Raw genomic sequence first — 72089 nt, forward strand, 5'->3', positions numbered from 1 at the left:
GCTTCAGGTCACAGACTCGAACTTTCTTGTTGAAAGCTCTCGCAACCCACCTTTGATATCCCTGAATGTGATATAAGGCTCTCAGCCTCTTCTCATCTTTTGCCCACTCGGACTCTGGTAAATCAGCCTCTATCATCACTCTCAAAGAGGAAATTCTCAGCTCAACTGGCAAAACCGCTTCCATTCCGTACACCAAAGAATACGGAGTCACACCTGTCGAAGACCTGATCGATGTCCGATAAGCCCACAAAGCATATGGAAGTTTGTTCGACCAGTCTTTATAAGTCTCAGCCATCTTATTGATAATGACTTTGATATTCTTATTCGCTGCTTCTGCAGCCCCATTTGTCTGCGGTCTGTAGGGAGATGACTTATGATGTCTTATCTTGAACTCTTCACACAATGTGTAAAACCTCCTTTTTGAAATGTGACCCATTATCTGAAATCAACTCGTGAGGTACTCCGTATCTGCAAATGATATTTGCATGGATGAACTTCGCTACTGTGTTCGAAGTTATGGAAGCATAAGATGCAGCCTCGATCCACTTTGTAAAATAGTCGATGGCTACCAAAATGTACTCATGACCACTCGAGGATCTTGGATATATCTTTCCAATGATGTCTATCCCCCATACTGAAAAAGGCCATGGTGAAGACAAAGAATGCAACTCCGAAGGAGGAATATGAATGAGATTTGCATAAACTTGGCACTTGTGGCATTTCTTCACAAAGGCAAAGCAGTCTGCTTCCATTGTGGGCCAATAAACACCAAGTCTCAAAATCTTTCTGGACAACATTTTTCCATTCATATGAGGGCCACAGACTCCTTCATGAGTCTGCTCAATAAGCCCGGCAGCTTTGTCCTCATCGACACATAGGAGTTGTATGCCATCAAAAGATCGCCTGTACAGCTCTTCACCACAAATGATGAAGTTGGCAGCTAATCTCTGAAGAGTCTTTCTCTCTTTGCTCGAAGCTTCAAGAGGATGTCCTTTACCATAAATGAGGTTCTTGATATCAATAAACCACGGCTTCCCATCTGGACACCTGACTGATATCTCAATTGCATTCACATGTGTAGGAGCCCGTTGTAGTCTCACAGCTAAGGGTTGAACTTCCATTGTAGCTGAGATGTCTAGCATCGAAGCCAAAGTACCCAAAGCATCAGCAAAATGGTTCCTGGTTCTCGACAGGTGAGTAAAAGTGATATTCTTAAATTTTTTAACCAGAGATTCCAGATATGTGTTATAAGGGATCAATTTATCTTCTCGAGTTTTCCATTGTCCATTGATTTGACAAATAATGAGCATTGAGTCTCCAAACACATCTATGTCTTGAACTTGAAGAGCTAAAGCTGCCTCAAGTCCTGCTATACAGGCTTCATACTCTGCCATGTTATTTGTGCACTCAAACTGCAGCTTGATGGATATAGGGATATACTCTTTCTTTGGAGATATTAAAACTGCACCTACCCCTTGACCCCGATTATTGACTGCTCCGTCAAAATACATCAACCACTTGGTACTCGGAGTTTCTTCTTCAATATCCATGATCTCTTCATCAGGAAACTCAGTTTTCAGAAAAGCCTTCTCCTCTGTAGGAGAATCACCAGCTGTTCAGCTATAACCCGTCCTTTAACGGACTTCTGGGTGACATAAGTGATGTCAAACTCAGATAGCAGTAACAACCATCTCCCGGTTCTTCCAATAAGGGCGGGCTTCTCAAACAGGTACTTCAACGGATCCATCCGTGAAAGTAAAAGAACCTTGTTCGATAACAGATAATGCCTAAGCCTTTGGGTAGCCCAAACTAATGCTAGACAAGTCTTTTCCAAAACAGTGTACTTTAACTCATATTTTAGCATCTTCTTACTGATGTAATAGATTGGCTTCTCCCTTTTAGACCATGCATCCTGCTGAGCAAGCATACAACTCATTGCTGTGTCTGTGACAGACAAGTACAACAACAATGGTTTGCCTGGAATAACGGGAGATAAAACAGGAGGCAAAGATAAACATTGTTTAACTTTTTCAAAAGCTTCTTGACACTCCTCATTCCATTTCTTCGAGGAATTCTTCTTTAAAAGCTTGAAAATTGGTTCACATGTCATAGTTAAATGAGATATGAACCTTCTCAAGTATTGAACTTTCCCAAGAAAACCTCTGATCTGCTTTTCTGTCTTAGGCGGCTCAATTTCCTGGATTGTCTTGATCTTTTGAGGATCCACCTCAATTCCTCTTTCACTGACCATAAATCCAAGGAGTTTCCCTAATGTAACTCCAAATACACACTTGTTTGGATTCAGGCGAAGCTGATATTTCCCGATTCTCTCAAAGAATTTTCTCAAAGCAACTGTATGCTCTGGTCTAGTCTTTGCTTTAACGATCATGTCGTCTACATAGACTTCGACTTCTTTGTGAATCATATCGTGAAGAAGAGTAGTTGCTGCTCTCTGATATGTAGCACCAGCATTCTTCAAACCAAATGGCATTACTCTGTAGCAATATGTACCCCACTGAATAATGAATGCTGTTTTCATCATGTCCTCAGGTGCCATCTTGATCTGGTTATATCCCGAGAACCCATCCATAAAGGATAACAGAGCATGTCCAGCAGTATTATCCACCAGGAGATCAATGTTCGGCAATGGAAAATCATCTTTTGGACTTGCCTTGTTCAGGTCCCGAAAATCAACCCACATTCGAACCTTCCCTTCCTTTTTAGGCACCGGTACTACATTAGCGAGCCATTCAGGGTATTCGACCACTTGGATGAATTTCACCTCTAGAAGTTTCTTGACTTCTTCTAAGTCCATGGGGTTTCCCCAGCAGAGTCGCCAGCCTGTGGACCCCGATCCGAGAGATAATGAGGAAACGAGTCCCTACATCCTCTAGATCTCCACATGAAAGAGAGAGCTCTGCCAAGGAACTCTTAAAACGGATGCCACCCTCATAGCATAGCACGAGTGACGATAAATGAGATTCCTCTTGATCCAAGGATAAATCCCCAAACCATGACGTACAAACTCAGAGTCGCCATCCATGGATAGGTCATGGAACCCAAAAAACAAATCCTCTGTGCAATGGATAACCAGAAATACATATGGTTCTGTGCCTGATTACGAATGGAGAAGGTCCGAAGAGCACCCCCAATTCGTCCGAGCGCAAGCACTTGGTCTCTTATGCCATTTATTACTAATTCCAAAAGAGCTTTGGGTAAAATCATATAAAATGGGAATAAATATCCCCGAGTGAACGTCTACCTTATCATGCATGACTCGGGGATGAAATAATAAGAACATACAATATAAAATATGTGTCACCTAAGCACAGCTAGGTTATGAGTGACATGCCTAATTGGTGTCTAAATTCTGATGAACAAGCACATGCATACTACAGCTAAAGGTATAAGGTCTGAGCAGGAAAGTAAGAAAATACAACAAAATACACAACATGACAACATAACAAATCCTAGGACTCTAAACGATTTAACCCGAGTCCTTGGATTGTCTGATGTTCATCCAAAGAAGCCTACGTATCCCCGCATCCTCAAGAATCAGAGTCACGTAGTTCTTCGTACCTATTCTAAAATATGATGCCTAAGACATCTAGACCTCTATATTAAACTCGATCTAAAAGACCAGATTAATTATTACAGCTTCTTGTGCGATTATTTAAATTCTAATGGATTATGGATTTTAGGACACCCTATATGCCTTAACTAAATGCAGGTTAGCCCTAAGCTAATGCAGGTGGTTCATACAATCTTGTATAACTAGGCTGTGTGTCCTAAGAAAAACTATGGGATCACTAATGCATCTTAGACCTAGTCATCAGTCGGCGATGTGAATCGCCAACTGACCGGACGGAGGCATTCCTATAACTCTAGGACAAACCCCTAACTCTAAAGCAAACACACAGCAAATCAAGGACAAACTCCTAACTCTAAAACTCTCTATCCAGAACACTCCTAACTCTAGAGAAAGAGCTTTTCGAAAACTTGTTGTATAAAAGATTTTTGTATTTTTAAAAGGTTTAAATGATTTATTTTACAAAATTTGGCTGGACTTGGGATGTGTATCCCAAGCTGCACTACGTACCTCGTGAAAGAGGATCAAGCCAACGTAGTTCGAAATCGAACTCTCCTAACTACTAGTAAAATTTAACACTTTAACACTTTAAATTCTTAAAATGTTTTCACTATTAAAGAGGACATGCAAGCACAAGCACAAACTAGGGCATAGCCCTAAATCTAAAGGGGATACCCCGAACAAGCAATTAGTGTCTCAAAGAGACAAACCACAACAAGAAAACTATTGTCCCAAGAACAGAGAAAACGATCTAAAATCCCAAGCAAGTAATGCTCCAATAAGACTACGCGAGTCTCAAACAAAGAAGAATAACCACAACTCTAAAAGAGAAACTCCTAACTAAAACACTGAAGAAGAGGTACAACTTAAAGAGGGACTCTATATATGAGGCAAGGCATGCCTCCTACAGGAAAACTCTCTACCAAACTAAGGTAACCTCCCTAAGGAATAGACTCTAAACAACAAGGCTTGTCTCTGAAGGAGAACTATTTTTCGAGACGAAACACGCCTCCTAATGGGGCTTTAGATGACTCTCTTTGCTCGAAGCTTCAAGAGGATGTCCTTTACCAGAAATGAGGTTCTTGATATCAATAAACCACGGCTTCCCATCTAGACACCTAGCTGATATCTCAATTGCATTCACATGTGCAGGAGCCTGTTGTAGTCTCACAGCTAAGGGTTGAACTTCCATTGTAGCTGAGATGTCTAGCATCGAAGCCAAAGTAGCCAAAGCATCAACAAAATGGTTCCTCGTTCTCGACAGGTGAGTAAAAGTGATATTCTTAAATTTTTTAACCAGAGATTCCAGATATGTGTTATAAGGGATCAATTTATCTTCTCGAGTTTTCCATTGTTCATTGATTTGACAAATAATGAGCATTGAGTCTCCAAACACATCTATGTCTTGAACTTGAAGAGCTAAAGCTGCCTCAAGTCCTACTATACAGGCTTCATACTCTGTCATGTTATTTGTGCACTCAAACTGCAGCTTGATGGATATAGGGATATACTCTTTCTTTGGAGATATTAAAACTGCACCTACCCCTTGACCCCGGTTATTGACTGCTCCGTCAAAATACATCAACCACTTGGTACTCGGAGTTTCTTCTTCAATATCCATGATCTCTTCATCAGGAAACTCAGTTTTCAGAAAAGCCTTCTCCTCTGTAGGAGAATCAGCCAGCTGTTCAGCTATAACCCGTCCTTTAACGGACTTCTGAGTGACATAAGTGATGTCAAACTCAGATAGCAGTAACAACCATCTCCCGGTTCTTCCAATAAGGGCGAGCTTCTTAAACAGGTACTTCAACGGATCCATCCGTGAAAGTAAAAGAACCTTGTTCGATAACAGATAATGCCTAAGCCTTTGGGTAGCCCAAACTAATGCTAGACAAGTCTTTTCCAAAACAGTGTACTTTAACTCATATTCTAGCATCTTCTTACTTATGTAATAGATTGGCTTCTCCCTTTTAGACCATGCATCCTGCTGAGCAAGCATACAACCCATTGCTGTGTCTGTGAGAGACAAGTACAACAACAATGGTTTGCCTGGAATAACGGGAGATAAAACAGGAGGCAAAGATAAACACTGTTTAACTTTTTCAAAAGCTTCTTGACACTCCTCATTCCATTTCTTCGAGGAATTCTTCTTCAAAAGCTTGAAAATTGGTTCACAAGTCATAGTTAAATGAGATATGAACCTTCTCAAGTATTGAACTTTCCCAAGAAAACCTCTGATCTGCTTTTCTGTCTTAGGCGGTTCCATTTCCTGGATTGGCTTGATCTTTTGAGGATCCACCTCAATTCCTCTTTCACTGACTATAAATCCAAGGAGTTTCCCTGATGTAACTTCAAATACACACTTGTTTGGATTCAGGCGAAGCTGGTATTTCCCAATTCTATCAAAGAATTTTCTCAAAGCAACTGTATGGTCTGGTTTAGTCTTTGCTTTAACTATCATGTCGTCTGCATAGACTTTGACTTCTTTGTGAAACATATCGTGAACAAGAGTAGTTGCTGCTCTCTGATATGTAGCACCAGCATTCTTCAAACCAAATGGCATTACTCTGTAGCAATATGTACCCCACTGAGTAATGAATGTTGTTTTCATCATGTCCTCAGGTGCCATCTTGATCTGGTTATATCCCGAGAACCCATCCATAAAGGATAACAGAGCATGTCCAGCACTATTATCCACCAGGAGATCAATGTTCGGCAATCGAAAATTGTCTTTTGGACTTGCCTTGTTCAGGTCCCGAAAATCAACGCACATTCGAACCTTCCTGTCCTTTTTGGCACCGGTACTACATTAGCGAGCCATTCAGGGTATTCGACCACTTGGATGAATTTCACCTCTAGAAGTTTCTTGACTTCTTCATAAACTTTCAACTCCCATTCAGTTTTGATTTTTCAGAGTTTTTGCTTCTTTGGATTAATGCCAGGGATTAAGGGTAATTTGTGCTGAACAATCTCCTCACTCAATCCCGGCATGTCATCATAAGACCAAGCAAAAACCTCCTTGAACTCTTTAAGTAAAGAGATTAAATCATTGCGCTCCTCAGGAGATAAAGTTTTGCCAGTCCTTATTTCCCGAATTAAGGTTTCATCACCAATATTCACGATTTCAATCTCCTCTTCGAGTGGTTTTGCTCGGCGACTCTCCTCCTGTTGAATCATGTGTTTGATTTCAGGAGAAGTTTCGTCGGCATCCTCATCAGAGGGGGAGTCTTGATTATCATTATTATTATCAGATTTTAAAGCAGATTCAGTAGATGAAACAGAAACAGGAATATACACAGAAGAAAACCCCTTTATTTCATTGAAAGTAGAATTGAATACATCCAATGATGAATGGCCCACATCAGGCTTTACAATGGACTCATGAAATGTATTTACAGACTCGATTGACAAGTTGACCTTAGTGCCAACTGACTCAAACAGATGCAAAGAAGAAACGTCAGGCCCATCAGCAGAAACAACCTCCAACTTGACCTCACTAGGAGAGATGGACTCATCACCAACTTTAGAAATAGACTTGACCTCTACGGTACCTGCATTAAAAGAATCATTAGAAATGAAAGACTTTGAATTAGCCTTAGAGAATGACATATATCTATGACCAACTGACTCTTTCGAAGGAGAATGACAGGACTGAAAAGTATCAACTTCTGATGTAACGTGGATGGAACAGCTCCAACCTTATGTAACCATGGGCGGCCAATCAACAACAGAAAGGAGGCCTTAATGTCAAGAACTTGAAACTCAATATCGAATTCCTCTCCACCTATTTGTACTTCAGTTATTAAGGTCCCTATCACATCACGCCTAGTCCCATCATAGGCCAAGATACCCTGATCTGAAGGAATGAAGCTCTCGGGTCCAAAACCCAAGGTAGTTGTTGTGCTTAATGGGCGTACGTTCAGTGCAGATGTGACAACATAAATGATTTGTAGACCACTTTCTCACAACCTTGGTAAAAGGATCATTCTTTCAGTTCTAAAATCTCAATTTGAGCAAGATATGCTAGAATAAGCATTTTAATAACTACTTTAGATTCATCATACTCTTTCTGTTTCAATAGTTTCCATTAGGCAAATCCTATCTATGTATAGTAAATAGAACTTTTGGATAAATCTCTTTTAAAAAAAAAAAAAAAATGCATTTGACCAGACCTTTACTTGTCATTGCACCAGAAATAAAACAAAGTAAGTGACAACAAACAAAACTCCTCCAGAGGTTTCAGTTCAAGCATAATGAAAAATGGACTACAACAATTCTCAATTCAGCACAATGAACAAAAAAAAATGCAGTGGTTTTCATTTCAACACAACATAAAAGGGACTACAATGGCATCATTATGTCTAAAAAGAACTACTGTGAATATTACCATGACTCAAAGAACAGTGATGGGACTACCATTATCAAAAGATGCGCGGGTTGCCAATATCAAGTGAGTGAGGGCTGTATGATATGTGAGGGAAGGCATTTCAAAAGGGATGAGGGCTGAAAAAAAAAAAAAAAAAATCAACGAGACCTGGAAATCTTAATGAAGATGGTTCATGAATCAACCCAAACACAAATCTTTGGACACATTTAGAGCATTTCAATCAAAATTTATGTGTTTGATTCTAAGGTTTTGATGACTATGTGAAATGCACAATAAAACTTTTAGTATTACCTACCCAAGTGCACAATTAAGCACCATTGTAGGAAGAAATATAGCAGATTTTTATTGAATAAAACACTTTTAGTAAACCAACAGTAAATAAGCATACTAATCCAACCAACTCTTTATGAAGTGATCATCAGTTTTCTTGTGTATGCCATCAAGCTATCAAATTTGAATCATTGGAATTATAAATTTTGACAATATGAAATATCCAATTTTCACTTAATAAGAAGAATTAATCATTGGAATCAAAAAATTTGACAATATGAAACATCCAATTTTCACTTAATGGGAAAAATTAAGAGCCATTCAGAGAAGTCTAGGGACTACTAACTTTCAGACTACATCTCCTCTATGTCTATATTAGTTTATTAATTTCAAACAATTATAAACAAGACAAGGTGTGACTTATAACCACTATGAGCCTTACCAAGACTCAAAATCCAAGGGAAGAACTGCTATGAGCATCACCATAACTCGACAATAGAGGAGTTGCTATATACTTTACCATAACCCAACGACACATGAACTGCGATGAACACTATCTTAACTCAACAATAAAGGAGCTGCTATGAGCATCTTAACTCAACAATAAAAGAGAGAATGTTATATCCAAAAGAGGGGGCAACTAATGGGCATTTCTATGACTCACTAGGGAAAAGCTACTATTGTAAGCCATTAGAGATCAGTCCACAGAAGGAAGCAGCTACATGAATACCATTGCATTCTTTTTCAACTAAAACTCCCATTACATCTCGTTGCTACACTTTAAATAGATTAATACAAGAGTAAAAACGTTCAAGCTAGTTCACTAACTAGTTTAGAGACTCACAAACTCATAAATAACTTGGTAGCTCACAAATATATTAATTAGCCTATGGCTAATATATACAGTCTACCAAAACAGCCATAACTTTTTAACCACTGCTCCAAATTTCAACCGCGAGTACTTGTTGGAAAGCTCTCATAAAGACCTAAAACTTTGTAGTTCACCATTGTTTCTAATTCTTTCATTTACGAGCCCAAAATATGATTTGAAAACAAGTCAGAAGCCTGTAGCGGGAATTGCACCTGTATCATTATGAGAAAAATCCACCCTGTCATTTCAGAAATTCAAGTAATACACAATAACCTCATGCAACCATCAAGGCATGCTCATGCTCATGATTTTCAAATCATATAAGGTGACTGTTATATATTATGTTAATACAAACATCAAGTTTTTAAAGAGGCCAAAGTCATCATAGGTACAACTCAACCATAACCCAAACATATCCCACTAAAGTAATAAAACTCAAATATCACCGTTATCTAATCATATAAAAGAAAAGGGCTTCAAACCTACTACATGCAACACTAATCCCATCTAACATGCAACACTAAATGACCTACTACCTTGTTATTATTTGGCACATGGAGGATTTAGGGAACCTCCTACAATCATCAAGTAATACATAGGACAAATGAGAAAATTCATTGATGAACCACAATATTGAAGAAATCCTTGCTCAACCTGCTTCCCTTTCCCCATAAACACATAGAAACTGAAATGGAAATAAGATGCACTAACTCCATTTCAACAGGCATGCCACAAATAAAACACAGAACAGTGAACACGATCGACATCCATCACTCTAAGACCAGCCATAAGTAACAAAAACAGAATCCACTGTGAACTGGAATATAACAAGATCATCTACATAATTCTAAAACCCAAATTAAATAAATTTCAGCATAATCACATGTCCTCTTTTATAGCACTCAAGACAACAAATAAAAATGATCGAAAGACATAGAGATTCAAAAACTAAAAGAACATAACCTGGAGCATGACCAATATGGTTAACCATACTACTCCTACTTAAATCAATTAAATTCCATTTAAAATGCTGCTCCCTGTTTGAAAACCGCCAATATACAGAAATCCTTTCTAAAATTTTATGAAATCAATTGCAAATAACATAAAAGATTTTAGCAAATACAACAATTTTTCTAAACATATACTCTTAAAACCAAGAAACATCAATTCCAAACGTATGAAAATCTTCTTCAATAAAATCACATACTTTAAAGCAAATGCATCCACAAGAGTCCTATATCTTCATCCAAAACAGAGTTCAAAACGAGATCTGCTCTCATTCTCTGTTTTTTTTTTAATTTAAGATTATCTTAAAAAAAATTTTATCACCTAATAACTTAAACAAAATTATAATATAGATAATTATAGTAACTATACAACCATTCTATAAATAACTAATAAGAAATGCTAAACCTACAATCAGAAAACTACAGTCATGATTAAAATACATAGTCTATTAATCTCTCACATGCATTTCATCATACACAAAATATGCAGTTTCAGAATTCACACTGTAATGTTCTAATGATCTCCAAGTCTTCAACATGAGCAATCATTTAACTATCACCATATCGACAACCATATGCAAATTCCACCAGCAGAAATCTTGTTCTAAAAAATCGATTCGGCAATTTACAGTTTAACAACTAATTTCAAGTAATTTCATGAACACATTAGCATCAATAAAAATCTACTTGCCTTAGCGATCTCCAAATATGAACTAGATCTGTAAATGCTCTTTCCTTTCCTTTGTATAATATCCTCACAATCAACTGCTGCTTGAGAAAATCCAATGAGGACTGAAATTGAGATAGAAACACTTCTACTCGAAGGAATGCACCGAATTTGCACAAAAGGATACCAGATCTAAGATTTTTCAAGAAGAAAATCACCGATCATAAATCTTAGGGTAAATAATTGCAGATCTAAGGTTTTAGAGTTCTAGCTTAGATCCATAGCTTTGAAACAAAAATCTAAACTTAATAGAAAGCTAGGGTTTCTATTAGAAAACAATCAGCAAGATCTTTTCTAGAGAAAGTGAAATTGAAAGGAAAACTACAGACAAATAGGATGTTCAAATAAAGGAATAAAGTTTGCTAGGATCTTGTCGGAGCTTTTGGCCGGATTCTCACCGGAGAAGATAAAAAACAAGAATTCAAGTTAGAGTTTCAAAGGGAGGTAGCAGATCTCCTTCAATAGTTACAGAGCAAGGTGAAAATTCTTGCCGGAGAGATGATCGGAGCTCACCGGAGCTTTGACCGGAATTCGGCGAATTCGATCAGAGAAGAAATGCACAAAGTGTTAGGGTTTCAATGGGAAAAAACTCTCTTAAGAACACAAGGAACCCTAGATCTGAAAATGAGCAAGGATCCCCAAAATGAAGCTCTCATCTGTTATTTATAGAAATTTTGGTTAATTAATTACCCCCATAAGTTTGCGAGACAACCCCCCTTTTATATTATTTCATTTGGTTTTGGTTGAGTTAGGGTGGCCCATGGAAAAAAAGCTAAATGAAAATTAGGAGAACAAATTCGAGCTCTATTAGTTGCCTGTGACAATCCCACCTTCTACAAAATACACTAACTAGACCACCCCAAGAACCAGATAAATCGCCTCCCTTATTTCTACAATATACACACTATACCACCTATCTTGCTCGTTCGCTAGGCAAACTGTGACGGATTTAAACAAAATTTTAAAGGGATCTTCCTAGGATCCTAAACTACCCTAGTGTAAGATGTGGGACTCTAAATCATTAATTTGGAAGAATTTTTAGTAAAACCACCTAATTGGGGATCGGTCAAAATGGGGTGTCTACAGATGCCCCTCTTTGACAAAGTGTGTGTAACGTGCGAATGTCAAAGCTGAACAGGCAATACATTTTGATCGACCCAAAAAATAAAGCCAAAGCAAATTTTTGAGTTTTCGTTGAAAAATGATGTGCACAAAAGTAAAACAACAAAATGATACTATAAGACTCAAAGTTCACAACCAAATAGTGAGGGCAGCCTCTCACCGACCTTAAAAAAAAATGGTAACCATGACATCTCAAAGAGATAGCCTCTCTCTAATGCTTATGACTCAACTAAGCAAACAACACAAAACACAAACATTCTTCCATTTTTTAAATCAAAAGCCCTCAAAGTGTTCAAAACAAAACAATCACAAAGGTAGAAACTAACCACTGAAACAAACACAAACCAAACACTCCAAGATTTTTATATCAAGACCTTCCCAAAACAAATATAAAACCCAAACACTCAAAGAATTTTTCTTTATATGGTGCCGTATAAACCAGCTCTATATAAATCCAGATTCGTATGATTCTGCAAAAATCAGAGCCATATGAATCCTTCACAGATATTACAAAACCAAACATCCGAAGATTTCTTTTTCAAAAGTGTGGTGCTGTATAAACCAGCTCCATGCAATTTTTTAAAATAAATGTGGTGCCGCATAAACCAGCTCCATGTGAACCTTTCACAGGTATACGATAATAAGCATAAAACCAAACACTCAAAGAGTTTAATATAAGGGCGATAGCTATACAGACCATTGCTGAAAATCCATCTATTTAGCTATCAAGGTAACTCTAACACCTCTCTTTCAAGGTAGCGAATCACCCAAGATTTATATGTTGCCGCATAAACCAGCTCCATATAAACCCAAATTCATATGGCTCCGCATAAACCAGCTCCATATGAACCTCTTCACAGATATGCCCGACTCCTAACTTCATTAGGCAGCGACACATTGCAGATCAACCTTGATTTGTATGGTGCCGCATAAACCAGCTCCATACAAATACAAAACCAAACACTCAAAGGAGTTTTTTTTATTATATATCATTGTATGAAAAACTTCACCAAAACGAGTATAAAACCAAACACTTAGAGAGTCTTATTTCAAAAACTGAAGAAAAAGACCAAACCAGGCAGTACAGACTCTGGTAATTTCCCACAGGATCGGGGTCCAGCCAAACTTTTAAAAATAAATATTTCAAACCACCCAAAAATACAAAAAAAATCTTCAAAACCTTTTTAAAAAGATCTTCCCCTAGAGTTAATAGTCTGTGCTAGATATTTAGGGTGTTTTAGAGTTAGGTGCCTGTCCTGTTTGTGTTGATATGGTGTGTTTTGTCGTGTGAGTGTCCCTAGAATTAGGAGGCCGCGAGTCATGGTCGGTTAGACATTTAGTCGAACCGATGGCTAGACTAGGAAGCATTTAGTCAGCCATGGTTTTCCTTAGGATGCACAGCCTAGTTACACATAGGATGTAGGGCCCACTTGCATTAGCTTAAGGCTAGCCAACTTGCATTAGTTAGGGCATATAGAGAGTCCTAAAAATTACAATTCACTTGAACTTAAGTAATCGTACAAAAAGCTTTAAAAATTAGTCGAGTCTAGTTGATCGAGTCTAGAATAGCGGTTATAGATGGTTAGGCATCGTAGTTTATAATAGGTTATCGAACTACGTTGATTCTGATTCTTCCCGAGGCCGGGATACGTAGAGCAGCCAGGGTGGATGGCCATTCTGGTCCGAGTCAAGTATTGCATTAGAGTTTTAGGATTCGTCTTGTCGAGTCGTGTATAAAGTTGAATTATGCTATATGTTTTGTTGTGTTTTCTTACTTTCATGTACAGATCCTATACTTTTAGCTGTAGCATGCATGTGTTTGCACACTGGAACTTAGACACCAATTAGGTATGACATTCATAACCTAGTTATTCTTAGGTGACACTTATTTCATTTTTTTATGTGTGCTTATTAATCATTTTCGAGACATGCATGATTAGGTAGACGTCTTCTCGGAGATATATGTTCCCATTTCATATGACTTTCGCCCAAAACTCTTCAAAATCAATAAGTAAATGGCATAAGAGACCAGGTGTTTGTACTTGGGCGGATGAGGTGCTCTTCGGACCTTCCAAATTCGTAACCAGGCACGAACCTTCTTTTATATCTCTGGTTATCCGTTGCAACAGAGCATAGTATGGGATCCAGGGCCCACTTCCTTGGATGACGACTCTTCTTTGTTTAAGGTACGTCTCGAATCTGGGCTAGTCCCCGAATCGAGAGGTATCTCAACTTATATCGTCACTCATGCTGTGAGAGGCATTTCTTCTTTCGAGAGTTCCTTGGTAGAGCTCTCCATTCACGTGGATGATTCTAGAGAGAGAGAGACTTTCTTCGTGGGGACACGTCCCCCGCCTCTCTCGGATCGGGGTCCACACTCCCTCTTGCCTCCTCTTTGCATCTGCCATACAAAAAGCTTCTCCACATAAAAAACCTAAAAAAAATTGTTGCTAATTTTGCTTCCCACCGCAAGGAAATCAAATACATGGGAAACAAGGCAACTTTCCCAACAGAATCAATGACTTCAATTGTTAGTCGCGCGGGATTTGAATGTGCAGACATTAATGTGCGGACTTTTCCATATTGTCCATGACTCTTTGAGGACTTGGACTTTAATGCGCGAACACTTGTGACTTTGGGGACTCCGGCGGAGACTTTTTAGAGTCATGCGGACATTGAAATCACCTGTTAGTCATCAACAAATACATGAATTTGAAGTCCTAGAGTTTTAATAATCAATTTTTACTATGATCCCATGAATTTGTGGGCACTACTAAAATATCTAAATAATATTGTGCATTTGCGGGTCCTGCTAAAGTAGTCATTTCACTTTGGATAGGGTCATAGGCTTATCTGTCTAGGCCAATAATAAGTATTTGTTAGATTGATCTAATCCGTCTACTTTACAGGGCTTGGTTTGGATCTCCTATAGCCCCAAAATTAGGTCAGCTATGCTGGCAATCTGAACCGTCCACTTGATAGGGCTTGCTTTAGATCTCCTATGAAGGCAAAGCAAGACTTATCAAATGGACAGCCAAATCATTCCAAGGTGGGACACACTATACCTTTGTGGATGTGTCCTATCACATTTGTTCGGTAGGAGGAATGTTTTAGAAGGTGAAGAATGCATGATTACATTATATGCCCCACCATTGATTGATCCAGACCGTCAATTTGATACGGGAGCAATATGTGTGCCTTATACATTTCATATGATTGGGCCTTCTACGTGTGCCTTTACATTATGTGCCCACCCTGCTACACATGGAATATAGTCTTCTTCAATTGGAAATCTAACTCCATGAGGAATACTTACATTAAATATGCAAAAAACAAAATTTTGTGCTCTAATTGTAAATAGGGGTTATTTCATTGTAATTGATGGCTTCTTCTAGAATCTAAAGCTTAAGAAAGAAACCAGATTTAGACATTTGTACAGCCAAATTAAATCCCTCTAATGCATGTAATGGCCTTCTCAATTCCAAAGGAAATGTAAGGAGAACTTTAGAATTCTCTAATTGTAAATAGGGGTTATTTCATTGTAATTGATGGCTTCTTCTAGAATCTAAAGCTTAAGAAAGAAACCAGATTCAAACATTTGTACAGCCAAATTAAATCCCTCTAATGCATGTAATGGCCTTCTCAATTCCAAAGGAAATGTAAGGAGAACTTTAGAATTAACAACGGGTTTATCCCCAATTGAGAATACAGGCACCACCTAGAGGTTAAACCATCTCCAACTCCACACAGCTTGAGTCTATAGGTTGAACCCAAATAACAACAAACTTGAAACCGTAGGAGTCTTTTATGCACATTTGATCAGACACGTGACATGCATAGAACTCTTAAGAGAAAAAAAAAACTTCATTCAAATGAGAATTGAGCTATAAAAAAGCAGAGAAAGAAATGTGATGTAATTTTCTTCTATTTCACAAACACTCAAATAAAAAGATTGAATAAAAATAAATAAATAAATAAAAGGGATGATAAGAAGAAATTGGGCTGTGATTTTCTTCAATGGAACAACCCTCTCAATCTCATCAACTTAATCCTTGACACCATATCCAAACCACGAAAAAAAGAGGTATACACTAGCTAGGGTTTCTAAAACAAGAAGATATTATAAAGAATGCATTTAAGAGGTCAGAGATACAAAGAGAAAGTGACATTGAGGAGGGAGAAGATGGGCAAAAAATATAGTAAAACCCTTGTTTTATCCATCGAAAGGGAAGATCGTTCCTGATTCGCAAGAGAGATTAGGGCAGAGATTGGAGTTCTAGTTCGCACTAGAGTTCTTGAAACCCTTTTTGCAATGGAGAGGGAGAGGGAGAAGAGCATACCTCGAAACCCTTTGCAACCCTTTGCAATGAGACTAGGGCAGAGATTGGGGTTGCTCAAGTCGAGAGCCAGGGACTTCAAGTTTCACCTACGTATGGTGAACATTTTAAGCTAGTTTTTTTCGTTTGAGTCAGGGACTTCAAGTTCACGCTGCGAGAAAAGTTCGTGACTTCTCGAAATTTTGACTAAGGGCGCATTTGAGAATCCCCGAAAAATGACACGCCCCACTAACGGTGGATTCATCAAATGCGCCAAAGATCACAAAAATCTGCCGCGACTAACCCCTCCGTTTGGATGCCAGAATTATTTTGGTTCTTGGGACTTTTGTGGAACAAAAAACTTCCTGGGAGATTGGTGGGAAAAAAAACTCCCCGGAAGTATCCCGGTAAAATAAAAATCCCATGTTTGGTTGACCGGACTATGGTGGGAAAAAAAATCCCGGTAAAATAAAAATCCTAGTAAACGCATAATAGAAACAACTTTAGGTTGCCATTATGCATGCCAACATGTGAGAGGAGAGTTAAGAGGTCTTTCCATATAAGAAGCCTTTCCATTCTCCAAGTTCATGAATCGGCTATGAAAATACAATTAATCAATATCAAAAAAAAAAGAGAAGGATTTAGAAGAAAGAAGAGAAAAAAGAAAACTCAATAGATTTATTGATCGATGAATACACAGATACTTAAAACAAAAACCAGAAACCCGTCTTATAATGAATAACAATAACCAAAAAAATAGCAGACAAAAGAAAATTTAGCCACTCAACTCATCCCAGACTTTCAATAACAAAATCAAAGAGTAATGATTTAGAAGCCATCTCAAGATTAAACTTTCCAAATAAGGTTCAATTTGGGCTACATCCAAATAGGCCATAAAACACTATAACCATCACAAACAGAAAAACCCAAGAAAACTAAAAGAACAAAATAGAAACCCGGTGCTAAAACTCGCATGGAAACATCTTTGGTGGCACACTCTTGTTTGGAATAGATCTACCAATCAACATTTCATCCTTCTAATGGCATTCCAAAAATTCTGGATAGAACTCCTGACAAATAAACTGTTGGTTGCATTATCAATTGAGAGCCTATAGGAAAGAATAATGGGAAAGAGGGAGGTTTGTTTTATTATTTCCAAATTTATATTCTAGATGTGAGGAAGACAGAGATTTGCATAGAGAAATCCATACTACTAAACCAATAGAAATGGAAGAAGAGAGAATAAGAGAGAGGCGGAATATGAAATGCTGGAATTGAGGATGGGGAGGTAGTTTACTAAATTATAGATGAGCCTGCCGTAAAAGTTAAGAGAGAGGTGAAAGGGGAGCCCGTCCACGTCAGTGTGAACACTAAAAAACCCCTTTCTTTGTATATAATAATAATAATAATAATAATAGAAGGTAAAGAAGTAAAAGGGAAATGTTATCAGCACAACCATATTTTGATTTTTTCACAAACCCAGCTGTCTTTTCTTCTGTAATTGGCTCTTGAGAACTTTTTGGGAAATGTAATAACCTTTTGACAGCTCTTTAAATACTAAAAGACAAGATGTGTTAGTGAAAATATCAAAATATGGTTGTGCTAATATCATTTCCCAAACAAAAAAATTCTACAAGTTTTAAGAAAAGGTTACTTACACATTATTTTAGTAAGGGAATTGATAGAGTCCATAGCAAAAGGCATTTCGCGGCTGGTCTGTCGCATTTCAGACCAGCCACCTCGTCAATGGAGACTATACTCTGTCTCCATTGACGAGGTGGCTGGTTTGAAATGCGACAGACCAGCCGCGAAATGTTTGTTCTCCATTGACTAGGTGGCTGGTCTGAAATGCGACAGGCCAACCGCGAAATGCCTTTTGCGATGGACCCTAGCAAATCCCTTTTAGTAATTATTATTTGCAAGTACTATTATTGCAAGTCCCTTTGGACACCCCTATCTTGGCTATCCATGTCTACCTTGAATTGTTATTAAAATGAGCTTGTTCTTAACACACCAACAACATATGCATCTTACTAAATCACAACCGGGTACACGGTTCAGCTATCACAATGAAAAAGGTTAAATTACAATACTGATCGAATAATCTTAACAATCTAATCAAAGGTCTCCAATAGGAGTGTAAACGAGCCGAGCCGAGCCGAGCTTGGCTAGGCTCGGCTCGGGCTCGGGCTTGGCTCGGTCAGGCTCGCGAGCCTTACCGAGCTCGGGTTATATTATGTTCACACCCCTCATCTTCCCTGGAAAGCCCTACTAGTGTAATTTGACTACTTTTTTTACACTATGGGGGTGGTCCTAGTAACAAATGGGGTTCCAAAAATGAAGTGACATATTTTGCCCCCCCCCTTTCACTCCATGGACAACCCTTTTAATGTATATATTAATATATAATATATATATTTAAATATATTAAATTCTTAACGAGCCTTAACGAGCCGAGCTTAGCCTAACTCGGGCTCGGCTCGTTAAGGATTCGAGCCGAGCTCGAGCTGAACTTTTTTCGAGCCGAGCTCGAGCGAGCTTCCGAGCCCGAGCCAAAATTGACACCCTTAGTCTCCAAGATGGTGATAATGTGATATTGACAACTAAAAACAGATTTTCGAAGATCCAAACCATCTATTAATTGTACCTTCATTTGGATGGACCATTCATGAGCAACGATTGGTCGATGGAGGATCGAACCCCGGTCCCACATTTCCCTTCCCATGCAAGGGTAATTTCGTCATTTTACCAACGAGAGTCATTTCCGTAATTATTCATAAATCCGAGGGCATCTTAACGACGGATTTTCTACGGCGCAAGCCCTTAGAGTCCCGTATTTTTTCAAGTACTGAATGGACCACATCATAGGATGATCCAAACCGTCCATTTGATGGAACACAGGGTAAATAGGTTGTGCTTAGAAGATCATTCCCATAGGCTGATCCCAACCCTCCGATCCATAGAGGAACTGACATCTATAGATCGGACGGTTGGGATCATCTTATAGAAATGATGTTTTGGGCACAGCCTATTTACTTTGTGACCCATCAAATGAACGGTTTGGATCATCCTACAGTGTTGTCCATACAGTACTTTTTGAAAAATACGTGACTATAAAAACTCCTATCTGATCAAATCAAAAGACAAAAATCTCGAATTTTTGAAAGGGGGGCTCTTCTTCTTGTGTGGGAACACTTCAAAAACCAAGAAAAAAATCTTCAAAATCCGTCAATCCTGACCGTCCGATTGCGATTTTCCTCATCGGATTCTCAGACGAATCACGTCACCAGCCGGCCGAATTCATGACGTCCGACAAGCAATGTCGCCGCCGGCAATGGTAGATTTCAGAAATCCAACCATCACTCCTCAAATGCAAACAAAACAATCTCCATTCCAAAACCCTAACCCTAACCCTAACCCTAAAGGTGAGTTATCTTCTCGTTTCCCCTTTGATTTGGATGGTTTATCTTCTATCAAACACTCTTACAAAACTGAATGGAGAACAATGAACTCACAATCTCCATTCCAAAACCCTAAGCCTAACCTTAACCCTAAAAGTGAGATATTTTCTCCTCACCTCTTTAATCTGGATGGTTTGTCTTCTATCAAACACTCTTACACACAAGAATCATCGAAAACCGAATGGAAAACGATGAATTCCCCAAATCTAGGGCACGAAATTTCGAATCCTATGAATGTAAATGAAAGTAATTTTGATAGTACTTTTGCTTCTCTGGCGCCTGTTTTTCAGGCTCCTGCAAAGCCCTCGGCAATGTCGAAACCTCGGCTTGTAAAGCCGAGGAGGCATTTTGTCTCTCGCAGTGGGAATTTATCAACCCTAATACCCGATAGTCGGGACGATTCGGTTTACAATCCGTTGGGTACGAATTTGTCTGTTTTTGACAGTTCTGATAGAGGCAATGTGGGTAAAATGCAGGCAGTACGTGATAGGTTGGATAGATGGGATCGTTTTTCAACTGAGTTGGTTCAAGATACTAGGGTTACAAACAGTTCTGATGGTCTAGATTCTGGTAATTTTGAATTTGGGAAGTTTGATGATGCGGGTTTTGTCTTTGGAGGGTCTGTGTCGAATTTGAATTCGGAAAATAGTGGGTTTAGTGGGAGATTGGAGAGAACACTCCCAGATGAGATGAGGACGTTTAGGTTTGAAAGTAGAACTACATTACAGAGTACAGATGATAAGGGTTCTACATTTGCCGCTGGTGGACTTGGGACTTCGAATTCGAATTTGGGTGAGGCTTCTGAAAAGGGTTCTTTCATATTTGGAAGTAGTAGCAAGGTTAATTCTGTTCCCGCTCAAAATTCGGACGTTGGTTTTTATGGAAGCACTGTGATTAAGCGGCTACCAGATGAGATGAGAAATTTGAACATAGAAGGCTCTGGAACTCCAATGACAAGGAATACAAAAGGGAGTAATTTCAATAATACTTCTGTTTCAAATTCAAACTTGGGTGGGGCTTCTGAAAAGGGTTCTTTCATATTTGGAAGCAGTAGCAAGATAAATTCTGTTCCCGCTCAAAATTCGGACGTTGGTTTTGATGGAAGCACTGTGAGCAAGCATCTCCCAGATGAGATGAGAAAATTGAACATAAAAGACACCGTAACTCCGGCGACTAGGAATGCAAAGGAGAGTAATTTTAGTGGTACTTTTACTTCACCGGCGCCTCCTTTCCTGGCTTCGGGAAAGCCCTCGGTGATATTGGCATCGTCGTCTGGCCTGTCAAAACCTCGCCTTGTAAAGGTGAGGAAGCATTTTGTGTCTCGCCGTGGGAAGTCGTCAACCCCAGTCCCAGATAGTCTGGGTGATTCAGTTTACAATCCATTCGGTCTGAGTTCCTCGGCTATAGACAGCTCTCTTCGAGCCAATGACGGTAAAATACAGGCAGTACGCGACAGGTTGCATAGCTGGAATCCCTTCACAACAGAGTCAGTTCAAGATATCAAGGTTACAAACAGTTCCGATACTCCAGACTCTGGTAGTTTTGAATTTGGGAAGTTTGATGATACGGGTTTTGTCTTTGGAGATTCTGCATCGAATTTGAATTCGAAAAATAGTGGGTTTAGTGAGAGCTTTGAGAGAAGCCTCCCAGACGAGATGGAGTTCCGCTTTGAAAGTAGAACAACATTCCAGAGTACAGATGATGCAGGTTTTACATTTACTGCTGGTGGACCTGGGACTTCAAATTCGAACTTGGGTGAGGCTTCTGAAGAGGGTTCTTTTATATTTGGAAGTCGCAGTAAGATAAATTCTGTCCCAGCTCAAAATTCGGATGTTAGTTTTGATGGTAGCACTGTGACTAAGCAGCTCCCAGATGAGATGAGAAAATTGAACATAGAAGACGCCATGACGTCTAAATCAAAATTTGGCAAGGCTTATGAGAAAGGTTCTTTCGAATTTCGAAGTTGTGGGAAGAAAAGTTCTTTTCGGAATTCTTCTGCTGGTTTTGATGAAAGTATGGTGGCTGAGCTCCCAGATGAGATGAGGAAGTTGAACATGGAAATCTTTGGGAATGGTGAAGGCACTGATAAGAGCAAAGGTATTGACCTTGGATTGAAATCCAATGAAAAGAATGGTTTTGTCTTTGGTAGCAGCAAGAATGAAACATGTTATTTTGGTGGAAGCACAGAAACTATGCTGCAGGATGAGATGAAGAATTTGAACATAGGAAGCCGACTGAGAGATTCTTCTGGTAGAACAGACGTGTTTTCTTCTTCTTCTAGAACCTTCACGAAGGATACACCACGTGAAAATTTGGCTGATAGGATTTTCATTGATTCCACTGTCGTTACGTCTATTTCTACACCATTTACTTTTCAGGCAGGTAAGCAGGGTAACAATTTTGGCATGGGACAGATTCCTCCCATCCAACAAAAAGAGGATCTCAAACCAAGTGATGTTGCACGATCATTTTCACCATCATCATTCACAAGCTCGGGCTCTGTTCTCCGGCCCTGCACAGATTGGTTTGAAAATAAGTCTGAGTATAGTTTTACGAGCACGGGGGAAGGCTTAGGAAAACCTCATGTGGACCTTGGAACATTGAAACAGGATGTTTCTTCGATGGAGAACCAGTTTTCTGGGTTACACCTAAATTTGGATTTCAGTGCAAAGAGAGGAGCTGGTAAAGATACAAGGCCAATGAAAAGGAGGGGAAAATTAAAGCAATCTGGCCAGGTGCACCAGCCTGCTGGGAAAGACTCTATTTCAAGGGAAAAAAGTTTCCAAGAAAACTCAGAGTTTGACTCTCCAGGGAGTTATTCACCAATGGATTTCTCTCCTTATCAGGAAACTTTAGTGGTTGATCAATGTCCAAGAGAAACTTCAGCAGAGTCTGAGGATTCCGTTCACCTTCACGCCAACCACTCATCAATCGAAACAAGCCAATCTGTTCCTATGGATGCAAGGTATAAAGATCTCCCTGCTGAAACACACTACTTGAATGTCAATGATGGCGATTTAAAATGGGGAAGATTACCTGAGGAAGGTTCTAAGCATCATTCTAGCGAAGATATTAGTGATCAATGTTCTTTAGGACAACGTACCTCTGGCCTTGGGAAGGAGTGTTTACCTTTCAAAACGGAGAATATAAATATTAAAGATGATAGTCATATTGCTGCTGCAGAAACTAAAGCTGGGATTTCCAGGTCAAATGTAGAGAGGCAACCTGACAATGGGAAAACAATGTCTTGTTTTGCTTCCAGTTCAGAAAATGTTGGTGAGACAAACTTCACCTTTGAGGCATCATCCTCTTCTCATGGTCCATTATCAGCAGCAAGGCGCCAATACAAAAAGAAAAGTCAGTTGAAAGCTGGTCAATATACCCATACTCCAATTGCAAAAATTGACTTGGCTTCTCCATCTGTAAAGTTCTTTCCACATTCTAGTGGTTCTTCTCAGCAGGAGTTGAGTCAAGAACAAAAGGGAGGTTTTCGTATGTCTGAAAGTGACACAGATAAAGGACCAGAGGTTAGGCAGGAGTCTATCTCCACAGCTTCTGCAACTGCCACGGCACAGGAAGCCTGTGAAAAGTGGCGACTCAGGTGTTCTCTTCGCGTCTATTTAGCTTTTTTTTTATTAAATATAAACCTTTGTCCTACTCATCTCCTAATTTTAGACTCCATGGGGAGTAAAATTTTGATTCATTGTGGCTGTGAAATAGAAGATTGTAGTCATTATGTAAGTTTCTTTAAATAGATTATATTGGCTCCACTAATGCTTTAAATTTAACCATTTGAACTTGATGGACTTATTTTATGACAGGGGAAACCAAGCTTATGCAAATGGGTATTTTTCTAAAGCTGAGGATTATTACACACGTGGGGTGAATTGTGTTTCTTCAAAAGAGACATCTAAAAGCTGTCACAGGGCTCTGATGCTGTGCTATAGCAACCGTGCGGCAACACGAATTTCTCTTGGGAGAATAAGGGACGCTCTAGGAGACTGTATGAAAGCTGCTGCCGTAGATTCCAACTTTCTCAAGGTTCAAGTTAGAGCTGCAAAGTAAGGGTCCTGGGATCTTCTCATCTATTATTTGGCTAACCAATAGGTTTGATTTTTGTAGGTTTATAATGTGTCAATTTGAGTTTGTTTATTGTGAATCAGTTAGTAATATTATCTATTGGTTTTACCATGGATTTAAATTTCGGTTTCGGTCCCTAAAAGGGCGGCCCACTGCACGAGGCTCCCGCTATTGCGGGGTCTGCGGGGGGCTAGATGTACGCAGCCTTACCTTTGCAGATAGTCTGTTTCCGTGACTCGAACTCGTGACCATCAGGTCACAATGGAGCAACCTTACTGTCCCTACCGAAACTGATTTTTTTTCCTCAAATTTCAGTCATTTCGGCCCAAGTTTTTACAATTTTGGTCAAAATGACCAAAGTTCGGCCAAAATCCAAACCGAAATCCGAAATATTCAGATTTCGGTCCCAACCGAAATTTCGGATTTCAGCCTTTGGAGTCCCAACCTTGTGTACTTATTTTACATATGCCTTTGGAGTGAAAGATAGTGAATTTATTAAAAAGGAGAACAAAATTACATAGGGAGAAGAGTTTGCCCCTGATAATGTCTCTATGCACTCCCGACATGACCAACTTATCCGATAAACATTCACGCTCCTAGGAATACAAGAGGAGATACAACTGTCTCTACAAAAATGCACAACTTTTGAACAAGTGAGATTTTTTCAGTAAACAGGGCGCCAAAGTGAACATTGAACAAACAAAGATCCAAAAGGGAAAAAAGAAAAGAAAAGAAAACCAGCTACAAATAAGAAATCTCATGCCAAACTAACAAACTAGAACAAGAAAAACCAAAATCTAACAAACTATCAGCCAAGAGGTTGCCTTCACTGTGGATGTAGGAGGAACACTCTACATCCCTGAAGATATAAAAACTCTCTCTCAACGAAGAACTAAACCTTCAAAGTTGATGAGCCTCCCCTCTTAGCTAGTGAATTGTGTTGAGGGAGTCTCCCTCAAGGCTCGGATAACCCCCAATACCCCCTCTCCCCATTCCAGCCATTCGGACCATAGTACCACCTTGATTTTGAACTTTACAGCTCCTATGAAAGGTTAACTTAGGGGGAACCCAGCATCAAGAGCCCTAATGAAGGAGTCTGATGGGGGACAATTCAATATGGCATGAAGAATCAAGGAGTTAAGGAGAAATGGTTCATCATTTTTTTTTTGAAAATTAGAAGTTATGGTTCATCATTAGCGTTAAAAGAGTTTTATTGAGTTTTTGAGCATTTTTTTGAATGATAAAGAATTGAATGAATAGAGAAACGAAGCAGGGGGAGACCCCCAACCATCGAGAAGATTGAACAATACAGAGAATCAAAGAAAAATCATACGAGTAGCAAAAATAGGTCAAGGAGGAAGAAAATGGAAAACATCCCACTCCTCTCTTGAAACCCCATCTCCAGCTAGCCTACCGGCCTCACTATCAGCAAATCTTCTTACATGATGAAATGTAATGGAGGATCTTGCCAGTCGATCTGAGATATCATCAATCCACCGCGCAAACTGCAATGGATGGGCCTCGCTTCCTTTCAACCATCTTATTACGTGCAAAGAGTCACCCTGTACTATGAACTTGTGCAGGAGCTCTTGATCTATCAATTTGATTTCTTGGTAGACCGCTCTAATCTCCGCCTCATTGGAGTCGGCAATCCCAATAGGATCCGAATAGGCCCATAACATATTTCCGCTTGCATCTCTATGAAGGCCACCTACTCTAGCTGGCCCCGGGTTCCCCAAATCGGACCCGTAAAAATTCAACCTTAGATAACCTCTGCTCGCGGTTTCCAATCCTGATTTATGGTCTGCCTCATTTACCTACTATTACATACCTCTGACCATCCTTATCATAGGTCACGTGCCGATACAAACCGGAAGCTAGGCAACGCTCTTACCCAAGCGATGGTTAAAGCTAGAATCTTAACGAAGAGGAAGTGAGGGGACTTTACTACTTCTTCAAAAACCCTAGCGTTCCTTGCTTTCCATAGCACCCAGATTGTAGTTAGTAATATCACATTTCATAGGATTTTACCTATTTTGCGACATGGGACAAAATACCATCCTTATATGAGTTTTGATAACCTGCACACGGGAAAACCCGCAACATGCCAAACCTGCACAGGATTTTCTGCGATGTGTACCTGGCGGTTTTGTAGTGAAGGAATATGTGGTCAACTGTTTCACCCTCCACACATAATGCGCAATAATCTATGATCCACATGTGTCAATTACAGAGATGATCCATTGTGAGGATCTTATCCAACGCCGTTATCCAAGCAAAAGCACATACCCTGTGTGGAGCCGGAATTGTCCATACCTTAGCCATTGGCGAGGCTGCAAGATTGGTTACAATCAATCATGGTTTTAAATTTCGGCCGAGACGTTTCGTTTCGGCCGAGACGTTTCGTTTCGGCCGAGACGTTTCGTTTCGGCCGAGACGTTTCGTTTCGGCCGAGACGTTTCGTTTCGGCCGAAATATTTCGGTTTCGGCCGCGACCGAAACGAAATTTACATGAAGTCGTTTCTTTACAAGATTTCGGTGAAATTTTGGTACCGAAATTCTGAAATTTCGCCGAAATGTCACCGGAATTTCGTTCTTACCCTCTTTTACAAAATTTCCACCAAAATTTTAAATAGATCCACCGAAATTTTATACAGTCCACCAAAATGTTATAATTCTCACCGAAATTTATGAAATATTCATCGAAATAGCCAAAATTTCCACTGAAATCGTCGAAATTTACACCGAAATTTTTGTCATTTCGGTCGAAATTGGAAAAAAAAAACAAAATCATAATCATATTTTTACATGATTTCGGCCAAAATCTCGGCCCGAAACCGAAATTTAAAACCTTGCAATCAATTTGTAGAATTATTTGACGCTGAAATTGCCAGGACACCGGATCCAAACTCTTTTGTCTTCACCCGATCTTTTAACATAGCAGGACACCAACCCTTGTTGTAGTCTCGCTACCCTCTCCATCTCTCTATCAAACAGTTTCCTTCTGAAGGATAGCCTCCACACTGCCCCTTCATCCCTTCACTCGAAATAGACCTTGACCCACCCCTCTCGGTTCTCCACCACGTTAAACAAGTCCGGAAAAACATTTTTCAAGAGGGCCTCTCCACACCAAGTATGAAACCAAGATTTTATTCTGTCACCTGAGTATACTCAGAATCTGACACCCTCTTCGAACTTGCTTTTTTAGGTCCCTCTACACTAACGTACCCCCGAGTCGACATCTATTGTCTGATATCCGTCTTCCTCATAGTGCTCCATAGTTCTCCTTGATGACCCTCACCCACATTTGGTGTCCTTCTTCCCCAAACATCTATAGCCACTTGCTTAGTAATGCCATGGTTACATCCTTTACCCTTCTAATTCCCAACCCTCTTGCTTTGATAGGTTTACAAACTTCCTTCCAAATCACCAAATGAAACTTCTTATCATCTGTCCCTCCCACAGAATCTCTGTTAGCCTTGCTCAATCCTATTTTCTAAAGGATTCATTAGCCGACCCCAACTAGTTTGGGACGAAGGTTTGGTTGAGTTGAGAATTGGGCGCTTGAACACCGATAACTAGTAGATAGGGATGTTAGCAAAAACTGCCTTATTTAGAGTTATTCTCCCCCAAGGAGGCCAAGTTCCTCTTCCAAGTGGCTAGTCTTTTTCCCACCCTTTCTATGGGACAAAGGTTTAGTTGAGTTGAGTTGAGTTGAGTATTGGGCGCTTCAACACCGATAACTAGTAGATAGGGATGTTAGCAAAAACTGCCTTATTTAGAGTTATTCTCCCCCAAGGAGGCCAAGTTCCGCTTCCAAGTGGCTAGTCTTTTTCCCACCTTTCTACTATTTGGCTCCACTGTCCCAAATCTCACATACAACATTGCAAAGAAAATAAAAAGAAAAAAAAGAAAAGAAAAAAGAGAGAGCAAAGAATAGAAAACAATTCCAAACATCAACTAGATTCGCATAGAAAGCGCAAAGCCATTAATAAGGTAACATAAGCCCAGGCTATTTTAAAATTCTCTAACTGATTTTGTTCATGGCTTTTTGATAATTGTATTGACAACAAATGGAACTGTAAAATAAAGAGAAGTGTTCAAATATTAATAAAAGGGAGTGCAGACGGCAACTTCCTTATATTATCTCCTACTAATATTAATATAAAGATAACTTTTATATGTACACCCTAGTTTGATGGACTTTGTCTCCTAAATGACCAAGCAACTCAGTGTAGGTTCGTGACTTGCCAGAAAGCTTGTCTACTTAATTGCTTACCATATATATTGCATCTCCCGACTTTCTCCACAACTCATCTTCCAATGTTGTTCTGTTAGCTTTTGGCTAGCAACAATGATATTCTTAAAGAAAACAATTATATTCTTTTCATTTGGAGACCGGTCTACAAAAACAGGAAAAACTCCTCTATCGGACAAAGCCTAAACCCATGAAATTAATGGAAAATCGAAAAGTATCAACTTACATGTTCCTTCACCAACGATCACGAGAGTTGAAGGCCGGATAAATAATCTACTATTGATTCGGCAAAGCCTACAAAAAAAAAAACTATAGCTCTGAATAGAAGAATAAACCCCTAACTGTAACTAGAAATGAAGGAATCAAATAATCGAAAAAAAAAATGTGGTAAAAGACAAATCAATGGCAGGTTTTCGGGATGACGATGTAGAGAAGAAATGGGGTTTTTGGAAGGTAGGGTTTCATAAGGATTACATTTTTCAGAACGTAGGGTTTGGGGAAAATTGAGAGGGATAGAGTGGGAGAGAGGGAGATCGAGAGAGGTTTTGGTTCTAGGTTGCTGAGAGTCCAAGAAGAAAATAGAGGCAACGAAGAAGAAGTCATTGGAGAGAGAGAGAGAGAGAGAGAGAGAGAGAGAGAGAGAGAGAGCAGTACCCTAATAAGCCTTCAACCCACAGGGAGGCGTAGTTGAGCCACAACAGGGAGTTACAGGGAGGCTGGGATTCACAACTAGGGCAGAACGTGCGCAATAGGAGGGTCTCAAAAAAAAAATAGAAAACTCGGGAAAGTACTATTTTCCACTACTGACTCGGCAACGGAAAAAGGATGCAAAAAAAAATGGAAACTTATTTTAAATGTAATGTTTAGGATTTTCCATGTCATATATTAAAGGTTTACGAGGAAACCAACATAACAATCAAAGATACGGTTCACATAAAATACAAGCACGTTTCTTTTCCTTTCACCATGTCAGAAATCAACTGAACATGTCCTTAAGTTCTTTGAGTTATGAGTGTTTTAAGTGGGGCCCGTGCATGTGTAAGGAAATTTTAAGTGTGGTGGGTCTTTAAGTCATTGGTGGTTATTTTAGTCCAAAACTGTTAGGTTTTTGTTTCAGGGTTTTAGAACTTACTAGTTCTTTTCGTTGTGTTATATATTGTAAGCCTCAATGCACTTTAGTTTATACTCTAAGATGATGGATGCTATGGATGAATGAATAAAAATCAATCTTTTCTTGCTTTCTTGCAAATCAAGAATGGGAAATCTACTTTCCAAGTGCAAGCCCTTATCTCTTAGTTTGATGCCTTGGTTCCTTTGGTGCGAAGCCTTGGGGTTGCTAGTGGGATTATAGCACGACCTTTTTCTTCATGGTGCAAAGCCTTAAAACCTGGGTTCGATGCTTATGCAAGATCTGGAGTGATTCTAAGTTTGATCTATCTCTTTAATTTCTTCGTTAATCCTCCTTATTTTCAATTATTGTTTTCTACATATTATTCTTTGATCCCTACGCCCTTTAGTCTCGCCATTAACCTTTGCCATCAGCTTCCCGACATGTATCTGTACCTTCTCGACGTACGCATGTACATTTTCGGCATACGTTTGCACCCTTCTAAACCTACCATGAACATAGTAGAAATAATTTCCCAATCAAATCATATTTTAGGATCCAAAATCCTAATTTTCACCCGTCCTTTTTGCCCCTAACATCCTTTCCTTAGATCTGTCTACATCAGTATAGTATCAGAGCGAAATATTAGTACTTCCTTCTATCGTCATGCATCATTTTTCTTTTGAAGCATGCTTAGAAACTTCAACGATAATCCAAGTAATTTGACTAATTGTGTTATGTTTATTATTAAAAATACTCTCATTTCTATCCGTCCACATTTTCCAAATAGTTAAAGGGTTAAAATCCTTCTATGGTTTTCTGCCTTACGCCACCATTTCCACAGACTCAATAGACGATAATTTCGATACGTCGAAATTAACATTGAACAAATAAAAAAAAAGTAGCTCTAAATTTGAACAGGACAAAGAATAAATGGATGAGAATGAGTCTCCAATGAGAAACTACAATGCACACGGGCGTTCAAAAGAAACCGACCATAAATAGGAGAAAATAGAATGAAATCCTGGCCGGAATGTTTTATTCAGTTGGCTGATCATATCTTGGATATCATTATAGTTGTAGGGTGCGAATATAATGTACTATTTTCATTATCTATTGAAAAGATTGTTTTGTCACTGATTGCGCCAATATTTCTCAAGCTGTCATCTTGCACTTGGAGAAATTTCGTGTTGTCTACTCTAATTGCTGCAATGTTTCTCTAGCTGTCATCTTGCACTTGGGGAAATTGAAGATGCATTGAAATATTTCAATAAGTGCTTGAAATTAAGAAGTGATCTAATCTTGGACCAGAAAATAATAACAGAAGCTTCTGGTGGTCTCAACAAAGCTCAGGTACTTTATTCTCTCATTTGTTATTAATCATGGTTTACACCATTTGATTATTACCTTTTCCATGTCCACTTCATTACAATCTTTATGAGTTGAACCATTTATTTTGGAAAATATACTACATTTTTACATTTAGTTTTTTTAAGGGAGATGATATTTTCACTCCTCCTGTATTACACGCACGCTCCCCTTATAACGTGATTTGATGTCAAAAAGCGTTAAAGTTGCCCACTTTTCACGTCAAATCACGTTATAAGGGGAGCATGCGCGTAATGTAGGGGGAGTGAAAATATCGTCGCCCTTTTTTAATCGTTTATTTCGCTAACAGAAATATACATATTAGGTGTAAACTTTTCTTTTCTTTTTTTAAATTAAGATTTCATGAAGTGTGGATAGATATTAGGTGTAAACTTTTCTTTCTTGTCAGATAATTTTGGTGATAGGATTTGATGAAGTGTGGAGGGAATTTCAGTTGTGGAGAAACCACCTTTTGTTCTGCTATAAATTAAAGGGGATGCCCTTAATCTTGCGAATTGAATGGTGAACTCTTAACTAACCTTGGTGCCTTCACAATTTGCTTGGAGAGATCTTTTTGGATTCCCTAAAGCTTCTCAAGGAGAAAGTTTGCTGAAGGAAGCGATGTGGGGGCATTTCGCTTCGCTAATTTAGGTCAAATTATTCATGTTTTTTCTAGGTCTAGATAGATGAAAAAACTGACACATGGGTTACAGATTTATCAAAACTTTAAAGATATATGTTTGGAAAGTTTTCATTTGTAAGAAGAGGGATGCGAAGACTGTTGCTCAAGGTACATGAATTTTGCTGCAATTGCAGGTGCAAGAAACCACAATGCAATGAAAGAACGACAAAAAGTCTTGATCATCAGATAGGTTAAAAACATTCTAAATATCTAGCCTTTCTTGAAGAAGAAAGGCTATGATTTGTGGACACGGACACGAGTGTTGCTTGTCGACACGGACACAGAGTGTCGGACGCGGCAAACTCCTGAAATTTAGAAACGGGGACACGGTTAAAATAGAAAGTATATATGATTTTGATTTGTGGATATAGATTTGTGTGCTGAGTTTCAACACAGATATGGGTTGTCTGACATGGCAACCCCTAATAATCTAGAAATAGTGGCACGCCCATACACGTACATACCTATAAAGTTACCAACACTTCTAGCCGACAATTAAAAGTGTCGAAAAGAGTGTCGACACGTGTGTACACGGGTGTTGTGTCGGACACGGCACGATACGTGTGTCAACAATAAATTCAAAGTGTCGCACAAATCATAGAAGAAAGGGGAGAAAATCGGCCTCATTTTACTTGACTGAATTACCTTTCAAAAAACTACTCAACAAACTAACCCTTTTGGTTAAAAGGGGCATAGAAAATTCAAAGCAAAAACCATGAGAATTGAGCCCACCACTAATAGTTCATTACATCATCAAATTAAAAGGATAAAATAAAGAAAAATGCAGGTGGGGATCAATGAGACAAAGCCCTAAAAAACCTAAAAAATCCATATGGAAGCATGAATATATACTGGCTAAAAAACTTGTGGGTGATTCTAGGAACCGCTAGCATTAATAATCCTCCTACAGTCCCAGTAATGGAGTTTTGCGTGCCCCTTTCTTGCACCTGTGTGAGTAATTTTTGCTATAAAACTTGTCTGCAACCTGCTCTGCATAAGTCTCACCTGGTTGAGAAGGATTCACCTTTGTATCTAAAGGATTATTGCCAAGGCTTTAAATTTTGGTTTTGGTTTCAATTTCGGCTGCCACAGAAACATAAATATTTCAGTTTCGGTTAGAAATTGCGGTGGAAATCCCAAGGTTGCCAGGGCGAGAATCGAAAACGGGATTCGATTCGGGATTCGAAGGCTCCGGGGATGGTTGGGAGCGGGATTCAAAATTTCGCCCGGGAATCGTCGGGGAGTCGCCGGAGAGTCTCCGGGGACACCCATTGCCAGTGTAATTTTGCAATCAAAGCCACTGGATTTTTCTCACATCATGTACATTAGCCCCCTTTGCAATCAATGCCACTGAATCTTTCCCATTGCCACTGACGATGGGTGTGGGGTGATCAAAATGGGCGTAAATATCACTCCCCTAAACATTCTCAAGCCCGGAAACTCTCAAGCAGTTAACCATTCACACAGAAACCGTTCAAGAGGGGGGGGGGGTGGGTTTATATCCGGGGAATCGCTGGGGAAACGAATTTCACGGAATGGGATTCGTGGTTTTTGGTAATGTGAATCCGCGAATTTTATTATCAATGAAACGCAAATCCATAAATGAAGAATCGTGATTCAGGTGGAAAAGAAATCGTGATTCCCAAATAGGGATTCACATTTCCGATGAAAAGGATTCGGGAATGGGATTCCCCTATTTTGGGGAATCGAACCAAATCCGATTCGCGAATCGGGGAATCGCGATTCCCCACCTGTGAAAACGAATCCTGCTTCCTTGGGAAATCCTATAAAATCACAGAAACGTATAAAAAACACATAAAAACATATTCTAGCGTGCTTAAAAATGTATGGAAACATATGCAATGAGAGAATTTTAAGATGGAACTTCAGGATATTGCTGGAATAAGCATAAATACACACTTGGAAACCATCACATAAGCATGACTACCATCCATAATGATTTAATTATCTCGAACACCAGTGACATACCTTGTCACGCATGTCTGATAATTCAGTACATACCACATTTCACATGTAATTCACACACACACATGTGTTTGTGTATGTGTGAGAGAGAGAGAGAAATTATATGATGGAAGGCCGTATAAACATGTAAAGGTGGTACAAGAGAAGTACTACCCTTGATATTTGGTCCAACAGTAGCTCACTTATATATATATATATATATATATATGAGGAAACTATTGGTGAGCTTAAGCTCACCAAACTTATGGTGAGCTAGCTTGCCCAATCACATGGGGGCCCACTTTGTTAGGATGATCCAAAGCATTCATTTGAAAGGCCCCAATCACATGGGGGCCCACTCATATATATATATATATATATATATATATATATATATATATATATATATATATATAGAGAGAGAGAGAGAGAGAGAGAGAGAGAGAGAGAAGGGTTGCTGCGCTCGAGCACAGAAACAGGGGCTCCATTGGATCACCATTGGGTGTCCATTTGTGGGGCCATAAATGGACAAATTTGTGGACAACAAATCTGTCCGTTTTTGGCCCCACAAATGGACACCCTAAGGTGATCCAATGGAGCTGATTTTTGGTGGACACCCTACCCATGAAAGGGCCCCTCAAATGAATGCTTTGGATCCCACCCAAAATGTGGCCCACCCCTGTTTCTGTGCTCAAGCGCAGCAACTCTATCTTCATATATATATATATATATATATATATATATATATATATATATATATATATATTAGAGAGAGAGGCATAGTACATACACCACATTTCATCGAAAGTCATATAAATATAATTATGCAACACGTACTTATATAGTATACCACTATGCACTTACAATTTTGGCTTCAGTATGCGTTTCGGTTTTGGTATTGAATCTGTGGGGATGGAAATAGAAACATTTCAGTCGTTTTGTTTCGGTTCGATGGAAGTTTTAAACAACGATCGTTTCTCCGTTGGAAATTGCGGTGGAAATCCTATGAAATCACAGAAACATATACAAACACATGGAAACATATTCTAGCGTGCTTAAAAATGTATGGAAACATATGCAAATGATAGAATTGTAAGATGGAACTTCAGGAGATTGCTGGAATAAACACAAACACTTGGAAACCATCACATAAGCAAGACGAAGATCCATGATGATTTAATTATATCGATCACCGGTGACATACCTTGTCACGCATGTCTGATAATTCAGTACATACCACATTTCACATGTAATTCATATATATATATATATATATATATATATATATATATGAGAAAACGGTTCCTACACACATGTGTAGATAAGTTATCTACACACTAGCTTAAAATACAGTGGGGGCCACATTATTTGGGTGATCCAAACCATTCATTTTTAAGGCCCTCACATAGATAGGGTGTCCACAAAAAATCAGATCCATAGGATCATCCTAACCATTCAAACTGTGGAGGCAAAAATTGGACTAATTTGTGAGGGTTTAAAGACATCCATTTTACCTCCACAAATCGTAGGGTTGGGATGATCCTATGGATCTGATTTTTTGTAGACACCCTATCTATGTGATGGCCTTTAAAATGGATGGCTTGGATCACCCAAACAATGTGGGCCCCCACTGTATTTTAAGCTAGTGTGTAGAGAACTCTCTACACATATGTGTAGGAACCGTTTTCTCTCTCTCTCTCTCTCTCTATATATATATATATATATATAGAGAGAGAGAGAGAGAGAGAGAGAGAGAGAGGAGTTTCTGGTCTCGAGCACAGTTGGGTTATCTGCGCTCGAGCACAAAAGCCCTCCTCATTCGCTGTAAGTTGCGGGCCCCTTATAGCTTTTTCAAACTTAACTTCCCAAAAAGACAGTCTAGCCCCTGATGCTTATACAAAGCACAAAACTATTGACAGTCGAGTCCTTTCCCTATCGTAAAGAAATAGAAAAAAGCTATATTTACTTCTCTTCCTCAAAAACAGACGAAAACCCTAGATCTGTTGGTGTGCTTCCCCTTCTTCAACCCTAGATCTGTTGGTGCTTCCCCTTCTTCACCTCTAGGCTCTTTCTCTCTTACCTTCCCCTCGCGATTGCTCTAGTAAAAAGCTTCGATTTCGCGCAGATTCGAAGCCTCAAACCAAAAAAGGTCAGTCCTCTCTTTCCCTCTTTGTTTTTTTTTTTTTTTTTTCCTTTATTTTGAAGATTAGGGGTGGGGTTTTTTCCTTTTTTTCATCCTTCTTTTTAATAAAAAACCCTAGATTGTTTATGGCTCGTATTTGTATCTTTGAGGAGGGACTCGACTGTCATTTTATAATCACCACAAGGGGGGGGGGGCTCGATTGTCTTTTAGAAATCTTCTTTTCTAGTTTGTAAAAGGTACGGGTCCACAACTTATAGTGAATGACGAGGGCGTTTGTGCTAGAGCGCAGAAACTCATATATATATATATATATATATATATATATATATATATATATGAGGAAAAGGATTGTACGCTCGAGCGTACCAAGCTTATGGTACGCTCGAGTGCCCAATCACATGTGGGCCCACTTTGTTAGGATGATCCAAAGCATTCATTTGAAAGGCCCTTACATAGATGGGGTGTGTACCAAAAATCAGTTCCATAGGATCATCCTAACCCACCCATTTGTGGAGGGCAAAATGGACAGACCACAAATCTGCCCATTTTTGCCCTCCACTTTTGGAGGGGTTAGGATGATTCAATGGAGCTGATTTTTAGTACACACCCTATCTATGATAGGGCCTTGCAAATGAATGCTCTGGATCACCACAAAAGATGTGGGACCCATGTGATTGGGCACTCGAGCGGACCATAAGCTTGGTACGTTCGAGCGTACAATCCTTTTCCTCATATATATATGAGAGAGAGAGAGAGAGAGAGAGAGAGGAAATGGTTCCTGCAAACGTGTGCAGGTAAGTTACCTGCACACGTTTGCAAAAACAGTGTGGGGGCCACTTTTTTTGGGGGATCAAAACCATTCATTTGGAAGGCCCTTCCATGGATAAGGTGTGGCCCAAAAATCAGCCCCATTGGATTGTCCTAACCCAGGGGGGGTGGGGGGGGGGGAGAATGGACAAACACTGTGTGTCCATGTTTCTGCCCATTTTCCCCTCCACAAATGGCAGGGTTAGGATGATCCAATGGGGCTGATTTTTGGGCCACACCCTATCCATGGAAGGGCCTTACAAATGAATGCTTTGGACCCCAAAAAAATGTGGGCCCCCACCCTGTTTTTGCAAACGTGTGCAGGAACCATTTTCTCATATATATAAAGTTCTTTTTTTTAACAAAGGCACCCATTCAACCCACATATTTTCAATCATACCCCCTCCTTTATGCTTTTTAACAAAGGCACCCATTAAAGCCACATAATTTCAATCCTATCCCCTTCTTTATTCTTTCTTAATTATGGAAACCTTTATAGATTGGAGGGCTAGGATCAGCCTATGGAAATGATTTTACGGGCACAACCTATTGATGTTGTGTTCCATCACATGGATGGTTTGGATTAACCTATGATGTGTGTGTGTGTGTATATATATGAGAAAAATGATTGTGCGGTCGACCGCACCAAGCTTAGGTGCGGTCGAGGGCCCCAAACTCATGTGGGCCCACTTTGTTAGGATGATCGAAAGCATTCATTTGAAAGGCCCTTACATAGATGGGGTATGTACAAAAAACAGCTCCATGAGATTATCCTAACCCATCCATTTGTGGATGTCAAAATGGACAGACACCGTTTGCCACAAATCTGCCCATTTTTGCCCTCGACTTTTGGAGAGGTAGGATGATCCAATGGACCTGATTTTTTGTACACACCCTATTTATGATGGGGCCTTGCAAATGAATGGTTTTGATTAGCACAAAAAATGTGGGACCCATGTGTTTGGGCCCTCGACCGCACAATCTTATTCCTCACATATATATATATATATATATATATATATAGAGAGAGAGAGAGAGAGAGAGAGAGAGAGAGAGAGAGAGAGAGAGAGGAAAGTGTTCCTAAGCTATAGCTCAAAAACACATTTGACCCCACATTTTTTTGGGATCCAAAGCATTAATTTGGAAGGCCCTTCCATGAATAGGGTGTGTACCAAAAATCAGCCCTATAAGATCATCCCAACCCAATCAAAGGTGGAGTGGAAAATGGATAGACACTGTGTGTCCATGTTTCTGCCCATTTTTTCCCTCAACAGATGGCAGGGTTAGGATGATCCTATAAGGCTGATTTTTGCTACACACCCTATTCATAGAAGGGCCTTCCAAATGAATGCTTTGGATCCCCAAAAAATGTGGGGCCACATGTGTTTTTGAGCTATAGCTTAGATAAGCTTATCTAAGCTATAGCTTAGGAACACTTTCCTCATATATATATATATATATATATATATATATATATGAGGAAACTGTTGGTGTGCTTAAGCGCCAATCATTTGGGGGCCCACTTTGTTAGGATGATCCAAAGCATTCATTTGAAAGGCCCTTACATAGATGGGTGTGTACAAAAAATCAGCTCCATAGGATCATCCTAACCCATCCATTTGTGGAGGTCAAAATGGACAAACATTGTTTGTCCACAAATCTGCCCATTTTTGTCCTCCACAAATGGAGGGGTTAGGATGATCCTATGGAGCTGATTTTTGGTACACACCCTATCTATGATAGGGCCTTGCAAATGAATGGTTTGGATCACCACAGAGAATGTGGGACCCATGTGATTGGGCGCTTAAGCGCACCAACAGTTTCCTCTCTCTCTCTCTCTCTCTCTATATATATATATATATATATATATATGAGGAAAAGGATTGTACGCTCGAGTGCCCAATCACATGGGTCCCACATTTTTTGTGGTGATCCAAAGCATTCATTTGCAAGGCCCTATCATAGATAAGGTGTGTACCAAAAATCAGCTCCATTGAATCATCCTATCCTCTCCAAAAGTAGAGGGAAAAAATGGGCAGATTTGTGGTCTGTCCATTTTGCCCTCCACAAATGGATGGGTTAGGATGATCCTATGGAGGTGATTTTTGGTACACACCCCATCTATGTAAGGGCCTTTCAAATTGAATGCTTTGGATCATCCTAACAACGTGGGCCCCCATGTGATTGGGCACTCGAGCGTACCATCAGCTTGGTACGCTCGAGCGTACAATCCTTTTCCTCTCTCTCTCTCTCTCTCTCTCTATATATATATATATATATATATATATATATATGAGAAATTATATGATGGAAGGCTGTATAAACACGTAAAGGTGGTACAAGAGAAGTACCACGTTTGATAATTGATCCAACAACAGCTCCTCAAAAAGTGAGCTGCTGTTGGATCAAATATGAAGGATGGGATGATGGGTACGTGTTTATGCGGCCCTTCATCATATAATTTCTTTTTTTGGAAATTGACAAATATATTCATTCCAGCAAAGTTACAATGGGGGCCAGTAGTCCCACAAGATTTACATAGTATGAATTGCCCAGGAGCATTCTCCTTGGCCCAAAAGAAAAACGCATTACCCCTTACATTACCTAATACCCTTTATTGAATCGAATCCAGCAACTGTGGGACCCCCAAGTCAAGATGGTGACATGCCACGTCACACCAATTTCTCCACTCCAATCCGCTGGCAAATTCGATTTTCAAAAATCCCTCTCGAAGGCCCAGAGCTATTGTGCACCCCTAACCGTGCACGATAGCCAACCACCCAACATCATCATCCGATCTTCGGCGGCGTCCACCTCGAACCACCACCAAACACCGACGGCTCTCCATTAAAAATATATCAAATTCTTCCACCATCTTCTCCAAAACCTACTTCCACTAACCCAAAAATCATCCCATCCAAAAGTATACTCCTAGCCCTAACCCTAAACCGTAACCCTAAAGACTATACTACTCTCACACCTCCTTCCCCAATCAACCCTAACAACGCTAAAACTGCCCTCCTCTTCCTCCTTCAAACCTTAACCCTACAAGGTTCATTGCCGCTATCCACAACCTCCCTTACCTCCATATCCAACCTCCTCCTTTTTCCCTGAATCCGAACACCCTTGTCCTTACATTGGCCCCTTCCATAGCCTCCAACAACCCCCCCATCCATTTTCTCTATCAACCCTAACTAGATCCGGCCCTTTCACCATTAAATCCGGCCTTCTCGAGCCCAGCTTCGGCCATTTCACCCTATATATGGCCCCTAGCATGCCATGACCCTTGGATCCAATAATTCACGGCCTCTACGACCTCACACCGCATAAAGCTGGCCTTCCACAGCTCCAGGTCTAGCACCCCACGGCCTTTCACCGCCACTGGCAACCTTCATGGTTTTCCCCGTCTCCAGATCCAGCTTCACGGCCTCCATGGCTTCAGATCCGGCCTCCACGGCTCCCAATCCAGCCTCCACGGCCCTAGATCTAGCCACTACGGAAAAGCCATGTTCCAGATCAGGCCTCCACGATTCCTGATTTGGCCTCCTCGGCACATCTCTTGCCAACCATGGGAGAGACAGTAAAAAGAGGGTTAGCAATGGAGAGGGAGAAGGAAAGAGAGGGAAACAAGCGAGAGAGAGAGGGAGAACGAGCGAGAGAGAAAGTGAGAGAGAGGAAGATGTGGGGGAGTATATGAGGTGACCGCTAAAAACATGATGGGCCCACATTTTTGGGGTGATCCGAACCGGTCATTTGATAGGCCCTGACATAGATAAGGGGTGCCCAAAAAATCAGCTCCATAGGATCATCCCAACCCTTCGTACTATGGAGGTGAAAGAGGGGAAAATGGACGGATAAGTGGGCAAATTTATACCCGCCCATTTTTCCCTCTTTCACCTCCACAGTTTGAAGGGTTGGGATGATCCTATGGAGCTGATTTTTTGGGCACCCCCAATCTATGTCAGGGCCTATCAAATGACCGGTTCAGATCACCCAAAAAATGTGGGCCCACCATGTTTTTAGCGGTCACCTCATATAAGCTTATATGAGGGGCCGCTCACAATCATATATATATATATGGGGGCGAGGTTTATGAGCTATAGCTCAGCTTGAGCAAGCCACTATAAATGCATCATCTCCATGTTGTTTGACTCATCCTACCCATTCATTCTATAGCACCTCACACGGATAGGGTGTTCCTAACAAACCATAATCTTAACCATTCGATCTATAGGAGCCTAATTTCTAGCCATCCATTTTAAACCTTCACAAATCATAACCATAACCTATAATCCTAACTATAACCTATAGAACGAATGGGTTGGATGAGTCAAACAACTATGGGAGATGGTGTATTTAGAGGGCTGCGTGATACCTCAGAAACCTTTTCCTATATATATATATATATATATATATATATATATATATAGAGAGAGAGAGAGAGAGAGAGAGAGAGAGAGAGAGAGAGAGAGAGAGAGAGAGGAAATGGTTTGTGTGCAGCTGCACAGATAAGCTATATGTGCATGGCTGCATAAACCATGGGGGGGCACATTTTTTGACCATGGATAGGGTGTGTACCAAAAATCAGCCCTTTAGGACCATCCTAACCCTGCCACTTGTGGAGGCGGAAAATGGGCAGAAACATGGACACACAGTGTCTGTCCATTTTCCTCTCCACCTTTGATTGTGTTAGGATGATCTTATAGGGCTGATTTTTGGTACACACCCTATCCATGGAAGGGCCTTCCAAATGAATGCTTTGGATCCCCCCAAAAATGTAGCCCCCCCTATGGTTTGTGAGCTCTGCTCAGATAAGCTTCTCTGAGCAGCTGCTCACAAACTATTTCCTCACTCTCTCTCTCTCTCTCTCTCTCTCTCTCTCTCTATATATATATATATATATATATATATATATATATATAGTACACATACACGTAGTACATACACCACATTTCATACAAATTCATATACATATAATTATGCAACATGTACTTACATAGTATACCACTAATGCACTTACAATTTTGGCTTCAGTATGCGTTTTGGTTTTGGTATTGATTCTGTGGGGATGGAAATAGAAACATTTCGGTCGTTTTGTGTTGGTTCGGTGGAAGTTTTAAACAACGATGGTTTCTCCTTTACCCACAGAATTGAGAAACTCTGAAGAAGTATTGAGTAAAGGATTTATGCTTCCTATCCATTTCCAACTTCTCTAATCTCACCCATCCTTCAGGAAAATAAACTTCCTGAAGACTACCCAACAAATCCCCAAATTGGGCAATCTTCTCCTCTAAATTCCGCACTAAATTTTCTTTGCAGCATTCCTTGTCACCTCTTTTGTATTAGCCAACCCGTGTAATGTGGGGGCTCGTCTCCCACCACAAATCTCCTATCTCACCGCTCCTATTCACACCTAAGTCCCTTAATATACTCCAATCACACTTGAAAATTTCCCTCTAGGAATAATTTCACACGGCCCCTGTCCCTATGCCTGTATTTTTATATGCTTTTAATTTGTTTCTTGTACTTATTAAAGAGTTTGTGGACATGGCCAATGACTTGTGACTGATTGAGTGGTATTTCTGACTGGCAGCAAGTAGCTGACTATATGGACCAATCTGCTGAACTTCTACGGCAGAGAACATCTGATGATGCTATGAAAGCATTGCAGATAATCACTGAGGCTCTGTCAATTAGTCCATATTCAGAGAAACTGGTGGAAATGAAGGCAGACACTCTCCTAATTGTATGTGTTTCTTCAATTTAAAATTTTCATATCAACGCTAGAACTTTCATCATAAAAAATAAAAAAATAAAAAATTTACTAATTCAGTTACCCTTGATATTTAAATTGTTACCCGCTATCTGTGTTAGTATCTGATTTGTACACATGGAAAATTTGTCTTTGCTCTAAATTTACTTATGGGATCATATAACAGTTGCGGAAGTATGAAGAGGTAGTTCAGCTGTGTGAGCAGACTCTGGATTCAGCAGAGAGGAATTCTGCTAGTTCTGGTAATGGCCAGTTGAAACATTTGTATGTTTCTGAAAGCATAAAGGTTTCTTCAGAAATGCTTTGGCGGTGGCGCGTAATTTCCAGGGCCTATTTTTATTTGGGGAAGCTTGAGGAGGCCCTTGATTTACTTCAAAAGCATGAGCAAGTGGCACCTGTCATAGAAAAGTAATTCCTAATCCTTCTTTCATGTTGTTAATTCTAGTAACCTTCATGGTAGGCAAGGATTGAAATTTCGGTTTCGTTTTGGCCTCAGCTGAAAATGAGGTGAAAATCTTAAAAGTTTGTCTGAAATTTTTAAATTTCTGTTTCGGTTTTAAATTTCGGTCCCGAATTCGTCCGAAATTTAAAACCATGATAGTAGGTAAGGAGTGGGATATTCTTCTGGGTATGTTTATGAGATTTCTAGTGCTAATTAGAACTGTCCAGGTATGGAAGCAAGAACCTGGAATCTTCAGTAGCATTTTCTGCCACAGTGCGCGAGCTGTTACACCATAAGGTATGCCCATTCACTTCATTTAGGATTGTATTTCGTATCTTAAATTTGTCAGTTGCAGTACAAAACTGTCGTAGTTGAATAGCATCAATGGTAAAGCTTTTAGACTTTTTAGTCTTTTTATTGATTTATTTACACACAACTATTGATTTATATGCTCTTACATTGTTTAAGACTGTCGTAGTTGAATAACTATTGATTCATAGACTCTTACATTGATTAAAACTGTCGTAGTTGAATAACATCAATGGTACTAGTGCTCTTAGTCTTTTAATTCTTTTTATTGATTTATTGACACAATTATTGAATTATATATTCATACGTTCTTTTTCTTCACTTGGAATTATAAAACTCATAATATTTTTTCTATTAAAAGAAATGTAATATATTTACCAGGGTCTGTCCAGTATGGTATCAGTACGTACCTATCTCATATATATATATATATGAGGAAAGTGTTTCTACTCGGTCCCCTAGATAAGCTTATCTACTCCTCCCTTTAAAAAAATACAGTGGGCCCACGCTGTTTGGATGATCCAAAGCATTCATTTGATAGGTCTTAACATAGATAGGGTGTGCCCAAAAAATCAGCACCAAAGGGTCATCCTAGCCCTTCGTTTTGTAGTGCCTTGTGGTGCCCAGAATGGACACATATAAACGTCCACGTTTATATGCGTCCATTTTGGACACGGTGTGCCCAACAAAATGAAGGGCTAGGATGACCCTTTGGTGCTGATTTTTTGGGCACACCCTATCTATGTTAAGACCTATCAAATGAATGCTTTGGATCATCCAAACAGCGTGGGCCCACTGTATTTTTTTAAAGGGAGGAGTAGATAAGCTTATCTAGGGGACCGAGTAGAAACACTTTCCTCTATATATATATATATATATATATATATATATATATATATATATATATATCTGTGTGTGTGTAGATATATTTATATACATGTATATATCCATAAATGTGTCTATATATGTGTGTGTGTAGATACGTAGAGAGAGAGAGAGAGAGAGAAAGATTTTATGAGGTGTGCGCGCGTGAAGTCCATTATTTTTTTCAAACACCATAGTGGGGCCCACTTCATAGGATGATATAAACTGTTCATTTGTTGGGCCACAACATAAATAGGTTGTAGCCCGGAAATTGTTTCTGTAGGATGATCCTATGAAAACAAATGAATGGTTGTAGGTTTTTCTTGGAATTAGAGAGGTTGTAGCCTTGTTGGCTACGCAATTGGAGTGAAAATTATACAGCTATTTTTTATTATAACTCAAAGAAAATCATGAATTCATGACATTTCTTGTAGCAATGCAGAGACTAAAATATGTATCTCTTTAAATGGAGGGTGAATAGGAACACCAAGGCTTTTAATGTCAGATTTGGTATGCATTTCTGTTGCCACAGAAACAGCAAAATGTTGATTTCAGTCATAGATTTCAGTGAAAATCTTGTAAAACCATAAATCTATAAAAAAATATATGGAAAATGGAAATCCATGTACTAATCCATGTGCAAATGCATCAAATCAGCAATCAGTTGATGCATTTCCACTATAATTGAAGAAGCTTACATAAAACATAGTAAAAGCAGTTACCAAGCGAAAAATGTGAATACCCAAGCTTCTCTATGCACCTTGATTGAAATTTTGACATGTCAACCAAAGTTCTATAATTTACACACTAACGTAGTATTGTTTCGTTGTATAGGACTGAAACATCACCAAAATCTATACATTTCTACAAAATGATTTCAGTTCGGTGGGGATTGAAATTGTAACATATTGGTTTCGACCGATATTGAGAACCGTGAGGGTAACATCGACTTTCCATCCAAATGATGTTTTTACTTCACACCGTAACATAAAACTGAGCTAGTATTGTATTTGGTATGGTGACGAAAATTATAGAATCCCAATTTTATGAATCACCTCCTATGGTAAAAAATTGAATATGCTTTTAACAGCCAAGCGTCTCACCAAAATCTTATTTCCTCTCTGTTTCTCACACGATATCTGATACCCAACAAAAACTTATCCTTTGCAATGCTCCCGATCCATTGCTATTGCGAAGATTATTAATCTTCAACAGTTCTACTAATTCCCACCTGGCTCATATTTGTCTTAATCACCACAGGGAAAAAGTATCGATTTCCTCTCCCTACCTCCTAAGCCATTTCCTGAAAATAGACCAGTTTCTCCATTTGATGTTGCCAATTTCTCAAGTTTCATTATCCATATATTTAGTAATTCTTTCAAGTTTAAGTGCTTAAAGATGTTTTAAGCTTTTGCTTAGTTGGTAGCTTTGTGACATTTTAGTGTTAATCGTTATGATTGTGTCTTTATTTTTTAATCAATCTCAGGCTGCTGGAAATGAAGCATTTCAGTCCGGAAAGCATTTGGAAGCAGTTGAACATTATACTGCTGCTTTAGCATGCAATGTTGAATCACGTCCTTTCGCTGCTATCTGTTTTTGCAATCGCGCTGCTGCACATCAAGCTCTAGGCCACATCACAGAGGCCATTGCGGATTGCAGTCTTGCAATAGCTCTGGATTCAGATTATCCGAAGGTTTGTTTTTAAGATTGCGTTTTCTGGGGTACATCAGTATGTTTATCCAGCTTAAAAAGAAACTCATAGCATGAATTCTATTCATTGATGTCGGTGAACACATGTCCATTATGGACTAACACTGGATAACCAGGAAATGCCTATCTTTAAAATCATAGAAAGTTTCTATCTCTCCACATATTGGAACTACCGTGTTTTGATAATTGTGCTTACTCATCTTGTCTTTTATTATTTAAACACCTCTCAAAGGTTATTGCAGTTCCCAAAAGGTTCTTAGAAGCCAATTAAAAAAGAAAAGACAAGCTGAGTTTGTCTTTGTGTGTATTTCTCTGAATATTTCTCTCTCTATCTTTGTACATATATAAATATATAGGGAAAAGTGTTTAAGTTCGGTCGAACATGTAAGCTTATATATTCAGTCGGGCCAAAAACAGTGGGGGCCCACATTGTTTGGGTGATCCAAAGCATTCATTTGATGGGCCCTGACATAGATAGGGTGTGCCCCAAAAATCAGCTCCATAGGATCATCCTAACCCTTCAATTTGGGTTGGTTAAAATGGACGGGTATAATTTTCCACAAATCTGTCTATGTTTAACCTCCAAGAATCGAAGGGTTAGGATATGGAGCTGATTTTTTTCGGCACGCCCTAACTATGTCAGGGCCTATCTAATGAATGCTTTGGATCACCCAAACAATGTGGCCCCCACTATTTTTTGGCCGACTGAACATATAAACTTTTATTGTTCGTGTCAGTGTGCCTTTTTGCTCCTTAAATCACTAAGAACAAAATTTCTACGATTCTATTGTGGCTTGTCCTAGCCAACAGATGATCTTCACCAAATTTGGTCAGCATCCCATATTGAAGAAAATATAAAATAGTTCGAATCAAGCTGTAATGCTAGGGTAAGACTTAATAACCCAGCAAGCCACTAACTAATAGTCAAATACTATTCAAATCATTTTGTATGCATCCATTGATGACAAATCATTCAGCAAAAGACATTAGCTGATTGTGTGATGCAGGCCATAGCTTTCAACCAAATCAAGTCACAAAACTGTGGGGGCTCTAACAATTGAAAAAAAGAGAATAAGAGGCGTTGTTTGGGAAGGGGGTAGTATTGTTTGCTAGAAGACTCCTATTTAGTACCTCGCTCTGGCCCTCCACCACGCACCATACTCCTACGTAAATTGCTTACGCTCCTAGTTTAGAAGACATTGCTTATTATGGATTCGGGATCTGAAGGATATGCCATATTTTTTCCTTTGACGGATATGACATATTTTTTCCGTTGCTGCATTTTTGCATCCTGTCCTGGCATGATCATATTCTTCACCTTTGGGATTGTTTACCTTTTTACTATGATTAAGTAATAAGTACCGATGTCTTTCATCATCAGGCTTCTATGTCCTCAGCTTTCGTTATGGAAGTTTTTGAAAGCTTTCTTTTATTCTATGCTTTGCAGTTTTTGGAGGAATAATTATATTAAGATCTTTAGGCTTATCTTTGGCTCAAATATAGTGTGCCTGTGTATGGGAACCTTATTGTTTCTTTCATTTCTGTCCTATTCAGCAGTATTAGTCCGATCTTCATCATTACAAATTGTTTGAAGCACGATTCTTGTGAAATTTTCCTGCCCTAATGAGATGGATCTTTCCTTAAAGGTGTTGAGTATGTTTTATTTTTTGTACCAAGGGCATCATGATTCATGAGATCGATGGATTTCTGATGTGTTCTCTAACAGGACGATAGCCACGTTGCACTTTACTACTGTTGGGTCAACTTTCAAAAGATCATTTTCTTACGCCTTCATATTATATCATTGTTTATTAATTGTGACTTGTCGCCTTTCAATCTAGCATAGGCATAGAGAAGCTAGCCTTATTTTTACCGGCATGCGAAATGCCTTCTGATCACTTCCTATCTAACTGAGGTATAGAGAAGTTAACAGCATTTTCCCTAATGAGAAATTGGGCATTGGATCATGAACCCACTTCTCTCCCTTCCTTTTCTATGAACTTTTTGATGATTTCTATATTTCTTTCTTAATGGTTTTATATGGAACTTTCAGTCTTATCCTCCCTAGCTTCATCATTTTTCTTTAGGAAAACCCGAGAATTGTGAAGTGTTCTTCATTTTTGGATCTCTTTGCTGTATACTACACTGTCAATCTATCATATCAAGTCATCTTAGTTTAGCTATGTATTCGTTCTTGGAATGGTTGTCTTATTCATGATTTTGACTAGTAGGCATTATTTTTTATGGTCTAGTTTCATGTTTATATAGTATGTTTCTCGAGAACTTTCTTGAAGAAAACCAACAGAATATATTGTCATGGTTTGCTCTGCACATGGATTTTATGACTGGTGACCTTAATTTTCTTATCCCACTGTTGTTTTCTAGGCGATTTCTAGAAGGGCCACCTTACACGAGATGATTAGAGATTATAGACAAGCAATTCACAATCTTCAGAGACTTGTGTCTCTACTTGAAAAGCAGACTGAGGATACTGCCAATCAATCTGGAAAAATAGGAAAATCTATCAGCAGTGCGAGTGATCTAAGAAAAGCTCGTTTAAGACTTTCTACGGTGGAAGAGGAAGCGAAAAAAGGAATTCCATTGGATATGTACCTGATCTTGTGAGTTCTTTTCTACTGGAGCCACAATATTTAGTGTCATTTGTGTTTAGTACATTGTTTATGATTTGTGACATTCAAAGTTTTCAAAAAGGGTAATGCATGATATGCCATTTCTAGGAATACTCGGGGCCTTCAGCTGAAATTTGATTTTCTTCGTAATGCTGTATTGTTGAAATAATTGTCAATCTGTAATATGTATTCAATCTATGCTGCAAGCTATTGTGTCATGTTTGCTTTAGGATTTGCAACTTCTAAAAATCTTTGCTATGTTCATAGGGGAATTGAATCATCAAGCACTTCCGTGGACATCAAGAAGGCCTACCGCAAAGCAGCGCTCAAACATCATCCTGATAAGGTCTCCTAGGCTCCACATTGTCTGTTTGAATTTCATGCATCTGTTATTTTTGTAGCCCTAACAGATATATTTTGGCATAGGCTGGTCAATTCTTGACAAGGAGCGAGAATGGAGATGATGGGCTATGGAAAGAAGTTGCCGACGAGGTCCACAAGGATGCCGACAGACTTTTTAAGATGATTGGAGAGGCATATGCTGTAATATCAGACCCCACAAAGGTACACCACTTGTAAATAATCTGTGCCTGAATTTGTCTGCATGAGCCTTTGTCTGTTACCATCATGTGTTTTTGTGAGGCCTTTCTGGGTTCTGGTTAATCATAGTTCTTCCTGGCGGTCATAAATTCCCTACATTTGTTCAAATGTGTTTCACTTTCTTTTACATTGTGTTGGTCTGTAATTCCCTTCATTTGTTCAAATGTGTTTCACTTTCTTCTACATTGTGTTGGTCTGTAATTCCCTACATTTGTTCAAATGTGTTTCACTTTCTTCTATATTGTGTTGGTCTGTTTGTAGCGTTTCCAGTATGATGTCGAAGAGGAGATGAGGAATGCCAAGAAAAAAGGCAATGGAATTGGCAAACCCAAAACCCCAAGAGACGTTCACGGCTACTCATTCGAGAAAAGTGGCGGTAGGCGGCACTGGCGGGATGCATGGAAGTCATACGAAAATTCACAAAGCCATTGGTCAGAAACATCAAGATCAAACAGATAGTCTTGATGAATACATGACAACTGACATCCCAAGGCTTCCAAAGGCTTGTCAACATGTCTGAATCTGCGATGGGTTCCAGTTTCCCACATTTAGGGGCACAGTTACCTCTTCAATAGAGAGCCAGCAACTATTTTTGCCCAACAACAATTGGAAATACGATACCTAACCGATAGACGCAGTAGAGAAGAACAAAGATTCTAAAGAACTTGAGAATAGAAACAGACCCAATAGCTTTGGGTCATCTCTTTGGAAGGCATCCGATAAAATTGGAACGATACAGAGAAGATTAGCATGCCCCTGCGCAAGGATGACACGCACAAATCGAGGAATGGTCCAACTTTTTCAGTCAACTTTTCAAAAAAAAAATTAAAAAAGCTTTGGGTCCATGGAGTTCTTTCATATTGAGAATTGTATATATGCAGACATTTTCTGCTGATCATTGATTGCCGAAAGTAAAAGATCCCATTATAACAAAGAATTTATATTCTTAGATGTGGGGCAATATTTGGACTGACACTTTCAAGATGAAGACTAACTGATGATTATGATTCTAATGGGGGGAGGAAGAATCATGAAGCCTGTAAGATTTTTCTTTTCTGTTTGAAGTTTTGTTTTCTTCAAATGGTTTGAAATGATGGTTGTTGTGGGTTCTATTTGCCTTAAACTGAGAGAAGCCGCCTTGAAACTGCCAATGGAGAGTATGTAAATTAATACACTTGGTTCTGAATATTAGTTTTTATTCTCTTAAACTATTAATGTATCTATCTTGCTGCCATGGGCAAGACACTACAATTTTGGAGTGGTTTAAGAAAGAAGTGTGGTTATAATGCTTTCTTCTACAGCGTTGCAGAATAATTTCTCCATTCATGTGGTTTTTCTAATTTTGTTTATGTTACCGTCCTGAGGGAGGCCCGCGTAGGTATGGGACTGGGTGGGACCCAGCCTGGTATGGGACAGGTTTAAAGGGCCTTGCCTCACGCGTTCCATCGGCTCTAGAGCTTTTGGCGTATCGATAAGGTACCTAACAATTTATATGATCTTTTGTTTTCCTTAGAGCATGTTCTTGATTTATATGGGTTTTATTCAATGGACCCAGATGGATCCAAAGGATCTGGCACAATAGCTGAATCCAAACTGTCTACATTGGATCCATATCCTAAGGTGATTTCGTATCTGACCATGAAGTAGCCACAAAATCCGATGGAGCATCCTGGATCCGAATGGAGGGTGCCAGTGTACAAAAATGCCCATAATATTTTCGTTTATTTATGTTGATTCGTGAGGGGTATTTTGTAATATTTAAAAACCCTACTCAAAAGGACACATTTCCAACTTTTCTTTGGGAAATGATAAATTCGCATTTTTTACGACAATCTCTCTGATTTTCTTCCCATTTTACTCCCTTAGGGCCCGTTTGGATACCTCAAATTTTTAATTTGAATTTGGAATTGAGTTTTGAGTACAAAATGAATAGATCTGTCAGCTCATGTTGAGGGAGACAGAGAGGGAAGGGGGTAATCCCTGCTGCAGGGAGAGGTTGAGGAGCCAAGAGGGTGACAGAAACTGCCACATCTGTGGATTTTCAATTTCTTATTTCCACAGCTTATTTGGAAATCTGATTTTTTTTCACTGTCAATCGCTGAATTGGAAATTCAAGGATTCGATCGGGATCCAAATGTCAACGCAAAAGGGCTGCAAATGTGAGAATTCCAAATCGAAATCTTCTCGGCATCCAAACAGGCCCTTCGTCTTAAACCTAATTGTGTATGACATAGGTGGATTTGGCATTTTCCACCTGGTGGGCCGTGATTTAGATCTCCAAAATTAGGAAGTATGATATTCACATTAATCTTCTTTTGACAAAAGTTTTTCCAATCTAGATATCAGAAATGTGGAAGTTAATCGTATGATCGATGTTTGCCCAAGTGGGAGAACATAAGGCCTTATGTGGGCAACCATTGATCTTAGATCAACAGTCTTGATTGATAAGTGAGATTAAGTATAAATTACTAAATTTACTCATTAACCAAGTAATCAATAAAGGGTATGGGGATAATCAATCAATGCTTCTTATCCTAGTTAGACATGGATGTTTTAGTGTATTCCTAAATTAACTACATCAGGATTTGTAGCTGATTAAAGTTATTAGAGTTCTATTATGGATAGAACATTGTTTATAAATAAAGGGGTTGGTCTCTCCTGCCATCTAACAAAGCATAAGATTTTTTCTTATCATAGATCTGTCTATCCAAAGTGACAGTAGAAGATCCATCCCAAATCAATCATCCGCTATGGCTCATCGAGGCAAGTTTCTATCCTTTTTCTTTTAGGACGATGATATTTTCCACCCCCTGCATTACCATGCACCCCCTCATATGGTGATTTGACGTCAAAAAAGTTTGCACACTGTTCACGTCAAATCATCTTATAAGGGAGCGCATGTGTAATGCAGGGGGGTGAAAATATCACCTCCCTGTTTTTTAAGGTAATGATATCAGCACAGCACAACCATGATCTGATAATTGCTCTAAGTAATTGTGTCTTCTACCATTTAAAGAGCTGTCTAAGGTTATTACAGTTCCCAAAAAGCTCTCACATGCCGATTAAAAAAGGAAAAGACAAGCTAAGTTTGCGCAATTATTAAAACATGGTATTGACTATATCAGTAGCCTTTTGTTATTCTAGATTAAATGCACGGTTAAATTAGATTTATTTCTATATATCAATAGAATAGTATATAGCTTTCCCATATGTTGTGTTTCAAAAGGTTTAGAAGGTCGAGTCTTGATTTTTTCCGAAGAAGCCTTTGTACAACCGAAGTGTCACGTGGCTATTTCGTCCAGCGCTGTTCGCATGGCCTATGGCCCGTGACTTGGTCTATCAATGTAATATGTACGAGTCATGCATATGTACATGTTGTAGTGAGGACGTAGTTGGTATTAAAATCCAAACGTACCTCGTCTCGTTGCGTCTTGGGAAGTTGCCATATATAGCACCTTTGGTCGCCACTCGCCGCTAAGTGGGTTGGTTGCTAAGGCTCTTTACCCTGAGATCTTGGTTGGCCATCGAGTGGTGCATTGCTAGTGCATATCCTAATAATGATTCCATTCTAGTCAACGGGTGATCGGGGACCCTTAGGAGTTGTAGACCTTTTTGGCATAATCCTATTGTAACTTGTTCTAGAATCATCAATAAAACTTAACATTTGCCTACTCGCGTGCCCTATTGCTTTGTGTGTGTTTGGAAACTTAGCACTCCATTTGTGTTTGTTTTGTAGGTTTGATTATCATAACTTTGCTAGGCTCACTTGCTTGTTGTGATTGACTTGTATATATGATCAATCCGATCAATGGAAAATCCGATCAACGGATGAGATTTCCCATGAGTAATTGATCAAGTACACAAACAATTTTCAATATCTATACAAGACTATAAATTCTCATCAACGATCACATATACAAGAGATAATCAATGGCATATATGATCTATAATTCGAATTTACAACCCCTTGTATATTAAAATTATATTCACAAAATTTAATCTAGACAGTTAGATCACACAAACTACCAAATTTAATCTACCCTTAAGGCTTCATCTAAACCCTAAGATGGAATTTAGTTACTCATTATTGATTCAAAACACAAATAATAAAAGATTACCATGATCAATAATGTAAAATAAAAGAAATAAACAATAAACAATAATTCAAAAGAATAAGAGTGCTTCCCCTTTAATTGAATTGTATCCAAAACCCTCTCCAAGTAAGGACAAAAGGTATGATGATCAAAATTGCCCAAAGAAATCCCATTCGAATAGGCATTGTGGACCCCGATCCGAGAGAGGCGGGGGGACGGGCCCCCACGCGAGTCTCTAGATCATCCATGTGAAGGAGAGCCCCACCAAGGAACTCTCGAAAGAGTGCCCCTCACAGCATGAGCGGCGATGTGAAGTGAGATACCTCTCGATTCGGGGACTAGCCCGGATTCGAGACGCACCTTAAACAAAGAAAGAGTCGCCATCCAAGGAAGTGGGCCCTGGATCCCATGCTGTGCTCTGTCGCAACAGATAACCAGAGATATAAAAGGTCCGTGCCTGATGACGAATGGGGAAGGGATTAGGCGCCCCTGATTCGCCCAAGTGCGAGCACCTGGTCTCTTATGCCATTTATTATTAACTTTGAAGAGTTTTGGGCAAAAATCATGTGAAATGGGAACGAATATCCCCGAGATAACGTCTAGCTAATCATGCATATCTCGGAGATGAATAAGAAGCACACACAAAAAGAAATGAAAGATATGACACCTAAGAATAGCTAGGTTATGAGTGTCATGCCTAATTGGTGTCTATGTTCTGGTGGACAAACACATGCATGCTACAGCTAAAAGTATAGGATCTGTACATGAAAGTAAGAAAACACAGCAAAACATACAATATGACAAACCCTAGACTCTAATGCGATAATTGACTCGGACCAAGATGGCCATCCATCATAGCTGCACTACGTATCCCGGCCTCGGGAAGAATCAGAGCCAACGTAGTTCGGCGACCTATGCTAAACTACAATGCCTAACCTTCTAAGACCGCTATCCAACACTCGATCAATTAGACCTGACTAGTTTTCAAAGCTTCTTGCGCCATTACTTAAGTTCGAGTGAATGGTAATTTTTAGGACTCCCTATATGCCCTGACTAATGCAAGTGGACCCTACACCCTATGTGTGACTAGGCTGTGCGTCCTAAGAAAAACCATGGGCTCTCTAAGCGCGTCCTAGTCTAGCCATCGGCTCGACTAAATGTCTAACCGACCACGACTCGAGGCCTCCTAACTCTGAGGACACTCACACGACCAGACACGGCAAAGCAACACAATCAGGACAGACTCCTAACTCTAAGGCACCCCACACGCCTAGGACAGACTCCTAACTCTATGGAAAGATCTTTTGAAAATTGCTGGTAAGGTTATTTTGAAGAATTTTTGAAGTTTTGAGAGGTTTGAAAGATTTTGAAGCTTATAGAAGTTTTTGAAGTTGTGAAAGATATTTGCAAAAAAATGGTGACTGAACTCAGGATGCCAGCAGCACGCCTGAGCTGCCTACGTACCCCTCAGCTAGGGATCAAGCCATCCGTAGTTCGGACTAGGATTTCCCAACTACTCCTAATGACTCGAGATTTTTGGGATTTTTTATTTTTAGATGTTTTTTATGTTTTTTGACACAAGAGGACGGAATCCTATCATCACAAGGGGAGGACAGACTCCTGATATCCCGCAAAGGTTGGACAGCATCCTATGCTTTGCGGGGGGAACGAACAGAATAACAACTCTGCAAGGGTTGGACAGCATCCTATACCTTGCAGGAGCGGATAAAAATCACGTGACTTGATGAGGGGATGGACAGAATCCTAACCCCTATGATGATAGGACAGACTCCTGAAAGACTGAAGGACTGACTCCTATGCTGAAGACTGACTCTGAAAGATGGAAGGACGGGATCCTAAACTTTATGAAGGGACAGGACAGAATCCTAAACTCTACAAGGGTAGGACAGACTTCTAAACCCTAGGATGGTAGGACTGACTCCTAAACTCTCTAGGACTGGCTCTAAAGAGGAAGAAATCCCTTAACCTGCGGAGACTCTAAGGCAGGAAGGGAAGGGGGGTGGCTCAAGATACATTCCGTCATAGCCTGAACCAGCGGTTTACTTTTTCAAAAGAATAACAGAACATTTTCAGAAATTAACATGACTCCAAAACTTTCCGAGAAATTTGATAAATCAATGCGGACAAGCCAACTTAGTGCGGACGTTAAAATCTTATAATGACAACATCAGTTACGAATAAAATGATATATGCACTACCATATAATGATAATAACGTCACTAAATTTGAGGGGCGCTTGCTTGCTTGAATATACATCTCACTAATGACATGATGAACACACGAAATAACTATTATAATTGCCGAGTGCCAAACAATATGGTAGCGACATCATCAAAATATGGTGATACAGTTATCAGCTCACTCCTAATTCCTTAAGGCCATGACACCAACATCCAATGTTTTTCACTAGCCTTCTTCGTCATCTAGTATTCAAATGACCCTCGGCTGATTTTTGTATCTTTCCCTAAAGAATTGCAACTGGCTGCACAGGGAAATGATACCAACTCTTCCATGTTTTAGTACTTACATCTAGGCATCTTAACTTTTAGTATTTGTAAAAACTGCCCAAGAGTTATTTCAGCCTCTAAAAGATTCACAAGCCTATTGAATCGAAAAGACAAGGTAAGATTGTGCAGTTATCAAGACATGGCTGGACTAATATCATTCCCCACTAAATGTAGAGACAAAACAGATTTTGGGCACACGACAAGATATTGTTGGGCTATGCTTACTGTCCTTTATCAGGAAAACAATATCAAAGACCAACCACTACAAATCCAAATATTATGAAGAAACACATAAAACAATGAAAGAGAAATAATCAAGTGCAACCATCCGAACATGTAATAGCAATATTAAATTAAGGTCCTCGGAGCTAGGGTGTTTAAAGCAACCTAATGAACATGCCAAGATAGAGAGGCAAAACGATCCCCCATTTTGCTATTTGGGCCGCTCACTCATGATGTGGAGAGTGGGATGGTCTAAGGAAGAAACAAAACATGAGGAGAATACATCTTCCCCCCCCCCCCCCTTTTCAAATTGATTTGTCTAATCACTTCTCAACATTTGACGAACTATGGAGAAGCAAGCGCTGGGTCTATCCTTACTACCCATTCGCCACAAAGCATCCTCAATCATTACAAGATACAAACACCCACAAAAAAAATTCAAAATGCTTAAGCCTAATAAATCTGATATTCTACGTTTTCATCATAAAATTTCAGGGGATTGAAACCAAACCTATCTTTAAAAAAAAAAAAAAAACTGAATCGGACGAGTATTTCTCAGTACCTCTTTGACGGGGGTGCTATTTGCCGAAGCCGCGCTGATGAAGCTCAGAATAGACAACTCACAAATTCTTCTTCTCCTTCTCCTCTGATTTTTGCAAACCTTTTTTTTTTTTTATAAAATCCAAAATGGTGAGAGGTGGGGTGATCGATGGTCGGAGGGAGGGGATTGGAAGAGGTGGAGATAGAAAAGGAAGAAAATGGTGGAAAACAGTGGAAAGGGGAAAAATGGGTTTTGGAATGGGGTGAGAGACTTGGGGTTTAATGGGGGTTGGGAGAAGCAATGAGGTGGAGGAGAGGGCTTGGGTGGGGTTCGGTGGCCGGCCGGAGTTGGGTGGGTTGTGGAGAGGCTTGGTGGAGGATGGGTTTCGGTTTTGGAGGTACAAAAGAAAGGGTTTCGGTTTTGGGGTTTGGAGGAAGGTGAAGGTGGAGATGGAGGAGGATTTTCGAAGGGTTGGGTGGTGGTGGAGCTGGAGGTGGAGGACGGTGGAGGTGGGTGGAGGATGGTGGATGGGTTTCGGTTTTTTTTTTTGAAATGGGTTTGGCTTCGAAATGGGTTTTAGGGGCGGAGGAGTTGCAGAGGTATGAGGGTTTGGGTTGGATTCAAGGTGGGAGTGGAGGTGGTTGCGGTAAGGGTGGCTCGGTTTTGGGGAGGAGGCGGTGAAGAGGGAAAAAAAAATGGTTTGTGAGGCGTGGAGGTTGCGGCCGATGGAGAGTGGCTGTGGAGGAGTGGGGTTGAGCTTGCCGGATTCCGGCAAGCTTACCGGAGAAGATGGGGATAGGTGGTTGGAGGCGAAAATCTGCAGAGGAGGTGGTGGTGGCTGGTGGAGAAAAAAAAAATAAAAAAAATAAAAAAAAATGGAGGAGGTGGTCGGTGAAGGTGGAATAAAATGGGTTTTAATAGGGGGTTCTGTAGGAAGGAAAGTGGAGGTGGGGATTGTGGGTGAAAGGGGAACATGGTGGTGGAGGTTAAAAACGAGCTTGAGGAAATGGCAGAGGGTGGCCGGTGGTGGCGTTTTTTTTTTTTTTTTGCCGGATTCCGGTGGTTCGGCCGGAGAAAAAGGTCGGTGATGGTGGGTGAAAGAGAGGGTTGTGAAATGGGTTTGATGTGGCTCGGTGGAGGAGGAAGATGGAGAGGTTGTATGCTTGCCGGAGAAGAAGGTGGTGACTGTGTTTTATTTTTTATTTTTTTGTTTTTTTGCTTTGAAATGGGTTTTTGCTGGCTGATGGTGGTTGCTGTGGGTAGGTGTAGACACCCTCATTTTGCTCTGCCTTAATCGATAAAGAAATTAGTGTTCTTCTATCGGTTTTCCAATGTCTTTCCTTTCCGCGTTCGTCTGTTACATTTCTAAATATTTTGGCCGTTTTCGTCATGTTTTGCATGTTCCCGCTAAATGGTTGAGAAGGGTTATTCACAAAAATCGAAGCAAGAGAGAGTTTGGATCCATTCGATGGGCCCGCATCGAATATTTTGGTTAAATTTGAATCAAGCAGGTTGGCTCATGTAAGAAACATTCAAGTCATTTATCGGGTTCGCTATGGTTTTCAAAGATCAAATTTTTCAAAAAAAAATAAATAAATTCGTCTAGCATAGAATGGGGTTCGCTAAGTTGAATCAGGCGAACCCGCCAAAAAGATTTTATGAATGGATCTCATGAAAATTCGATCAAGGAATGGGCCTAGCATTTGGGATTCAAAATGGAGTGGCTCACTAAACATGTGTGGGGCCCACTCGAGGTCCATATTTAATTCCATCAAAAAAAGGATTTATGGGGCACCAATTAAATAATATGGGGGGCTAGTTGAAGGGTATGATCTATTTGCATTGAGGCCCGTTAGTTGAATGGTTAAGATCATCTCATGGAAATGATTTTTGGGCGCGACTATTCTACGTCTTGGTCCATCGATCAGATGGTTCGGATCATTTTAGTGTTGGAATTGGAGTGGATAGATCTAGGATTCTTAAAATTAGAAACTATTTTATGTAAATCGGAAATTTTGGGAATGTTAAAATTGAATCTTTTTGACACCTAATCTCCTTCTCCCATTGAATGAAAATTGCCATTATGGTGTCCCAATTTCATGAAAAGGAAAGGAAAATTTCGGCAAGGAGGGAGAAAGTTCTAAATTGAGGGGTCGGTTTTTATCTAAAAAAGAAAAGAAAAGACAGAAACTTTCTTTTTTTCTATGGTGGATTTGGATCGGTACAGAGATGGCGGTTGATCTCGTGAGAAAAGAAAAGAAAAAAAGGGAGAAAAAATGATGGGAGGAGGAGCAGCCTAGATCGGGAAAAAAAAGAAAAAGAGCCACTCTCCAGAGATCTCGGTCATCTCCGAGCAACCTTCTCCCAGCAGCCACTCTCCGGCAACTCTCTGTCTCTCCCTCTCTTGATCCCTCTCACACAGGAAAAACCGACAGACAGAGAAGAAAGAAAGGGAAGGGAGGAGGTTGGTCTGGTTCGGAGGTTTTAGAGGGGTCACTCTCCCTCGATTCGATTCCCTCTCTCTCTGTTTTCACGATCCCCCACCACCCTTCGCATCTCATTAAATCTCTCACCACCCTCTGCACCTCCCTCTCCCTCTCACGATCCCACTCTCTCTCTCTCTCTCTCTCTCTCTCTCTCTCTCTCTCTCTCCTTCCTCTCCCTCTCTGTTTCTCGCCCAACTCTCCCTCCCTCTGTTTCCATATCCCAACAGATAGGGCTGGCAATTTCACCCGAAAAAGCGGGGATCCGCCCCGCCCTGCCCCGTTTGGGGAGGGGATTCCCCGATTTGAAAGGGGAAGGGGAAGGGGAAGGGGAATATAAAAATTCCCCGGTGCGGGGAGGGGAAGGGGAAGGGGATGGAGTTGTCCCCGCCCCGCCCCGCCCCGCTACGCCCCGCTAATCAATGCCATTTTTTGTAAATTTTTAAGTGTTTTTTTTAAGGAAAACTACTAGAAGCTCTGTGGATCGGCTACAAGATTCCACAAACATAAACTTAGCTTGTCTTTTCCTTTTAATTAGCTTCTGAGAGCATTTTGGGAACTATAATAACCTTTTCACAGATGTTGAAATAATAAAGACAAGCTGAGAGCCTGAGACGCTGAGTGTATGCAATTATCAAAAAATCGTAGTGCCAACAGAATTTTAGGGTTGGATTGCAGGTTTTAATTTTCAACAAGAAAAATTTAGCTACTAGAAATTTGTTTCATGTCAGCACTAGACTGATTGCAGTTAAAGAAATAAGTCATTTGTTGATTTTGTTCTCTTCTCCATTCTCATTTCTCATGCTCATCTGGGGGTTAACATGCTATACAGAATGAACTAATGAACATTATTTTGCGTGTGTGAGCGCCCACTTATGGACTTTTAAAGTTCATTGTGACTACTGAAATAGTTACTTTTTGCACATTGGCTGCCTGATAATGAAGGTAATCCTGGTGCTCATTTCCTATTTATCATTCCATAATTTATGCAGAAAATTGCTGAAAGATGAGGTCCTGTTGTTATTTATGTTTGTTGTCTCATCCATGCATTTCTTATTTTGTCTATCTGTTTGTTGATCACATGAATAGAATCATAGCATTCATCACAATATTGTCTGTAATGGACGTAGAAGAAAGAAGCTCTGTTTGCTGGTTTGGTTAGGTTCCAAAGAGGGGGCGGGGCGGGGATTTTGTCCCCGAAGGATGCGGGGAGGGGAAGGGGAAGGGGAAGGGGAAGGGGATTAGATATTCCCCGCGGGGAGGGGAGGGGGATTCCCCACCATCCCCGCAGAGGGGAAGGGGAAGGGGAGGGGGGAAATTCCCCGCAGAGGGGAAGGGGAAGGGGACCCCAACATCCGGCCCCGACCCGCCCCGTTGCCACCCCTCTCTCTCTCTCTCTCTCTCTCTCTCTCTCTCTCTCTCTCTCTCTCTCTCTCTCTCTCTCTCTCTCTCTGTTTCTCGCCCAACTCTCCCTCCCTCTGTTTCCATACCCCAACAGAGCCTTCCTCTCCCTCTCACGATCCCACTCTCTCTCCTTCTCTCCATCCATCACTCTATGTTTCTCTCTACACAGGTTCCTTCCTCTCATCTTTCCATATCTCCCACTCCGCTTCTCGGTTTTTCAGCCCTCTCGATCTCACTCTAAACTCTCCAACTCTCAAGCTCTCCCTTTCTCAAGTTCTCCTCTCTTGATCTCCCTCAAGCTCACCTCTAAAAAAAAAAAACAACCAACGTGAAAAAACAGAGTACTGTATACTCTGTTTTTTCGTTTTTTTGTTCTCTCTCTCTCTCTCTCTCTCTCTCTCTCACTCTCCCTTGGCCTCTCACTCTCCCTTGGCCCTTCTCTGTCCATCTCTCAAAACTCTCTCTCCCTCTCTGTCGATCTCTCTCTCTCTCGGTCTCTCTCTCTATCGATCTCTTTCTCGGTCTCTCTCTCTCTCTCTCTCTCTCTTACTCTCTTACTCTCTCTCGGCCTCAATCTCTACCACTCTCACACTCCCCATCCATATCACTCTCTATCTCTACAGTGAGGAAAAACAAAAGAAAAAAACAAAAACAAGAGAAATAACAAAAAAAAAAGAAAAAAGAAAGCGGAGTGGATTGTACGTTGGCGAGGTTTTACGGATTTTCTGGCTCTCGGATTCGGCGGGGATCTCCACCATAGGTAGGTACACTGTTCTCGAATTTTTCCGAAATTATTTGGTATTTTTTTAGATTTTTGCATGGTTTTTAGCATTTAAATGATTTTAATTGAATATTAAATGTGTACGCTTGAAATCATGATCTACATGGGTGTTTCAATTCCGTTTCGTCCCAAAATTTAATACAACGATCTATCTAAATAGAGTAAGATAATCATCGGATCGGATCGGACATTGGATCAATGGTTTTCGAAAATTTGAGTGAAGAGGGGTATTTTATTTAAAAAAATGGCTGAGTAATTACGGAATTCGAAAAAATAGCCATCTCAGGATGATCTATTTCTTGGAAATTTAAATTTTTCTTGTGTTCACCACATCAGAACAAGGTTGGAGGACGTTTTCCGGAATCGTAATTTTCTCGAAAATCGTGTTTTAAAAATAAAAAACTCTTCAAAAATATCTTTTCGACGAAGAAAACTAAAATATATACTAAACGAATTCCAAACTTAATGAAATTTCGTAGGAAAATAATATAATGCTGATACATTCTACCATGAATTTTTGAGAATTTTTGGAATTGGTTTGGTGTATTATTTTATGCTTTCTTTGAAAATTATCAGATTTTGGGAGAATTTTTACAGACATCAGATCACAGATAAAATTCCCAAAATTTTTACGGTAGTCTTATATTCCATATTTCTAGTTTCTGTAAAATTTTCAAGTGATTTAGATCTTTTTTCATATGGGATGTATTGTTAATTCATAATCTTGTCTGAACATTAAAAAATCCGAAACTGATAGTAAATGATTTTCAAAATTCATGAACATATCACAGCATGCTATTTTTACTTATATCTGGTTACTGTAGAAATTTCAATGAATTTAGATTCCTATTTCTAGTAGTTTCTGTGTTATTTTTGCAATCTGATCAATTAATCGTTAATTCGAAATTAAATATGAGCTTAATGTAAAAATCTGCAAAACTCTTCCAGTAAGCTACATTTCATCATATCTTGCTGCTGTAGAAGTTTCAACTCATTTCGAATTCGTTTGCTACAGTTTCACTTGTAAAATCACTCATACATTTAAAATTGATAAAATTCATTGAAAATCCGAAATTAATTGAAAATCATCTGAAAATCTCTAAAGAACCTTAAATCTCTGTCACATATTAACTCCTTAATCCATTGAAACAGAAATCTTAGGATCTTTAGATTTTCCTGAAAAAATGGCCAGTGCATCCATAATCGTATCCAAATTGCAACCGATCTTTGACAATTTGAATATTTAAACTATAGCATGTTGTTGGGTCCGAGGTTACTGTCCACGAAAATCCTGAGATATGCCAGGCAATAAGATGCTATAACCTAAGTATTAAATTGCGCAAGGAAAGAGCGCACGATTCCCTTCCTTGGATGCTATTCTGGGTCAAAATTGGTGAACCCTAGAGCCATTGGTAATCCTTAAATGTCCAAAAACTGAAAATCCTTGAAATCTGAAATTAACTAACTTCAAGAGCTTAAATCGATTTGTCTCGAGTCTTTCGGAACCATTGGATTATGGTTTCCGATATAAGAACCATTAGAGCCCAATTCAGGAACACTAGTGTCGTGTCGTGTCCTAAGTTTTAGGGAGTCTTAAGTTTTAGGGAGTCCTAAAGTTAGGAGTCCAGCCTCATCACGGGCGTTTGCTATGGATAGCAACCGTGCCATAGATCTAGTTAAACTAGTCACCTCACTTTTTTCCTAGGACAAGCCTAGTTACCTGGGATGTAGGTTAACCTGCATTAGTCTAAGGGACAACTTGCACTTAGATAGGATCATATAGCATCTTAGATGAAGTCCTAGGATAATAAAACTTCAACTTGAATAAAATAACTTATCTCAAAACTGTTGAAACAGTCAGTCCAGTTTAGATCAGTGTCTTAGATGAGTTAGGCATAAGTAGCTTAGCTTAGGTGCACCGAACTACGTCGACTCTGATCCCAGTGAGGCTTGGGTACGTAGGCAGCTTGGATGTCTGATGGCATACCAACCGCGAGTCGGCACCACAACAAATTGTGGTGTTTTGTATATTAATTTTCTTGTAAATGCTTAATCAAATCACTTAGGATTTTTCATGAAATTATCGGGCAGGAATGGTGCATGTGGTGGATAAATCTCCATACCTTCCATTCTTGTAACCAGGTAGCGAGTCTAGATTTCTGGTTAATCATGGGTCCTAGATCCCACATCTAAGTGGCGACTCTGTCAGTCTCTTTTGTGTGGAATTCGGATTGCCTTAGTGATCCCAAGTTCACATAAAAGATGAATTAAAATCAATAATAAAAATGCACACGCCAATCGCGTGGGTACGAGAGACCAAGAGAGAGCGTGGCGGCACGCGCCCCACCCCTCCCGCGGGATCGGGTCCCACAGTAGGGTAGAATCGGTTTTGGGGGAGAAGGCTAGGTGGTGGCTGTGGGTAGGGTAGAATCAGTTTTGGGGGAGAAGGCTAGGTTGTGGCTCTGGGTTCTTCTCCCTCTCTCTCTCTCTCTCTCTCTTTTCTTCTGGAATCAGCCCCTCCTTCTCATGCAAGAACTCCCTTTGTTTTATACTTAGGGTTGTATCCCTAACTCTAATCCTAACCATCTATGTGGCATCTTCCTTTCCTTGATTGATCTCAACCCTTGGTCTACTTCCTCCACAAACATTCCATTTTAGAAACCCTAAAACCCTTGAGTGTTCTAACTAATCTAGACCCTACACCTCATCTCCTTGATCCAATGGCTATGCTTGTGGGTTGTAAAGGAAGCAACACTCCTTTTATTAAAATACCCCTAGGACAAGGTGATTTTACGTCCTCCTACCCTTAGGCTCTACTTGCCTTTTCTTCCTATCAATGGGCACCTTTGTTATGCTAGTTCACCCCCCTCTTCTGCAATAAAGGGAGACAGCATCAACATTACCACGCTTTGATAGTTGCACTAACCTGTTCGTCCTTTCTTTCATTTCTTGTCCAATTCTTGTAAAATTTGTAGGGACACTCTCGGAGAGGTTAGCCACCCTGGGAAAATTTATATCAATTAGCGAACACCGCGAGCCAATAAAATTTTGGGGTTCCTTCGCATATGGGTTTGATTCATTGCGGATTTCGGAATTTGAAACTTGGCTTCCGGGAGATTCTGAGGTTGACTTTAAGACTCGAGTTTCGGGATATTTGGGAATCGGATTTTTATTCAATCTCGGGAATTTACTCGACCTCTGGGGACAAATTCGAATTTGGGGGAAATTGGGGGTAGGTCAAAATGGGGTGTCTACAGGCATGCTTGAGTTTTTTTATAGAATTGGGTTCACCTCTTCCCTTTAATTGGTTGGAATAAAAACATAACTCCCTAAATAGTTCTGTTTACTCTTGAATTATGATTAAATTCCAAATTGGACCCATAAAATCTGAAATGTGCTTCTCTTGATGGTTGTACAAAACCATCTTCTATGCTAATTGTATTATCACCTTGGCATCCTAATCCAAGCACTGGGTCCCACAAAGAAATCGTGAGAGCTAAAAATAATTTTTTTCTTTGCACAATGTTGATCCATCCCAACCGTTTATTTAAGAAGCCACATGTAAATTGGTTGTCCCAAAGTTAAAACGAGAATAGGAATAGGAATAGGAATAGGAAGTCCACAGGAAGTCCACAAGTGGTTTGCTTTCCAAAACTTAAAGCCAGCCATCTTGTAAAAAAAAATATAGCAACTAGCAACTACACTTGCTAACGAATGGGCTATTGCCTCATAAAAATTCAATCACATCCCACATACCCTCATCAAACTGTCTATTTAATTGCCTACCAAATATCCATCGAAATAGGAATGAATTGGGTAGCTAAAAAGTAGGAAAGGTGGGAGAAAATAGGGTCGGTTAGAATAGAGAGAGATTGCTATTTCGATGGTGAGATGGGAGAGGTAAAATAGAAGAGAGAGAGTCGGCTAGGTGAGAGAGGGGGTGATCCAAACCATCCATTTGATTGGGTCGGTTGGGAAGATGGGAGAGAGATGAATCAGGAGATAGATAGAGTGAATTGGTTTAGGAGAGAAAATAAGGGAGAGAGAGAAATTGATTTAGGAGAGGAGTGCTAAGTTGTAGGAATTTTCCTTGTTTTTCTCTTGCTTTGCGCCATGAAATGACCAATTTGTCAAATGCCTAGTCTACCCTTCCTTTGTATTTCACACAAAACAACTATATTATCCTTCTCCAATGCTTTGATCTCCAATGAACAATCCAAGTCATTCAATTTAAGGTCGCCTCGTTTCGTCTTGTCTTCACAGTTAGTTTTTTTTTTTTTTTTCTAAAACTTCAACGGACCATAACCTCTTCGTCTTAGCTCCGATTAGCATGTGGTCGGATCCGTTGGACTGGTATCGACGAGAGAAATCCCCTTCTCTTTCATCTCATCTCCTCTTCTAGCCTTCTTTTCCATCATTTTCAAAGTCAATGCAAAGGGGTGTTAATATCAATTTAGGCCCACTAGGAAATCATGCAAATAATGGCCTACTAAGGTCTTTGGAACTTGAGATTTTAATGGAAATGCATTCTTTCTCCATTCTTTTCATCTTTTTTGCTCTTTTTCAACACAATTCCATAAGATACCCTGAAACACAAAAAACAAGCAAATACCTTAGTAGTACCGCTTAAAATGATAAAAATATGTATGTTTCCTACCACTACCATTCACACATAAATGTATTCATCAGGGGATGACGCAACAAACAGGAAGAAAGACCTCAACAACAAGCCATCCAACTGCTTCAACAGGCCTCCCAGCAACATGAATACCTCTAACCGGTCTTTTAGTAGCACAAAAGGAAGAATCCAGGGTCCAAGGGGCGATAGGAGAACCTATCCCAGAGAATTGTCCAGACAATACAATGAGGCACCAAGTTCTGTGTCACAGGGGCCGTGCTTCATATGCACCGGTCCATTGTACTTGGTTTTGTCCAAGAAAGGGGACTGTTAATGCTTTGCTAGCTTCTACTTCTTCACCCCACGCTCAGAGCGAAAAGGAAGAAGATGAGGAGGAACCAAAGATGACAGCTCTAAGTCTATGCACTGTATCAAGGGACAAGGTGCCAAGAAAATTCTTTCTAAAGGAGTCTCATCCAAGGGCTTGATGTACATTGAAGCATGCATCAATGGAAAGATGACTCGGGCTATGATCGATACAGGTGCTACACACAACTTTGTCTCGGAACAAGAGGCAAAACGTTTGGTGTTGAAGCTCGAAAAAGATGACTGGAAAATGAAGGCAATAAACTCAGAGGCCCGCCCCGTCACTGGAAAAGTAAGGAGTGTACCAATCAAGATTGGGGCATGGTCTGGAACAACCAATCTCATGGCAGCACCCTTAGATGATTTTCATGTCATCTTGGGGATAGAGTTCTTGAACCAGGCCAAAGCAATTCCAATGCCCTACTTAAACTCCTTATGTATGTTTGGAGAAAAAGCACCTTGTATGATTCTTGCCACTAGACAAGAGAGGAAAGACGTCGAACACTTAACAGCCCTTCAGCTGAAGAAGGGTTTAAAGAAAGAGGAACCCACGTTCGTGGAAACCTTAAAGATGGGAGAGGCACTGGTGGGGGAGATCCTCATTCCCCCGAGCATCAAAGACGTTATAGAAGAATTTAAAGATGTCATGCCTGAGAAGCTACCCAAGAAGCTGCCGCCAAGGAGGGCAGTGGACCATAAAATCGAGCTAGAGCCTCGCAGCATACCCCCAGCCAGTGCCCCCTACAGAATGGCCCCTCCAGAGCTAGCAGAGCTTAGGAAGCAACTCAATGAGCTACTGGAAGCAGGATTTTTTAGGCCTTCAAAGGCCCCATTTGGTGCCCCAATTCTATTCTAAAAGAAGCATGATCGGAGTCTACGATTATGTATTGACACAGGGCCCTTAACAAGCTGACTGTGAAGAATATGTATCCTATCCCCCTAATTGTTGACTTGTTTGACCAACTGGGAGGAGCCAGATACTTCTCCAAGCTGGATTTGCGATCCGGCTATTACCAGGTGCGAATTGCAGAAGGAGATGAGGCCAAGACAACTTGTGTAACAAGATATGGTGCCTTAAAGTTCTTGGTGATGCTATTTGGCCTTACTAATGCCCCTGCAACCTTTTGTACTTTGATGAATGGGTTGTTTCATGAGTTTCTAAACAAGTTTGTAGTGGTGTACCTCGATGACATTGTAGTATATAGCAACACTCTCGAAGAACACGACGATCATTTAAAGAAGGTCATTGGGGTACTCAGAAATAACCAACTCTATGTGAAGCTAGAGCAGTGCTCATTTGCTTAGGAACGTATTATATTCTTGGGTCACGAAGTGGGTGGAGGTGAAATTTCCATGGACAATGAGAAGGTCCGTGCCATCCAAAAGTGGCAAATTCCAACCAAGGTGGGAGAACTCCGGTCATTCCCCGGGCTTGTTAACTACTATCGGCGGTTCATATCAGGATATTCAAATCAAGCGGCTCCTTTGACGGACTTGTTGAAGAAAGATCGCCCGTGGTTATGGTCCGAAAAATGTAATACTGCCTTCCAGAATCTCAAGGATGTTATTATGGCGGAGCCAGTGCTACAGCTGCCGAACCATTCGCTGTCATTTGAAGTTCAGACTGATGCCTCAGACTATGCTATTGGCGGTGTACTCATGCAAGAAAGGCACCCGATTGCTTATGAGAGCCGCAAACTCAATGACACTGAACGAAAGTACACCGTGCAAGAAAAGGAGATGACCGCAATAGTACACTGCTTGCGAGTTTGGAGACATTACCTTCTTGGCTCTAAGTTTGTTGTCAAGACCGATAATGTGGCCACAAGCTATTTTCAAACCTAGAGGAAGTTGTCCCCAAAACAAGCTCGATGGCAAGATTTTCTCGCAGAATTTGACATGGTTCTAGAATACAAGCCGGGCCGATCGAACCAAGTAGCTGACGCACTCAGTCGAAAGGCTGAGTTGGCCACCTTGAAATTGGATGAACATGCCTCCATATGTCAAATAAAGATCAACCTACAAGACCGTATTCGTGTGTAGACACCCCATTTTGACCGTGCCCTGCACCTCCTTGTTTTGTGCATAACCTTTTCAAATCAGTGTGTGTGTGGACCCCAAAATACGCCTTAGGCTAGCTTAAGGTCCCACCAGGATCCCTGCAAAATTTCGTCGGAATCCGAGCTAATTTGCCCAGCGAGCAAACCTCAGAAAGTGTCGTGAGGCAAATTCAGAAGGGTGGCGATTTAGCCAGAAAAGGGGCTGTGCTGGAATCTGAAAAACCAGTTCAAATTAGCCGTTGAGGGTTGTCCAGGCAGAAGCAGGGGTATGCGGATTAGTGTACAGCTTAATTGAGGGGTGCATTATCCAGAAGTTGGGCAATTCTGTAATTAAGAAAGATTCTTTTCTTTCTTTTCAAGTAATGTTTAGGGCTTAATCTAGCTTAAGGGGGGGGGTTAAGGACTAGAATTAGCCAGGGAAGGAATCCTAGGTAATTAGGCTTCCTTTGATCCTAGCCCTTAAACAAAAGTGGATTTGAAGGGCTAGGATCAAAAGGATGGAGATATTTTCCATAAAATTTTCCCCCTCCGCCATTGCCCGAGCCCCCCCCTCTGTAGGTTAGGAAATGTACAAAATGCATTGATTGGAGGCTGTCCAAAGGAGAGGAAGGGGGGGGCAGAATATATCATTTTTTTACGGACCATTTCTTTCCTGGGCCCCCCCTGTTGAGAAAGGAGTAGTCATAAATATGTATAGAGGAGGGTTGTCCTGGGGGAAAAAGGGTCGAATTTATTATCACCCTATATAATCACCTAATGAATTAGGGTTGAAGGAGGTTTTTTTTTCTTTTTTCGTTCGAAGCAAAAAAACCAGAGAGAAAAAGAGAGAGAGAGAGAGAGGAAGAAGAAGAAGGAGGCAACCACCCTCATCCCCACTTCCCCTAATATCCAAACCCGCCTCCTCCACCTCTGGCCACCACCATCAAACTCAGCCACCACCTTGCCTTCTTCCCCAAAGCCCATTCCGTCCAAACCCACCATCGGCCACCACCTTCTTCTCCGGTCGGATTCTCGCCGGAATCCGACCATCCACCATTAAACCCAGCACCCAAAACCACCTCACTCTCAAACCCATCCCGGTCGTCTCCCCCAACCGTCCAAGCCGGAAGCCAACCGAAATCCGGCAAAACCCATATCCGAACCATCTTCCATTGGCAGCCGAGTTCCACCCCATCTATTTCCTCAAAAACCCGTTATCCATTCTCTCCACCACCGTTTCAAACCCTTCCTCTGTTTTATCCTAAACCCTATTTCCCATCCTCCACCTCTTCAGCCGCCACCTCCATCTCAACAAAATCATCTCTGCAACTTTCCGTCACCGGAGCTTCGGCCACCGACCCTATCCCCTGTTTTTGCCACATCCAAACTCACATCCAAACCCACTTCCCTTTGTTCTCTCCACCGCCTGCTTCCCATCCTCGGCCGCCTCATTCCGTTACAGCCACCAAGAGAAAAAAAAAAGACAGAGGGAGAGGGAGAGGAGGCCGCATAACAGAAACAGAGAGCTAGGAGAGAAAAGTGGAGAGGCAGAGATTGAATCCCATCTCCGACCACCTTGTTGCCACCGGCCGCCATTAAATCCGGCAAGTCTTACCCGAACCCTCTTCCCAAACCCTTATTCCTCTTTTCTCCACCAACCGCCACCTTCTCCTCCTTTACAGCCACTACCTCTGCAGAAACCTTTCTTCCCCATCTTCTCGCCGCCGACCAACACCACCTCCTCATTCTCATCCACAGAGGTTCCTTCTTCTTCTTCTTATTCTTCTTCTTCTCCATCAACCACCGGAATTCCAGCCACCTCCACCTCCGGCGAACCCCACCGGAATCCGAAAACACACCTTCAAACCCATCTCGTCGTTCGCACTTCTCAAAACCCCAAAAAAACCATTTCATTTTTGCAGCAGCCACCTCTCTTTCCACCACCAAAAACCCCTTTTAGATTCTCCATCTTAAACCCATACCAACCACGAGCCACCATCTCCGACCGCCATTTCTAAGCTCCGGCAAATCAGAGCTCCGGTCGAATCTCACCACCTCTGCCCCCTATTTCTTCAAACCCTTGCTATTCAAAATCCCCCATAGAAACCCACGGCCATCACACCCATTCCATACCCACCTTCACCCTCGAAACCCTCTTCTTAAACCCCTATTCACAGCAACATCTCCGATTCTCATCTTCCCCTACCATCGAACCCCCTTTATTTCCGCCCAACACCATCCTCCTCTTCTCAGCCACCAACCTCTCCACCTCCTTTTCCTCTATTGCTTCCAAACCAGCCTCACCCTTTTCTTTGCTACAGCCATTCCCCCTTCTTCAAACCCATTTCCCTCATCTCCTCCACCATTAACCCTTCTCCATTTTGTTTAAAAAAAAAATTTACAGTAGAGAGAGAGAGAGAGAGAGAATCTCCAAATCCGAAACCCCAATTGCCCCTTCTCTTTTCCGATCAACTGCCGGTGAGATTCCGACCTAATTTTTGCCATTTTCGTCGTCAGATTTGATCATTTCTCTTTCGTTTCTATATCTGGAAGAGAGTCAGGAATCGAAGCCCATAGCTTGAAGGAGAAGAGGTAAGTGCATATATTCAATGTTCTCTTCAAGCTATGTTGGGATTTTTTTTTATGAATGCTAGACATTTAGATGATAATGTATTTCAGAGTTCAATTAGTTTGGAATTTACCTGATCAGCAAATATTAGTTCTGATTTTGTCATAGATAATGATTTTAGCATGGTTATTTTAGTCAATTCTGTCTAGAACCGGCATATAAGCTTGTGTACTTACGTTTGATTGATAGGAAAGTTTAGGAGAGTTGAGGTGAGCTGATTTATGAATTATTCCTGTGTTCTTTCGCTGACCCTTGTATACTGCATTTATTTCCTCAATGTTATGGTGGGGTTCAGTGGCTTGGCTTGTGAAAATCTTGGGATTGTTACGCACCCTAAATTGATGTTTTCTTTTATAGTCTTGATTATTGGAGATTCGGGTTAGGATGCCATACTGTCGCTACTATCATGAGTCCCCATATTCTCCAATGCCCATGTCATAGATGTTTGTCATTTGCGCCGATTGTCGAGAAATTCCTCTCTGGTTGGGCGATGAAGGCGCTAGCCCAAGCCCATCTTTAGGGGACTCGCTCAATCCAAGTAGCACTCCCCTCTTTTGTTTAGTAGGCCTACCTAACCTTTTGAATTTCTTTTAACCATTTTTTTTAAAAGAGCCCTTTCTCGGGGCAATGATGAGGTTACTTGGAGCCCGTCTTTGTGTTTTGTGGCTCACCGTTTTTGCACTTGAATTATGCACCAAAATTTATAAAAATCAGAAATATCATTGCATGCATTTGTATAATTTGTTGAAAATTTAACATTCTTCTTTTATGTTAAGTTTTGAGTTAGGTTCTGAAGATGAATGGACTTGTTCAGGTGAGACTATCTTGAAAGCTTATCATTTTTTTTATTATTTCATTAGGCTACCCAGCGGCTGGTCTGGGCTAATTATTTTTTATTTAAATAAATTGTTTAATTGAAGAAGGAAATCAGATGACTACTCTATTCGATGTTATCGACATGAGTACTGTTTGATTTCAAGGCGGTTTGTAGGAATATTATCATGTGTATTATGATATCAGATGATTACTTTAGCATCATCTGATTTCATCCCCATATTGGGGTAGTGTTTGTGGTTGGGCATAGAAGTGTTTGATATTGTTTTCTTTTACTTTATTAGGCTATCCAGCGGCTGGTCTGGACTAATTGATGTTGTTTATCATTTTATGATTGCTATAGATTGTGTATTTCTTCTATTGAAAATTCTTCTTTGCTTAGCACTTGATTTATTTTTATAGGAATAAAATGGAATTTGCGATTATCTGGTAGCCTTTTCTTCTCTTTTTGATAGACTAACACAGTCTTATAGATTTCTGTTAAATTTCTTTAGATACTGGAATCCCCTCTCATTGCGAGGGCGATGAAGGCGCTAGCCCAAGCCCATCCTTAGGGGACTTGCTCAGTCCAAGTAGCATACCCCTCCTTTGTATATAGGAGACTTGTCCAGTCTCATTCTCTTGCTTAACCTCCTCTTTGTGTGTCGTTTGGTTTTGGGAGAACACCCTACTCGGCTTGGCAGCATACCCCTACCCTTATGGGTATTGGGTTGCACATTTGTTGCACCCTTCGGCTAGGTAGCTGTCCGGCCCGGCTGGGTGTTTCACCTTTGCCAAATATGCACAAGGTCTCTTATTCCTTTTAGACCCGCCCGGTCTCATTCTCTTGCTAAACCTCCTCTTTGTGCGCCGTTTGGTTTTGGGAGAACATCCTACTCGGCTTGGCTTCATACCCCTACCCTTATGGGTATTGGGTCGCACATTTGTTGCACCCTAGGGCTAGGTAGCTGTCCGGCCCGGTTGGGTGTTTTACCTTTGCCAAATATGCACAGGGTCTCTTATTCCTTTTTACGTCATTTGTGTCTCGGAGACAAGCCTTGTCTCCTGTAGAGAGTTTCCCC

At 40.3% G+C, this 72089-nt stretch overlaps 2 protein-coding genes and 1 non-coding gene across 5 annotated transcripts; all 3 read left to right on the forward strand.

Annotated features, from left to right (window-relative positions):
* The first annotated feature begins 19431 nt into the window (after window positions 1–19431).
* Window positions 19432–49789, forward strand: LOC143891699 (uncharacterized). Of its 3 annotated transcripts, none has more exons than XM_077396289.1 (12): window positions 19432–19714; window positions 20041–23351; window positions 23572–23811; window positions 30420–30549; window positions 41755–41907; window positions 42101–42342; window positions 42604–42673; window positions 45036–45242; window positions 47645–47880; window positions 48157–48235; window positions 48316–48453; window positions 48751–49789. In XM_077396289.1, the coding sequence occupies exons 2-12, from the start codon at window positions 20062–20064 to the stop codon at window positions 48946–48948; spliced, it is 4983 nt and encodes a 1660-aa protein (XP_077252404.1). In that variant the 5' UTR covers window positions 19432–19714; window positions 20041–20061; the 3' UTR covers window positions 48949–49789. The 3 variants fall into 3 exon arrangements, with proteins under 3 accessions (XP_077252404.1, XP_077252442.1, XP_077252362.1); XM_077396327.1 differs by having other exon boundaries at window positions 20227–23351; XM_077396247.1 differs by having other exon boundaries at window positions 19432–23351.
* Window positions 49186–49291, forward strand: LOC143846205 (U6 spliceosomal RNA). The gene has a single exon (XR_013234698.1). It is a non-coding gene; the product is annotated as a U6 spliceosomal RNA (small nuclear RNA).
* Window positions 49790–65581: 15792 nt separating the features above from the next.
* On the forward strand, window positions 65582–66382 carry LOC143889876 (uncharacterized). The gene has a single exon (XM_077394268.1). It carries the CDS (start codon window positions 65582–65584, stop codon window positions 66380–66382), a length of 801 nt encoding a protein of 266 aa, XP_077250383.1.
* The last annotated feature ends 5707 nt before the right edge of the window (window positions 66383–72089 follow it).

The sequence above is a fragment of the Tasmannia lanceolata genome, unplaced genomic scaffold, assembly GCF_043159265.1.
Source record: "Tasmannia lanceolata isolate RefF3 unplaced genomic scaffold, GAP_Taslan_0.1 ptg000002l, whole genome shotgun sequence".
Lineage (NCBI taxonomy): Eukaryota > Viridiplantae > Streptophyta > Magnoliopsida > Canellales > Winteraceae > Tasmannia > Tasmannia lanceolata.

Excerpts from the sequence above, each read along its gene's own strand:
- LOC143889876 (XM_077394268.1), top strand. The coding sequence starts at position 65,582 with ATGCACTGTATCAAGGGACAAGGTGCCAAGAAAATTCTTTCTAAAGGA.
- LOC143891699 (XM_077396247.1), top strand. The coding sequence starts at position 19,609 with ATGTCGCCGCCGGCAATGGTAGATTTCAGAAATCCAACCATCACTCCT. Across the intron at positions 41,908-42,100 it reads AGGCAGACACTCTCCTAATT|TTGCGGAAGTATGAAGAGGT; the intron begins GTATGTGTTTCT and ends ATCATATAACAG. Across the intron at positions 48,454-48,750 it reads TAATATCAGACCCCACAAAG|CGTTTCCAGTATGATGTCGA; the intron begins GTACACCACTTG and ends GTCTGTTTGTAG.